General features: G+C 34.1%; 2 protein-coding genes and 1 long non-coding RNA gene across 3 annotated transcripts; 2 read left to right on the top strand and 1 right to left on the bottom strand.

The window, feature by feature from the left end:
• The first annotated feature begins 39,543 nt into the window (after window positions 1–39,543).
• On the top strand, window positions 39,544–40,344 carry LOC131649359 (transcription factor GTE9-like). The gene has a single exon (XM_058919122.1). The coding sequence runs from the start codon at window positions 39,544–39,546 to the stop codon at window positions 40,342–40,344; it is 801 nt and encodes a 266-aa protein (XP_058775105.1).
• Window positions 40,345–43,193: 2,849 nt separating this feature from the next.
• Window positions 43,194–44,803, bottom strand: LOC131646290 (uncharacterized). The gene is made up of 4 exons (XR_009297396.1): window positions 44,665–44,803; window positions 44,209–44,423; window positions 44,048–44,124; window positions 43,194–43,957 (listed from the first exon to the last, which is right to left on the bottom strand). It is a non-coding gene; the product is annotated as an uncharacterized LOC131646290 (long non-coding RNA).
• A 12,030-nt stretch (window positions 44,804–56,833) lies between these two features.
• LOC131649358 (transcription factor GTE12-like) lies at window positions 56,834–57,289 on the top strand. The gene has a single exon (XM_058919121.1). The coding sequence runs from the start codon at window positions 56,834–56,836 to the stop codon at window positions 57,287–57,289; it is 456 nt and encodes a 151-aa protein (XP_058775104.1).
• The last annotated feature ends 14,800 nt before the right edge of the window (window positions 57,290–72,089 follow it).

Genomic DNA, 72,089 nt, shown 5'->3' with positions numbered 1-72,089 from the left:
GTTGAGAATAGATGGAGATACGTGGGGTTATTTTGAATTTGTTGGTGTTCTTAAGGAATTAGGTTATAGAGAGTTTGAGAGAATTTGGTACAGAGATCCTACTGAAGGCATGCTTGAATTAGTTGATGATAAAGGAGCCTTAGATATAGCTGATCTTTATAGGGTGCACTTAAAGGTTGACATATATATTCAACACACAGTAGCTCAGCCAGAATTTTCTGATATTCCTATTGAAGCAGAAGAGTTAATGTCAAAAATTAATGAGGAATTTGCTGGTCTGGATGAAGATAATGTTGTGAGGGCAGAAGATAATGTTGTGATGGCAGAAGATAATGTTGTGAGGGAAGAAGATAATGTTTTGATGGATGATGACAATGTTGTGAGGGATGAAGAGACTATTGTGAGTGAAGACTGCACTGCTGTGAGGGATGGAGAGAATATTGTGAGGGAAGATTGCACTACTGTGAGGGAAGATTGCACTACTATGAGGGATGAAGAGACTATTGTGAGGGAAGAGGTACATACTGTGAGGGATGAGGACAATGTGGGTGAGGTGAATGATGGGTCTACTACTGATAGTGGAGATGATAGTGCTGATGAAAATTATGAGAGTGCTATGGAAGTGGGATTTGATGATTCATCTGATGGCTTTGATGAATTAGAGGAAGAAGATTTGGATGATCTTCTTGAAGATCTAGAGGGGGAACAAAGCAAACAACAGTTGGATAAAGATGGTTTGGAAGAGGAAATAGAAAATGATAGTGAGGAACTTGAAAGTGGCTGTGATAGTGAAGAAGGTGATGTTAAACATAAGAGTTACCCAATGTTTAATGTGAAGAAGGACATGGCAGATTATAAGTGGGAAGTAGGAGTGTACTTTAGGTCAAAGGATGACTTCAAGGAAGCTATAACATCATATGCTGTGCAAAGTGGAAGAAATATGAGGTTTACAAAGAATGACAAAGTGAGGGTGAGGGTTAAATGCAAGGATGGGTGTCAATGGGAAGCATATTGTGCTAAATTGCCAAATGAAGAAACATGGCAACTAAGGAAATTGGTTGACAAGCATGAGTGCAGTAGAAAGTATAATGTGAAAATGTTGACCACTAAATGGCTGAGCAAGAGAATTCAAAACTCTCTGAAAACCAATCCAAGGATGAAGATTAAGGACATCATCTTGTTGTTAATTTCCTTTCGGTACGCGACATGTGTGTGAAACACTGTTGGTACTCAGTGTGTTCTAACTGTTTGTCTGCAGAAGTGGGATCGAAACTAGTGGGGGAGAAGCTATGCTTCTCGGATATGTCTCAGATGCAAGATGATAGAGTGATGCGCAGAGCAGCAGTACAAGAGTGTAGAGTTATTGTTTCCTGAAGTAAAGGTGACATGGGCTGAAGAATGTGGTTGTTATTTCAGTTGGATGTGTCTCGGAATAGATGATGGTTATTTCTGGAAAATGGAATTTCGAAGTTGTGATGCTTCAAGTGCTACTGATGGACTGTGATGTTGTTGTGTGAGTAGCCTTATGTGAAAGGTCGCTGTTGAAGCAGTGATTAAAGGAAGTATTGTCGTAGACCTTGTCGTAGGATTACTAGTAAGTAATTGAGATGATGGTAGAGGTTATCGATGTTGTTGAAAACTCTTTAAAGAGCGAGTAATGTGAAGAGACGAGTACGATCTCAAGGATAAGAAGGTTGATGATGGCGTACATGAATTTGGTTTCAGGATGTTGCAGAAATCGAACTTCAGCGATGAAATGTGTTGTTTAAGTTATAAGAAGTTTGGAAGCGAAGAGATGTGATAAGATGATGTTAATAATGACATTAATTTGAAAAGAATGAGTTTTGGAGTAGAATTTCCGTAAGCAAATCGCAGGAAGATTGCTGAATTGTTATGAAATTTCGAAAATTCATAACTGGAGTTCTGGACATCCGATTTGAGTTCCGTTTGAAGCGTCGGAAAGCTAACGAGATGAACTTTGTTATAAAAATGGTTGCAGCAGCTGTAACATGTTTAATTGTGTCAGGATGATGTTAGAAAGAGGTGAAGTTACGGTTACACTTGTCCTTAGAACTAGATTGTTCGTTGGTGCGACATGGGATGTCAGTGTCAGAGTTGAACAGAATAAAGGAATAATGAGGAGGCTTGTTGAGAAGCAATTTTAGGAAATAAGTGTACCATTTGCGGAGTTTTGGAAATATCATTTAAGGTGTCGCTGCATGGTGTCGGTATTGTATTTTGGATAACAATTAGAAACATTCATATCTTGAGCTCTAAGTATCGGATTAGAGTGTCGTTTGAGACTACGAAGAGGTGAAATTATGTTCTACCTTATGGGAGAGTTATAAATACCATAGACTGGTCCTATGAGGAGATATGATGATGTCGGTTAAATAAGCACGAACAAGTGTTGAATAGGAATGCCTATTACCGCGAAGGTTCGGAACGAAGTCGAGTAGAATATGTCGTTGATGAATAAGATGATAAAGATGATTTAAGTATTAATGGATTTGAGTGATGAGGGAATCAGTAGAAAAAAAAGTGAAATAGACTTTGGAACCATCTGTGGTATATTGTGATGCGTCGTTGATGGGTTTGGATGGTGTATTGATGTAAAACTAGTAAGTAGTAACTTATGCGTCGGGACGATTGAAAGCGCAGGAAAGTAATTATCTGACTCATGATTTAGAATTGGCAGCCATGGTTTTGTTTTGATGTTGCAGTGACATTATTTGTATGGTACAAGGTTGCCTCTAAAAATGTCGATGCTGATGGTGAAAGAGTTGGATTTAATTGAACAATTCAGAGAATTAAGTTTGGTACGTGAAGGTGCTCCTAATAATGTTAGATTGGGTATACTGAAACTGACTAATGGTATTCCTGACGAGATTAGAGGAAATCAGAAAGCTGATGTTGAGTTGATCGATAAGTCTACTTTGGATTACCAAAGTAAAGATGACGGGTTCAGAATCGGAGAGGATGGTATAATGAGGTTGGTGGTCGCTGTTGTGTTCCGCGTGTTACCGAGTTGAGAAAGAATATTCTAGAAGAAGGACACCATAGAGAATTATTAGACTATGGAAATGTTAATGAGTTTGGGTGCAAACTCGGAAAAGACGCTATTATGTAGTAACAACGGTCTATGCTTAAATATGATTGTCGGCTATCTATTGACAAATTGAGGACTTGATCACCCTTAATCTCTTGTTGATAATAGGCGGAATTATAAAGATAGTATAAGATTGCTTGTTACCTTAATGGTATAAGATGTGATGAATGCTGAGATGTGAGAATGACCACTCGCCATATTGTGGGAACTTATGAGGAAGTGATTATGAAGGGGTGCAAAGCATTGGACGGTGACTTAAGACGAGTAGTCGTAGTCGTACAACGAAAGTATGATGTAAAGTGGTGTTATGAGTGCTACTCGTGAGCAGTGAGAATTAATATGTCGGGGTTCTACATGGAGAATATATGTTGATCTATAGGTTGGATTTGGAATCTCGTAGACATAAGGATGTCGTGCCAAAGGATTAGAACCCTTTTGAATAATTGCCGAGATGATGGATATCCTATTATGGTTGAATGTAGTTAATGAGTATGTGTTCGGAGAAGTTAAGACAACGAGTTGATACTATGTAATGCCATAATAATTTTGTACTGTTGTAAGGTGTTATGTAAATTTATAAATATAATGAGGGATTATACTCTACGAAGGACGAAGTTGATTTGATTCTTAGTGGAGAGTGGGACTCAGTTGAGCTATCTTGTAAGCAATGGTATATTGAGGATGATGAGCTATGTAATTATAACTACTGATGTGTGCTTGATCCGATAGTGGGAATGTTTTTAATAGATGAAGTAACTCGGGAATTTGCTCTGAGTAAGTGTAAGTATTACTTTATCGCTCAATTGGAAGAGTGTACCTAAGGTTGGTACGTGGGTAAATGGAATCTACTAATACAGTGTTGATCAGTTGCGATCATACCATGGATCGTGTAATTGTATTATTCAGTTGTTGAGCGTATTGTATGGGACGCACCTCAAAGTTTCATTGTTGTTAACCGTTAGAGTTATAGCGAGTGGTACACCTGGGGATGGTCAAATGCAACGTAAGAACTGAGATTGAATGCATGAGATATGCTTGTGTTGGTTATGTCAGATGAATTTTGAGACTCGACCAAGAAGGTGTTAACGGAGAATGGGAGAGTCAAATGAAGTACTCTTATCTGGGACTTTTACTTGAAGTATGTTTTCGAGGACGAAAACTCTTTTAGTGGGGGAGAGTTGTAACACCCCATAATTTCAGTTTATTAATTTAATTTGGATTTAAATTAAATAATTGGAATTTTAGTATTTTTATTTGGAATTATTTGGAAAATGATGAGTTATTGGCATTGGGCCTAGAGTGGTGATTAGCAGAAGAGGGGGTGTTGACTAAGCAAGCCCATTATAATATTTTATTTTATTTTTCATAAAATAAAGGAATTGGGAAAAGAGGAGAGAAAAGGAGACAGACTCTGAGAAAGGGAGAACACGTGAAGTGAGAAGAGCCAAAGGGGAAGAAGATCTTCGAAGATTCGACTCTGAGGTAAGGGGGGATTCTTCGGGTTAGTATTCCTTATGTGATTGTAGGTAGTATGATTGATTAGGATTGTGGTCTAGTTCAATCGTACGTGTCGGGTTGGGAATTTTGTTAGGTTTTGATAATCTTGTATGAATTGACATGATTCTGTTGATACTTGTGATATATGATGTTAATACATGTCAATAACTTGTTTGAAATGTGTAATTGTGTGAAAATCAATGATAATTGTGTGTATGTTCGTATGTACCTGAAATTGGGGAAATGGGATATGGTAAATGCTGTCAAAATGGTGATTTTTGCTGTGCAGGTACGTAGGAACCGGTTCCCATGTGGGACGAACCGGTTCCCCCTTGTAAAAACAGAGAAATATGGATTCTGGGTAGCTGGGAACCGGTTCCCATGTAGGGACAACCCGGTTCCCCATAGTAAAAACCAGAGACGAGACTTTGAAGCTGCCAGGAACCGGTTCCCACGTAGGGACAACCCGGGTTCCGCAGCATATTTTCTAAAAATGTTTTATCTTTAAAAACCCGTAACTTTTGATCCGTGTATCTGTTTTATGTGCCGTTTTGGGCGTTGCGAAGCTAATGAGATGCTTTATTTGATAAAGTGATGAAATGGGCAGTGGCCAACTTTATTTTAATTCGATTTGATCATTGATGAATTGGAATATAGTATATGTATATGTGCTTATTTATATATGATTATTGATACATGTTTTGTATTGGTGATGGGATCATGATATTCATTGGGTGATGTTGGTTTATAACATGTCGTAAATGAATACATGTTTTGTGATTATGTTGTTGAGTTGTTTTATCAATTTATTACATGGTGTGTAATGATGATAGATGTAACGATGTATGATGATGGTGATTGTCGCGGGTCAAAAAATCATCGCCACGAAATTTTATCGAACAGAGTCGCCACCAACTTTTATTTATTCCAATGGGAAAGGGAAAATATTGATAAAACCCACAAATGAAATGAAATGGACAAAGATGGTCTTCACAACCAAATTTGGGTTCGGGAGTCGATTAAGTAAGGGGAAGGTATTAGCACCCCTTACCTCCATCGTACTCGATGGGACCCATTTAGTTAATCTTGTGATTGATTGTTAGCTTATTATCTACTTGCGTTCTAATTATTATATGGACAAGAAAGAAACGGGATTTGAGTTTTTTTACTATTGTGCTCGCCAAGATATTTGAATCTTGTGCCTACGTATTCCCTCGTGCAATGGGAAATTCAGAGCGTTCGTAGTTCATGGCTACAAACTTATGTTTTTTACTTAGTGTGCTCGCCAAGACATTTGAATCTTGTGCCTACATATCTTCAATGGAAGAATCAGAGCGAATGTAGTTCGAAAGAACTACGGAATTATATTTTTTATTTAGTGTGCTCGCCAAGACAATTGAGTCTTGTGCCTACATATCTTCAATGGAAGAATCAGAGCGAATGTAGTTCGGAAGAACTACGAGATTATATTTGTTATTAGATTTTACGGGTCTAATCGCACTTGGGCGGAAAAGACTAGTTTTTGAATGTGGTTCGCACTTGGGCGAGATTTGCACTTGGGCAAAGAAAAGATGAGTTTGAAATAGGTGTTTTATGAAAAAGTGGAATTCGAGTACGTAAACAATAGCTTAACGGCCATCGCCTAGAATACTTGAAAGAGCATTTGCTAAATTGAGCGTAATGAAGTTTTTAATGGAAGACAAGCATTCAAACAAAAGCTTAACGGCCATCGTCTAAATGCTTTAGAGCAACTTGTACAAGTACGTACAACCCCCTCTTGATTAATCCATTATAAACCGAAATTGATTTGATAAAAACGTTTTGTAGAGAAAGGTGAGACAAATAGAATTTTAAGGATCTTTAATGGAATCAAAGCATTCAAACAAAAGCTTAACGGCCATCGTCTAAATGCTTTAGAGCAACTTGTACAAGTACGTACAACCCCCTCTTTTCAACCATTATTGACAAAATTCAATTCGATTATTAAAACATTTTTTGAAGTTTTTGATTATGGTAAAAGAAATTTGAAAATGATACTTGGTGTTGACCAAAGTTTATTGAGATTGTATGAAGTGAACTCGACGTTGGATCGAGTGTTATTGAATGAAAATTGATTGAGAAAAAGAATTGATTTTTTATTACGTAAGTTTAATTAATCAATTAAAATATATTTAGTTAATTAATTAAATTAATCAAAGATCAACTAACATCATTAATTAATTAACAATATAGTAGAAGTTTAATTAAAATGATTAATTAATAAATAAAACAATTAGTTAATTAATCAAAGAAATAAAGTGATGTAGTTTTTTTTTATGTAAAAAACAAGTTATTGGGCTAGAAGGAGGGTGTGTAACTAAAATGGAGGGTGAGGCCTATGGAAGGAGGCTGCAAAACAAATGAAGAAACACGTATTGGGCCGAATCGGGTCAGTGGACCCTGACCCCTTTACAAAATCGGGTTGAAAGAACCCTAGACACAAAAGTTCCTTTTCCCATGGTACATCCCTCATCTCTTTCGGTTACGATAATGCAGAAAGAAAAAAAAATGCTCTCTCATTCTTGCGATTGCTCTCGTCACTCTCGTGGTTTGTGAACAACAACAACAATACATAAAGCAATAACCCTAATCCCTTTGAAACCCGGTATTCCCCATGTTTTTAATTATTCAACAAGAAATCTACAAAGTACAGAGGCATACATCAAAGAAATAAAAAGCAACGGTAAAGATCTACCAGTAAAAATGCATCAACTGGCCACCATTTTCGGGTAAGCTCTTCGTCTTCTTCCGATTTTGTGTGTGTTGAACCGTGTGAGTGTGGTAAGGTGTTGCTGTGAGTGTGTTACTGTGTTTGTGAGGTTCTGAATTGATGATGAACAGGTGTATCGAATCTGCTCAATGATGAAGGGGTTTGGAATCTGCAACTGCAAGTTACTGAGTTTGGTTTTTTTTTGTTGTGTTAAGGTTCAGTATGGTGAGGTTGCTCCTTCGTCTCCAACGAGCAGAGGTTTTGGGATCGGTTTAGAGGTTGAATGGTGAGAGGCTGAGTTTAGTGTTTGAATAAAGGTTCGAGTTGGGTGAGAGTTTATAAGAGTGATGGTGAATGCAAGGTTGAACTGGAGTTGAATCAAGAGTTTAACAGAGATCTTTCTTTTTCGTTCTTCCTCCTCCTTTTGTGAATGATGAATGGCTCTTTATATAGATGGGAGATTAGGGTTTTTATGAGAACTTGAGATGAAAATGAGGGGAAAAACCGCAGGGTTTTGAACACTTTTGGTAGTCTGATTATTACTTTTTGGTGCAGGTTATGGTTTGTCTACTTTGGTGAATGTTTTGGAGTATTGCTGCAGAGTTTTTTGGACTGTTTTGATGCAGTGGAGCAGCAAGTCGGCCGGAGCAGGGTGTGGACCGTTATAACTTTGTTTCTTTCTCTGCCAGTCACAAACAATGAGCTGGTGACAAAGTGATGGTTGGAAGGTGCATATAGTGGGCCGATGCATACATTGGGCCAAAGAATTGTATCTTTTATTTTTTTTTGTTTTGTTTTGTATTTGGGCTAATATATGTACAATAATAAAATAATAAAAGATGAAGTAAAAAACCAAAATTATTTTAAATGCATGAATTATATGATCCTATAGTTTCTATTTTAATTCTAATTTGAATTGGTAACAATTAAATGATAATTTAATCATTAAATCAATTTTAAATAGAATTTCAAAGAGAAAATGCAAGTTAATTTATTAAAAGGTAAAATGCAATGATAAAATTGAATTCAAGATGCAAATTAAAAAAGATGACAAATTAATTATGAATTTCATAATAATTTGAAATGCAAATGTACGAAATCGAAATTTAATTTGGATGCAGATGAATTGATTGATGCTAATGTGAATGAATCAGATAAAAAACTTAGATCAAAATTTAGGGTGCGACAGATGCCCCTATTTAATTATCTTTAGTCAGATAGCTCGAATGACTTTAGTCTTCGTGATATCAATGACGGAAGAGAATTAAATACCGAAAGACCTAAATTTTGCCCTTTGATGCAATGAGATGTTATGAATGCATGGATGTATGAATTCTTGATTGGGATATGGAAATCTGTGGGGATTGAAGAAAATGATTGTGTCAATGAGTTCTAATGGGAAGACTCGCAGGGAAAAGGCAATGGTGCCAAAAATCTTTCTCAACCAATGAGTTGATTTGATTAAAAGTCGAAAACAACCAACATTGACCAATGAGTCAATGTAGGTAAACAACAATTCGGTATCAACCAATGAGTTGACTTTAAAAGACATAACTAACATCAACAATTGAGCTGATGAAGGTAAACAAACAATTCGTTATCAACCAATGAGTTGAAGAAAGACATAACTGACATCAACAATTGAGCTGATGAAGGTAAACAAACAATTCGTTATCAACCAATGAGTTGAAGAAAGACATAACTAACATCAACAATTGAGCTGATGAAGGTAAACAAACAATTCGTTATCAACCAATGAGTTGAAGAAAGACATAACTGACATCAACATTTAAGCTGATGAAGGTAAACAAACAATTCGTTATCAACCAATGAGTTGAAGAAAGACATAACCGACATCAACAATTGAGCTGATGAAGGTAAACAAACAATTCGTTATCAACCAATGAGTTGAAGAAAGACATAACTGACATCAACATTTAAGCTGATGAAGGTAAACAAACAATTCGTTATCAACCAATGAGTTGAAGAAAGACATAACCGACATCAACAATTGAGCTGATGAAGGTAAACAAACAATTCGTTATCAACCAATAAGTTGAAAAAAAGACATAACTGACATCAACAATTGAGCTGATGAAAGTTGACACGTCGTCCACAACCAATGAGTTGAGTACGATCAGAACAGAAATGAAGCTGCCATCAACCAATGAGCTGATGAGGGTATGAAGAAATTGATTTCAACCAATGAGTTGACTTATGTTAACTGGGAAATGAGACTGAAATTTCAACCAATGAGTTGAGGAAGTAAATGATAAATTTCAACCAATGGGCTGACAACGAGAGAAAGATTATTCTCAACCAATGAGTTGATTAAAATGACAAGAGAATTAACGATTGAATTTCAACCAATGGGTTGGCTCAAATTAACAAGAAGGTAATGATCTCCTATGCATGATTTGTGCTTATGTATGAGATATTTTTGTTTTTCTTTTGTGCAAATTGATGCACATGCATATGATGTATGATGGTTGATCAATGCAAGTAATGAATTTACTGGATGTGTGCCAATGGGCAGTGCATTTTTTTTGGATGTCCATGGTGGACTGGGCTTGATTTTCAATGGAAAAGATCGAGCAAGGTTGAATTTTTGGATTTGTATGTTGTGGGAGATTGCCCCATGAATGATATGCATGATTAATGAATGCATGCTATGAATGAATTTTGTGGTTTGGAATATTTGAAGAGATGCCCCAGTGGAGGGTCATGATTTTTGTGAGGTGGAAAGAGTCCCTTTGTAGAAGGTTTGTGCAAGCATGATTCCCGACACCAACTCTGAGCTTGAGGATTGCTTGATATGACAAAGTATGCTTGGATCGCTTGAAGGAAAGGTCTTGGCCTTGATTTGCCCCAGAATGCTGAGCCTATGGAGAATTTTGCTTCAACGAAGTTTTTGATTCAAACTGATGATCCTGAGATGACATGCCCCAGTCCTTGGGAACTTTGAAATGAGATGCCCCTGAATGATGGACTTTTGAAGTGATGTGACTTTGATGATGCCACTTTAGGCTCTTCGAATGATTTCCATTGTTGGAACTTCCTTGATGGAGAGTGCTTATTTACAAATGAAACTATTCTATTCAAAATGGTAATTTTAATGCGACGTGCATGCAAGTTTTAAAAACAAATCATTTATTGAAATGAAACTGCGGTATATGATGAATAAATCCCAACGAGGATGCAATGGAAGTTTAAAATTCAAGTTGTGAAAGATGATGTGATATCGTGGTATCAAAACAAATGATTAGCAAATATTCAGGAGTCAGGTTAACGCAACCTTGCTTTAGTTATGCTTTCAAAAGAAACCTTGCTTCAATTAGGACTTTTGAAGGTTATAACGTGGTCAGGTTCACGGTTTAAGAAACAAAGGATATAGGCTCAAAAATTTTATTTTTAACCCACCCATTCTTCGTGATGTACTCCAGTCCTAAGTTCAGTTAACTCTTACAAGTATTCGACTTCCAAGAGAATTTGCAGACGATGTTTGAGAACCAATGAGTTCTAAGGTGGCAGTCACCTATTCTTCTTTGACAGTCACACAAGTTTGTTCTTGCTTTTGACAATGATCTTTTGATCTCTTTTTTTTACTTTTGTACCCTTATTATTTTTGCCTAAGTCTCCTTTTTAGGTTTTGACTTAGCGGGCTTTTCTTTGATTTTTTTTTTTGTTTGAACAACTTGTGTGACATTTGTTCAATGATATGAGAATTTGAGATTTGTGACTGCCTTATTACTGTTCCAAGGGAAACAACTGTTGTAAGCTTTAGATGTTCACTACCACTTCGACATTGTGTACGAAGAGAGGATGCGGTTGAACCTTTGGTCGGGAATGGTTCCCATGAAATGATCTTCTTGGAAATCAGATGCATTAGTCACTTTAACTGAACAGCTACCCTGCCCCAGGTTTTGATTAAGGGTTTCAATTTTCGTGCAAAAAGAAAACACCTACTTCTAAGGCTCGAAGGGGTTAACGAAGGATTATCTTCCTTATATCTCCAGTGTTTGGGGATTTGAAAGAATGCCTGTACATCATCAACAAAGTTTTATTTGAAAGCACACTGATGCAAATTGGATATTTCGTTTATCGTCATCCTCCCTCAAATCTTGCTTGGAAAAGCACAATTTTTGTATTTTTTTGAATTTGTGTAAGTGATACAGAAATAAAGAAAGAGAAACACGTTATGATTGATTCAAAACAAATGCAATGCTCATTTCATTAAAATTACGATTAAGGATGAAAAAATTCAAATGCAATATAGCACAATACCAACAAGGATGAACTTTCTCGTCTGATAATTGGCTTTAGGCATGTTCTCAGTGTCTTGGCACTTTTAAAGGCATGGGGTTGTTTAACCACACCGTGTGTCGAGGTTGACCCTTCTTGGTGTTTAATGCTTAAAGCATTTCCATGATGTTGACCACAGATCCTCTGAATTTATTTCTTATCCCTTTGGAGCTCCCTCAATGTCTTCTGAGACATACTTCGAGTCCAATAGAGTGTCGGGTAATTAACATGCTTTGCCAACCGTTTGAGGAAGAAAAGTATGAGTATTGGGTTGAGATGCAAATGAATGCAGATGCATGAAGATTTTTTTGTTTGTTTTTAATGCAAAGATGAATGCCATGTCATATCATGTATGATTCACAAGTAATGGATTTCAAAATCATATGGATACAGAAAGATTCAAATTATTTGGCACACAGTGGCTCACCACAGGATAGTTCTAAGGTTTTTTTTGACAAGGTTCTAGACGCGGTTCTCAGAGTTACAAACTCCTTTTGAAAACTCAGTCATCTAGTAAATAACTTACCATCCAACTGTGTTTTCAAACGAAGCCTATTCTGAGTGTGGTTTTCGCACATACCCACAGTAATAGTTACGTTACGCAAGTTGGGTGCGAAACCACCATTTCCTAAAAGTCATGGTTTTAGGGTTTTCTAAAGGTCCCTAGAGTTAACGATCCAAATTGAAAACATCATCGCTCGAGTAAATAACTTACTCAACCAAAGATATCTTCTCAAAGGACCTACTCTAGGCGGGGTATTAATATCTCCTACTTGACACTACGTCAAGCAAGTTTAATACTAAACCACCATCTTATCTTATGTGTTTCTTGAGCTCGGGCGTAGAGCTTTGTCCATAAAGTGCCAATAATAGAAAGATTCCAACATAATGATGAGAGATCAAACAGTGATATAATAAAAGCAATAAAGAAGCAAGTAAATAAATGAAAACAAAATCACAAGAGAAATTAAATTAGGGTTGACTCTCTCGGAAGTCCCCAGCAGAGTCGCCAGCTGTCGCGGGTCAAAAAATCATCGCCACGAAATTTTATCGAACAGAGTCGCCACCAACTTTTATTTATTCCAATGGGAAAGGGAAAATATTGATAAAACCCACAAATGAAATGAAATGGACAAAGATGGTCTTCACAACCAAATTTGGGTTCGGGAGTCGATTAAGTAAGGGGAAGGTATTAGCACCCCTTACCTCCATCGTACTCGATGGGACCCATTTAGTTAATCTTGTGATTGATTGTTAGCTTATTATCTACTTGCGTTCTAATTATTATATGGACAAGAAAGAAACGGGATTTGAGTTTTTTTATTATTGTGCTCGCCAAGATATTTGAATCTTGTGCCTACGTATTCCCTCGTGCAATGGGAAATTCAGAGCGTTCGTAGTTCATGGCTACAAACTTATGTTTTTTACTTAGTGTGCTCGCCAAGACATTTGAATCTTGTGCCTACATATCTTCAATGGAAGAATCAGAGCGAATGTAGTTCGAAAGAACTACGGAATTATATTTTTTATTTAGTGTGCTCGCCAAGACAATTGAGTCTTGTGCCTACATATCTTCAATGGAAGAATCAGAGCGAATGTAGTTCGGAAGAACTACGAGATTATATTTGTTATTAGATTTTACGGGTCTAATCGCACTTGGGCGGAAAAGACTAGTTTTTGAATGTGGTTCGCACTTGGGCGAGATTTGCACTTGGGCAAAGAAAAGATGAGTTTGAAATAGGTGTTTTATGAAAAAGTGGAATTCGAGTACGTAAACAATAGCTTAACGGCCATCGCCTAGAATACTTGAAAGAGCATTTGCTAAATTGAGCGTAATGAAGTTTTTAATGGAAGACAAGCATTCAAACAAAAGCTTAACGGCCATCGTCTAAATGCTTTAGAGCAACTTGTACAAGTACGTACAACCCCCTCTTGATTAATCCATTATAAACCGAAATTGATTTGATAAAAACGTTTTGTAGAGAAAGGTGAGACAAATAGAATTTTAAGGATCTTTAATGGAATCGAAGCATTCAAACAAAAGCTTAACGGCCATCGTCTAAATGCTTTAGAGCAACTTGTACAAGTACGTACAACCCCCTCTTTTCAACCATTATTGACAAAATTCAATTCGATTATTAAAACATTTTTTGAAGTTTTTGATTATGGTAAAAGAAATTTGAAAATGATACTTGGTGTTGACCAAAGTTTATTGAGATTGTATGAAGTGAACTCGACGTTGGATCGAGTGTTATTGAATGAAAATTGATTGAGAAAAAGAATTGATTTTTTATTACGTAAGTTTAATTAATCAATTAAAATATATTTAGTTAATTAATTAAATTAATCAAAGATCAACTAACATCATTAATTAATTAACAATATAGTAGAAGTTTAATTAAAATGATTAATTAATAAATAAAACAATTAGTTAATTAATCAAAGAAATAAAGTGATGTAGTTTTTTTTTATGTAAAAAACAAGTTATTGGGCTAGAAGGAGGGTGTGTAACTAAAATGGAGGGTGAGGCCTATGGAAGGAGGCTGCAAAACAAATGAAGAAACACGTATTGGGCCGAATCGGGTCAGTGGACCCGGACCCCTTTACAAAATCGGGTTGAAAGAACCCTAGACACAAAAGTTCCTTTTCCCATGGTACATCCCTCATCTCTTTCGGTTAAGATAATGCAGAAAGAAAAAAAAATGCTCTCTCATTCTTGCGATTGCTCTCGTCACTCTCGTGGTTTGTGAACAACAACAACAATACATAAAGCAATAACCCTAATCCCTTTGAAACCCGGTATTCCCCATGTTTTTAATTATTCAACAAGAAATCTACAAAGTACAGAGGCATACATCAAAGAAATAAAAAGCAACGGTAAAGATCTACCAGTAAAAATGCATCAACTGGCCACCATTTTCGGGTAAGCTCTTCGTCTTCTTCCGATTTTGTGTGTGTTGAACCGTGTGAGTGTGGTAAGGTGTTGCTGTGAGTGTGTTACTGTGTTTGTGAGGTTCTGAATTGATGATGAACAGGTGTATCGAATCTGCTCAATGATGAAGGGGTTTGGAATCTGCAACTGCAAGTTACTGAGTTTGGTTTTTTTTTGTTGTGTTAAGGTTCAGTATGGTGAGGTTGCTCCTTCGTCTCCAACGAGCAGAGATTTTGGGATCGGTTTAGAGGTTGAATGGTGAGAGGCTGAGTTTAGTGTTTGAATAAAGGTTCGAGTTGGGTGAGAGTTTATAAGAGTGATGGTGAATGCAAGGTTGAACTGGAGTTGAATCAAGAGTTTAACAGAGATCTTTCTTTTTCGTTCTTCCTCCTCCTTTTGTGAATGATGAATGGCTCTTTATATAGATGGGAGATTAGGGTTTTGATGAGAACTTGAGATGAAAATGGGGGGAAGAACCGCAGGGTTTTGAACACTTTTGGTAGTCTGATTATTACTTTTTGGTGCAGGTTATGGTCTGTCTACTTTGGTGAATGTTTTGGAGTATTGCTGCAGAGTTTTTTGGACTGTTTTGATGCAGTGGAGCAGCAAGTCGGCCGGAGCAGGGTGTGGACCGTTATAACTTTGTTTCTTTCTCTGCCAGTCACAAACAATGAGCTGGTGACAAAGTGATGGTTGGAAGGTGCATATAGTGGGCCGATGCATACATTGGGCCAAAGAATTGTATCTTTTATTTTTTTTGTTTTGTTTTGTATTTGGGCTAATATATGTACAATAATAAAATAATAATAGATGAAGTAAAAAACCAAAATTATTTTAAATGCATGAATTATATGATCCTATAGTTTCTATTTTAATTCTAATTTGAATTGGTAACAATTAAATGATAATTTAATCATTAAATCAATTTTAAATAGAATTTCAAAGAGAAAATGCAAGTTAATTTATTAAAAGGTAAAATGCAATGATAAAATTGAATTCAAGATGCAAATTAAAAAAGATGACAAATTAATTATGAATTTCATAATAATTTGAAATGCAAATGTACGAAATCGAAATTTAATTTGGATGCAGATGAATTGATTGATGCTAATGTGAATGAATCAGATAAAAAACTTAGGTCAAAATTTAGGGTGCGACAGTGATGATTGATGATTGTGAATATTAATATGTTGTTAATATTAATATGTTGGTTATGGTGGAAATTAACATTACTATGATGTGTATGTTATTGTGATGATGTGGTGTATGTATGTGAATGATTGAATGATGCTTAAACATGTACATACTTGTTGTGACCTTATTGGTAATAGGTGTTAAGCGATGTTAAGCATCGGAATGATGATGATGTATGAAGATGTAAGTATGTGTCATGTGTGCATTAATCATAAATCATTTGCATTGGAAGGCTAATTCCCATTGTGCGGAGATTAGCGGGAAGTCATCGTGTGCCCATGTGGGGTGTGAGCGATGAGGCAGTAGTCGTGTGCCCATGTGGGGTGTGAGCGACTAGAGGGCAGTATCAAAGAGAGAAGTCCTGTGAATGTGATTCACGAATTTTGGTACCACATGCATAGTGTCAGTTGCATCATATGCATTGGTTATAACCTGATTGGATGAGATCCAGTGTTATGCCTTGGTGTGTTTACATGATTGATGTATTGAGAAGATGTTGTTAATATAACTTGATCATTGATGAAATTGATAAGTTGTGGGCCGATGGCCAATATTGTTGGATTGATGCTTGCTTGTTGTAATAATTCCGATTATGTGTATGATTGAGTGGATGATAATTACTATGAGATTTTATTGCTTATGATTGCATAATGCTTATTAATTCGAATGAAACTCACCCTTACTTTGATGATTTCAGATTAAGGATGTAGCGGCGTCTTGATTGGGTGAAGATAGCTTGTAGGCTAGCCCGTAGTTCGTGTCGAGTCATGCTCTGATTGTAACACTGGGGAACGCTAGTTTAGAGACGAATTACTCTGTTGGCTTTGTTGTTTTATAATTGTATTAGAGTAACTTGCATGAATGATGATGAATATGCAATGTTATGAATTATAATCCGCTGTGTTGAACATGAATTGTATTTATGTTAAATGGTTCCTCGTGTGGCATGACAAATGACTATGGTTTTTTATGTTAAAGAAGTTGTGACATCCTTGTATTTCATGTTTACTCTGATTATTATTGTATTTTCCGCGCGGGTTTAGAAGGGTGTTACACTGGCAACTCTAAACGGACGTTTCAATGAAATAGACGGAAAGGATAAACCTGACACCATTTTAAAAGATAAGGGAGTTATGTGAACTTTTTAAAAATTGTGGGACCAAAATGGACCCCGAGTGAAAGTTAAGGGACGAAAAAGGGTATTTTGCCTTTTGTTTATTTTTTTTTATGATTATCCCTTGATCCAAAAATTTTGGAATGATATTTTATATGATTCTTAGGGTTTAAGTAATTTTGGATGGGATTAGTTTGAAGTTTTTTTAAGATTAGCTTTAGTAATGCAATATTGAAGCTAATTTCTCAAATTTAGGGTTTTTGGTTAATTCCTTGCATTGGTTGCACTCTAAAACCAATTTCTCTTGCTCTTAAAATTCAAATGAAATTTGTGGGATGTTCTTAAATGAGTTGAGATGATAAGAAATTTTTTGTGAAATCTTTGGTTCTTTTTTTACTATTTTTCAACAATTATTTGATTAAGCTTGTCTAATTGAGACACTTTGGTAGCTAGTCTTGGTGATTGTGAACCATTGGTCCCTTTTCTTCTAAACCCAAGAGCTCCAAGTTTTTCCTGACTTTTATACACATTTAGGATGCTTGATTTAAATTGGTTTGAATTTATAAGTCTTTTACCTATTTTTGATGTATTGTTGAAGTGAACTAGTCCCTTGGTTTTTGATGATTATGTTTGATTTTCATTAGACAAATTATAATCATCTTTAAAGGCCAACTATTGGGCATGTGGTGATCTTTTGTATGCTCTCTAATCATACCAACTTTAATTAAATTTATTTAATCATTGATAGTTGTTTGTGGTTTATTTGTTTGATGCTCATATTTGGTTAAGTTTGGTGTTTCTTGACTTTCTTTGTGATTACAACTTACTTTTGAGGAATTTTGAGGTACAATGATATTGATTGGAGGATGATATGTTCAATGGGATATTCTCCAAAAAATATAAGAACCATTTGACTCCCTTGTTTGTGTTTATGTTTTTTTCTTTTTGCTTGATCTTTCCTTTGTCTATTCACGTGTGTTTAGTTGCTCGTGATTAGGGGAATGCACCTTGGTGAAATACATAAGGGTTCCATACCTTTCCTCTTTTTCCCTCATATTTTATTATATGGTAAATATATTTGAGTCCATGTTCATGGACCATTCAAATACTCAACCATCTCTTTATACTTCTCCTAACTTATAAGCTTGTTTAAGCTCTCCTTTGAGACCATGATTGTGAAGTGTTTTGCACATTTCCTTTTGAGTATCATGAATCCATACTTAGATGTTTGTTTATGACCTATATGGTCCTTGTTCCTTAGTGCACAGATATCTTAAACCTTTGAGTTTTATTCAATTGCAATCCACCTTTGATGAACATTGAGAGCAAAACTTTTCTTCTTTCCTAACTTGTTTTTCTTTCTTCTTTGTTTGGTGATGCCTCAAAGGCACATGATCCACCTTTGTCACTCTATATGTGACTTGTTGCTCAAGTAATATTGTTTTGAGGTCCTTGTTCATGGACAAAGCCAAGTCTATTTGAAGCATACATTTGAATTTACTTTGTTTGTTAATCATTCACTAGTGAGACTTTGTCTTGACTTTTGCCTTGGGCATTTCAACATGATGATCACAAGTTCATTAGTAGTTTATTGTTTCTTGTTTCACTTATGATTTCAAATATTTAAAGTTATCTCATACCTTTCTCCTTTGATACTTGGTTGGTATTTAATTATCAATTCAATATGGTAACTAGTTAGGAGCCATAGTTTGTTTTCTCCGACCTTATTTCATTCTTATTTTATTGGTGAAACCTCTAATGTTAAGGATACACTTTTAAATTTATTAATTGATATGTGCTTTCATATGTATGTGAATCATGCATTCATCCACTCTTATTTCTTTTAATTATGATGCAAGTAAGACTCCTAACTAGAAGATTGTTTGTGTGTGTTTGTTCGATTAGCTAGTCTTGTATCATGAGGACTAATTCCTCTCTTTAGAGATATCCTATGATTGATACATGTGGGAATGAATTTGCTACTGCCTTTTTGACTATCCTATTCCTCTCTTTAGCTAGTCTTTGATTATGCGATGCTCCCTTAGGACTATTATTCTACCTTGTTTAAGGTAAATCATATAGACATTATGATTGGTATCCATGCATGATAACTTTAGGTAGACTTCCCTATCATCCTTATCTTAGGTACACCATTGCATGATAACTTTAGGACTTTTTAGTCTCCCTTAGATGTTTCATTCCCCTTTTTGCATCCTCTTTCTTTTCAACTTTCAAAACATCTAATAAAGGATGATATGGAGCATACTACAATGAGCCTTAAGTAACGAAGAGAGTGAGTGAGTGTAGTCCCTAACTTACTCTTTTCTCGTTCATAGTCTTTGGTGTGGTTCACATCACAGACTTTTCCCTTAAAAAACACACAACAAAACACATAAAACACTTAATAAATATTGATGAGAAACACCCTTTCACGAGCCTTAAGTAATGGAAAGGAACGAGCGGGTGCAGTCCCTAACTTGTTTTTCCTCCATTCATAGTCTTTCATGTGGTTCAAGTATCAAGTCTTATAAAAAAATTAGAAGAGGTGGTGAGTATCCTTACAGTGAAATCTATTCATCACTTATCTACATTAAAAAACACCAACCAATTATTTATCTTTTCCTGGTTAGGTTTGAACATGTTAATTCCTCCCCACGAATATTGTGTAACTCTCCAAAGGTCGAGCAATAGTGGAATGTGAACTTAACACCGTTCAATAAAAAACATAAACAGAAACTTTTGAGTCAAACTACAGCGCTCTAATTCCTTAAAAGGGATATGTAGGAATTTGGTCACAAGGCCTAAGAGAGCACAACTTTGTAAATACTTCTTTCTTTTCCTCGTGTTTCTTTTATCTTTCTTTTGCATGCATTCCTTTTTAGTGTCATACCCCAAAATTTACCCGATATAATTTACATCTGTCAATTTATTAAGGGCGTTAGAAATTAGGAGCCATAGGGTTTAGTATACCTATTACTAAACTCGGTCTCTTATAAAATGCCCTTATAAATTGATTAAAACAAAATGGAGGTGAATAGCAAATACTTAAGGTCTAATTTGATATTGGGCCATTTGTTTCATTTTTATTCTCATCATTTGTTTATTTTATCATTTTTTTCATTTTTATCAAATAACACTATTATTACTAACTAAGGATTAATTACCTAGTATCAATCATTATTAATTTTTTTGATATTATGGTTATTAAGTTAAATAATTAGGATTATTAGTTTTATTAGGGTCATTAGGATTAACTATAAGGTTTATTAATATTAGATGGTTTATTATTATTATTGATAATTATTATTTATTAATTATTATTGTTTTATTGGATTATCATTAGAATTGTTAGTGATATATGGTTTATTATATTTGTCTATTATTAAGTCAACAGGATTATGCAAAGATTGGGCTAAGTAACGTCATTGGGCCAAAAACCCGGATTGGGCCAAATGTGGATTAGGGTGCTGGACCGGGTCAAGTTGACCCGAGTCCTGTTCATCTCCTTCCCGCCGCTGCAATCTCAACCTGAAACCCTAGCTGCAAATCAAATGCCCAGGCCCAGAAACATTCAATCAAATCCATAATCTTAACAAACAATCCAATCTTCAATTAAAATCAAATCTTAACAAAACAGAACTCGTAACAGAAATCAAATGAAATATATTGAACAAAAATCAATTACAATCAAATTTCAGAGTAATATTTACAACAAATCAAATCCTAATTACAAACGAAATCGAATCTGCAGGAATGAATCAAATATAATCTAACCTAAAATAAAATCTAACCTAAGCCTATAAATCTAAAGAAGAAAATCAGAAGAAGGGTTGAAAATTTGGGGAGAAGAAAAGGATCTCGGAGAGCCGTCGCGAACGAACTTTACGAGCGCCGCTTCATCTTTGTCTGCGTACCTGCGAATCAAGAGGGAGAGGGATTAGAAGAAGGAGCTAACACGTTCCAGAAATTCAAGAACACAAGGTAAGATCGATCCACTTAGCTTAGCTTTACATGCGATTTTGGGTTTTTTTTTCCGGATTTGGGTTAAATCGGGGTTAGGGTTCATCACAGAACCCTAGAGTTCTTAGAGCTCATATGAATGTGGGGTTAGGGTTCTATAAAAGGGTTAGGGTTCTTTACTTGGGTTTGAAATCTGGGTTTTTTGGGTTGAATGGAGTGTTGGAGAAGATGAAGATCATCGCGATCTTCATCTGGGTTTGATGTTTACTGGGTTTGGAGGGTGGTTTGGGGAGGTTTGGACGCTGGCTTACGGCGGAGGAGGAAGGGTTTTCTGGGTTTTGTTGGAGGTGTGGAGAATGAAGAGAGAGAAGGAGAGGCTAGAGAGAGAAAGAAAAGAAAGAAATGAGAGAGGAGAGGGAGACTGACGAGGGATAACCCCGTCTCTGTTTCAGTGGATGATGGACGCGTGGCCTCTTCATGGCCATTCGTTGAACCCTGTGAACTTGATTCGCTGTGCGCATCCATGCTGTACACCCTAAGACATCAAAACATGCCCACCATTGATCAGAATGCAAACAGATCCCAGCCATACGCTGACCCTGAATGCACACAGTGGCAGCGCACCCTAACACACAAAACACATGGATCAAAAACCAATCTGGGCCAAGCCTTTTTATTAACTACACCCCCCTAATTACCACTTAGAGTAAAGTACACCCCCTTCAAACAAATAAATAAAATTTAATTACTTAATCTTATGATTTTAATAATTTGTTTAATTGTTTCGTTTATTTAATTTTCTCCTCGATCCGACTATACCTATTAGTCGATGTGACGAGAAATAATTTTTAATTAAACTAATATATTTATTAATAATAATTCAACTAATTCTGGTTTAATTCTCTCCTCGACCCGGCTAAATCTATTAGTCGCAATGATGAGAGATAAAAATGATAAAATCCTTAATTTAATCACAATAATTTAAAATACATTTTATTTGCTGCCCGTGACGATCGAATCTATCGATCAGAGCAACCAGCAATACATTATTTAATCCGTTAACTATAATGATCAAACCTATTGATCATCGCAACTAATGGTGACATATTAAATCAGGGTTGTACGCCAAACATTTAAAACACACTAAACCACGAAACTACAGATTCCCATCTCTGCGATTTTCAAATCTACGATAAGGTAATTCAAAATACCTTCGAACTTCGCGTTTCAAAACTACGACAGGTGATCGGTCACCATTTCTACTTAATTTCGTCATACATTCGGCATAAGATCGCCATACTTGGTAACACTTTGTGGTTGTTTTTAAGTGTTTTTCTTTAATTCATCTAATTTTAGTTATTCTATGAGCAATGTATTTTTATGTCGTTTTCTTTGTCAATTAGGTGCTTTTGATCTCGTTTGGTAATGGTTTCAGGTTAGCTTCAGAGTGATGGAAGATCGCGTGGCCAAAAGATGTGAAGAAAGAAGCAAAAAGCTAGGAAAAAGCATATGGGCAGAGGCGGACACGGTCTGACCGTGTCACCTGACACGGCCGTGTCAGGCCTCAAGAAGAATTTATCTCCCAGACCAGAAGCGGACACGGTCTGCCCGTGTCAAGGGACACGGCCGTGTCAGCGGTGCGGGCAGGATTTCTAAATTTGTGGTTTTTCCAATTTTTAAAGTCCGGGGGCAGTTTGGGCATTGTGGCTGAAATCTGAAAACCTAGAGGGATTAAAAGAAGCTTGAGAGACAAGGGGAAGGGACTTTTGGATCGTACGAAAGAATTCCAGAAGAGAGCAAGATAGCGTATTCAAGGTTGTGGAAGACGAAGAGATTCAACGGTGGAAGCCATTGAAGATCAGAGTTCTCCTAATCTTTTGTAAATGTCTAAACTTTCTGATTTTGGTTTCTTGAATATTATGAGAGGCTAAACCCCCCAATGCCAGGGGGGTGTCCCTGATTTGAATTGTAATGACTTTTGAATTCCGTATTTCTTTAATCAAATATTAGTTTTATGCAATTTGATTGTTTAATGTTTTTATGCCTTCTTTGTCGGAAAAACAAAGATTGATCTACGGTTAACAATTTGTAGGACTACGGTTGTTAAGGTTTTTAAACAATTTGATCTAGTAGTTATCACCTAGGACTAGGGATACCGAAAGGTTATTTGAACATTCTTGATTATTTACATCTTTGGTTTATAAACCTTTGTTTCTAAGGACTTAGGCAATAGGATTGCAAACCAAAAGGTTTTCCACTAAGGACTTAGGGAAACACCCTTAAGAACAAATAGTTGCATTCTATGAACTTGTTGAAGAGATCTTTTTACAGAGTCATTATAAGGAAGATCAAACACCTACCCTGGCATTACCTCAAATTACATCTAAAAAGTCAAACTTTAATTTCAGCTTATTTTTATTATTTCTTTTATTTAAATTTACTTATTGCATTATAACAAAACACCTATTTGCTCTTTTGTTTAATTGACTTAAATAACTTGTGTTTCCTACGCAATCCTCGTGATCGATACTTGGGGTAAAACCCATTATAACTACACCGGTGAAAATAGTACACTTGCTATTTTTCCGATCAAGTTTTTGGCGCCGTTGCCGGGGATTGCCAAAATATAAGTTTTATTTTAGTCAATTAAAATTTTATTGCTCTGCAATTAAAATTCTTTTTGCTGAAATTTTTATTTGCTTATTTTAACTTTAATTTTTTTACTTATCTACTAATCGATTTCTAATCTTGTATGCGAGGTAAGGCCTCAGCTGAACTTCTTTTTAACGCAGAACCAGAAAGACTATTGAGAGCACGACTCCGAGAAGTCAAGCGAAAAAGACTGGCATCGAAAGAAGACTCCCCTGTAGTTTCAGAATCAGAAGACGAAGAAGTAATATCTATTCAGTCCGAGCAGTCAGATTCTGAGCCTGAAACTATGGCAGCTGATCCACCTCCTCCAGAGAGACTTTTGGGTGATTATGGAAGAGCCAATGCACCGCTTGGAAGAATGACCATTGTAAACCAACCGGTCAATGTTGCACACTTCCAACTTCATCCTTCAACTATCCGACAGTTGGAGAGCAAGCCGTTTGCAGGACGAATCAATGAAGATGCAAATAAGCATCTACAAAGATTCCTCACCACAACAACGTCATTAAAGATTGAAGGTCATTCTGAAGAAGCTAAGAGACTTGTAATGTTTCCTTTTACCTTATCTGAAGATGCGGAAGAGTGGTTTTACTCACTTCCAGCGGGAAGCATCACAACATGGCAACAGATGGAAACCGCTTTCTTGAACGAATACTTCCCCGCATCAGTTTTCATCCGAAAAAGATATGATATTGTAAAATTCAAGCAGAAAGAAGGGGAATCGTTGGGGGATGCATACAAAAGGTTCAAGAGATGTTTGGTTGCATGTCCTACTCATAATATGGACCCAACCGAGCAAATGCAGACTTTCGTAAATGGTCTCCGAATTAAGACAAAACAGCTTATTGATACGGCTGCCGGTGGCTCAACTAATTTTTCAACAGCCACGGGTATCAAGAAGATCATAGAAGCTATTGCTGTTAATGAGCACATCGAGTTATATGACCGTGCAATGAGCCAACCTGAAGGTAAAATTGATTTGAAGCTTGCTGATCAGGTAGTTAAAATGGAAGACCAAATTGCAGCTGAAGTAGAAAGAAGACTGAAGAAGATGAATCTTAGTGAACAAAAGGTAGCACAAGTTGAACCAGCGAACTCAGTTGTATGTGAAATATGTAGTGGACCACATTTTGCTATGCATTGTGTGGCAACGCAGGAACAGGTGGAACAGATTCATATGTTGAGGCAAAATAATCCTTACGCCAATACTTATAATCCGGGTTGGAAAAACCATCCTAATTTCGCATGGAAGGACCAACAAGGAAACTTTCAAAAGCAAGGATCAACCCAATTTCAAACTCCAGCGCAATCACAACAACACAGACCTCCACAACAACAACTTCCATATCAACAACAATTCCAACATCATCCTCAACAATTTCAACAACAGGTACCAAAGAAAGAAGATTGGGAGATCGCTCTTGAAAAAGTGGCAACCCAAAACTCTCAGTTTCAAGAAGAGACAAGAGCCAACCTCAGGAACACCACGGCTTCAATCAAAAATCTTGAAGTTCAAATGGGTCAAATAGCACAACATCTCACTTTACAGGCACAAGGAAACTTTCCGAACGAAACTGTGAAAGATCAAAAGAATCTAGAGAAGATCAATGCTGTTACAACAAGGAGTAAAAAGGTGTTAGAATCGGAAAAAGAAAAAGAAGAGATAGATGACCCTATGGTGATAGAGGTAGATTTGGAAATAAGAGAGAACCCAAGAGAGCCAGAAGTGGTGGTACCACCGGTTAAACCAGCTGAAGAAAAAATTAAAAAAGGTGCTGAACTGGAAATTAAACTACCCTTCCCTTCAAGAGTAACAAAGAAGAATTCAAAAGAGAAAGACTTTAAGAAGTTCACTAAATTGTTCAAAAGGTTAGAGGTGAATCTACCTTTTTTTGAAGCACTTGAGCACATGCCTTTGTATAAGAAATTTATGAAGGAGGTGTTGGCGAAAAAGAAATCACTAGGAGGAGAACCAAAAAGTGTAATCGAGAAGTGTGGTATAGTCTCTTCAGCAAGAAAGATCCCAATTAAGAGGAAAGACCCTGGGCCGGTGGCGATACCATGCACTATCAAGAATATAGCATTTAAAAAGGTACTCCTCGATTCTGGTTCTAGTGTGAGTTTAATGCCGTTATCCATTTTCAAAAAGCTTGAATTAGAAAAGATTAATGAAAGTAAGACACAGTTAAGGTTCGCCGATCACACCGTTAAGAAATCCTATGGGGTAGCTGAAGATGTACTAGTGGAAGTTGATAAGTTTGTTTTCCCTGTTGACTTCCACATCATGGACATTCCGGAAGATGAAGAAACTCCTATCCTTCTTGGGAGACCCTTTTTGTCGACAGGCCGCTGTAATTTTGACATTGAAAAAGGGACGCTAACGCTGAAATCATTTGATGAAGAAGTAACCTTGAAGATGTTAGGAGTCAGGAAACATAGGTCAGATGTGAATGAGAAAACTTCAACTGGTATGACGAAAGGTGAACAAGAAGACAAAAATCTTAAAAATCTCCAGGAAAAAGTTTTAAGCATAGCCTCTCTGTTGGAACCAACTTATGTAGCCGCCAAAAGTCCTAAGAAAGCTAAGGAAATCGAGAAAAATGTGGGAAGCAAATTGAAGAGAAAAGTTATCCAGGCTTTTCATCTTCATGAGTTCGCGGTTGCGGAAGTGGCAAGCAACAAGGTTTGGAAAAGGAAATACCCTCCATAAAAGAGGGTAATGGACCGTCGAGCCATGCGACGTTAAACGAAGCGCTTCGTGGGAGGCAACCCACGGTTTTAATAACTATTTTTTTCTGTTTGTTTGTCTTATTTTCAGGAAATAAAAGAGAGCATCTCTAGTGGAAGCTAGGAAGTGATCATTGGAATGCAATACCTCTGTAAGCCACCTCTCTGAGGCTGGTTCTAAAACATTGAGGACAATGTTTAGTTCAAGTGTGGGAGGGGTTCTTTGCATTTGCTTTTAGTTGTTTTCCATTTTTGTTTTTGTTTGTGTGTTATGTTGACATTGTGTTATAGATTGAGTGATGGATGCCAAATGAATGATGATTGGTAGTTAGTGGATGAAAGGTGCAACCTGAACTTAATCTCTCGAGGTACTTTGGAAGTGGACATAGCCGAAAGTGTCGGACGCAACTTGAAGAACTCGACTGAGAAGGAAAGTGGTGAAATCGAGCCGGAAAGGAAAGTCACATGACATAAAGGGTGTGTTGAAGCTGCAAACTTAGCCTACATGGTGAGGAACAGAAAATGCCAAACACATGTAAAGATCATCATGAGAGTGAAATAGGGTATGACTTTATCTCCCTAATTTTGCGTTTGTCCTGCCGACACAGTACAAATATGAAATCACATATTGAGGCACTTGTTTGTTCTCCCCAGAGCCTTTCCGTCCTTCATTTATTTTTGTTTTATCCCTCGTTAAACCCGTTGAGCCATTCCCCCTTGTTTGTTTAAATCCACACATGTCATCCTTAACCATAATTCTATCATTTTTGTTCGGCACTTGTGTAATTATTGTTTCTTTTGAACATGTGTGAAATCGTAAGTTTGGGGTGGTGCTTAAGAAAAAAAGGGGCAAGTGTGATATGAAAAAAAAGAAGAGATAAGAAAAATGTGTAAAGCACAAGAAAAAAAAAAGAAAAAAAAGGGTTTGAAACACTTGCCTAAAAAGATTTGAAAGACTCGAACGATGTTGATTACCCGGTAATTAGGTAAAAAGGAGAGTCTAAGAAGAAACCCCCTCACACAAAATCGAACACAAAGACAAGAAAAATAACATAAGTGCTAGTTCATAAACCATTTGCATATCAATCTCTTGTTTATCCTTCCTTCCACCTCAGCCCCGTTACAACCTAAAAAGTCCTCAAAAGTGTGTGAATTCTCTTTGTGTAGTGAAAGTAGGATACATGCAAAGTCAAGGGTTGATATTGCATATCGTGATGTTGAGCGAAAAACACTCTAACCCTGAGAGACAATGTGAGAAGTGTGAAAAGTTTGCAGGTGAAATACACTCTGTTGTGAAGTGTGATGGACAACAAGGTTCGATAAGTCCGAACGCCTAATCAAGAAAGAGAAGTAAGTTGCGAAAGACATCGACTATGTTGTGGAAAAGAAAAGTTTAAGGTGACCTCTGTTTGATCTCTTGCATCACTTGAGGACAAGCAATGAGATAAGTTTGGGGTTGTGATCGGTCACCATTTCTACTTAATTTCGTCATACATTCGGCATAAGATCGCCATACTTGGTAACACTTTGTGGTTGTTTTTAAGTGTTTTTCTTTAATTCATCTAATTTTAGTTATTCTATGAGCAATGTATTTTTATGTCGTTTTCTTTGTCAATTAGGTGCTTTTGATCTCGTTTGGTAATGGTTTCAGGTTAGCTTCAGAGTGATGGAAGATCGCGTGGCCAAAAGATGTGAAGAAAGAAGCAAAAAGCTAGGAAAAAGCATATGGGCAGAGGCGGACACGGTCTGACCGTGTCACCTGACACGGCCGTGTCAGGCCTCAAGAAGAATTTATCTCCCAGACCAGAAGCGGACACGGTCTGCCCGTGTCAAGGGACACGGCCGTGTCAGCGGTGCGGGCAGGATTTCTAAATTTGTGGTTTTTCCAATTTTTAAAGTCCGGGGGCAGTTTGGGCATTGTGGCTGAAATCTGAAAACCTAGAGGGATTAAAAGAAGCTTGAGAGACAAGGGGAAGGGACTTTTGGATCGTACGAAAGAATTCCAGAAGAGAGCAAGATAGCGTATTCAAGGTTGTGGAAGACGAAGAGATTCAACGGTGGAAGCCATTGAAGATCAGAGTTCTCCTAATCTTTTGTAAATGTCTAAACTTTCTGATTTTGGTTTCTTGAATATTATGAGAGGCTAAACCCCCCAATGCCAGGGGGGTGTCCCTGATTTGAATTGTAATGACTTTTGAATTCCGTATTTCTTTAATCAAATATTAGTTTTATGCAATTTGATTGTTTAATGTTTTTATGCCTTCTTTGTCGGAAAAACAAAGATTGATCTACGGTTAACAATTTGTAGGACTACGGTTGTTAAGGTTTTTAAACAATTTGATCTAGTAGTTATCACCTAGGACTAGGGATACCGAAAGGTTATTTGAACATTCTTGATTATTTACATCTTTGGTTTATAAACCTTTGTTTCTAAGGACTTAGGCAATAGGATTGCAAACCAAAAGGTTTTCCACTAAGGACTTAGGGAAACACCCTTAAGAACAAATAGTTGCATTCTATGAACTTGTTGAAGAGATCTTTTTACAGAGTCATTATAAGGAAGATCAAACACCTACCCTGGCATTACCTCAAATTACATCTAAAAAGTCAAACTTTAATTTCAGCTTATTTTTATTATTTCTTTTATTTAAATTTACTTATTGCATTATAACAAAACACCTATTTGCTCTTTTGTTTAATTGACTTAAATAACTTGTGTTTCCTACGCAATCCTCGTGATCGATACTTGGGGTAAAACCCATTATAACTACACCGGTGAAAATAGTACACTTGCTATTTTTCCGATCAACAGGCCATTCAAAAAGCCTTCAAACAACCTCATACTAATTCAAAGGCGTACAACCTTGTGCCCGAACTACGTAGACTCTGATCCTCCATAAGGAGGTACGTAGGCACTTGGATAACCAAGGCGAGTCCCCTTCCCCAAAACCTCAATTCATTAAAATCGCATTTTTCGCCCTTTTCATTTCCTTAGCTATTAACCTTAATTAATTTTTCCATAAACCTTCATCTTAGATCAAACCTTAGGAAAGGGTTGAGGGTGCCTAACACCTTCCCTCGACCTGATTATAATAATCTTACCCCGATCTCTTAACTGCGTAGGGTTTCCTATTTGCCCTTCAGAATAGGTGGCGACTCTAAACCTTTAATTTTAGGGAAGGTTGCTACATTTAGCATTAAGCTTTAGACTCATAGATTGCACCCTTAGATTAGAACAAACTAGAGTGGATCCCATTGAGTACGACGGACGCGGGGTGTTACACCCCAAATCTACCAAACATTTATATTAAAATCAGAGTGCCAAAATTTTAACTTAAAATTGAGGTATTACATTTTAAATTTGAAATTCAACGGCAGAATAACTCAATTATGACGGATACATATCGCATAATAATTAGAAGAACTTTAAACAATTATTTAGTCTTCAAATAATTCAATAATAACTGCAGCAGATTCACAATGTTAATACTTCAAAAGAAACATAACATCTTTTTAAACAACTTAATCAAACATCAACTTTTCAAAATAACGACTTTAGTTTAACTGGAAACAACATATAATCAAATGAGCGCTCAATCCCCCCGAGTGCTACGTATCAGAGCGACGACACCAATAAGCTACTAGGTCTTTACTCCTCGTTACTGCACGTTACCAATATAAAGGCAACGGAGAACAAATAAAGGGTGAGATATCAAATCATATAAACCAATGCATGATAAGTAATGTATTAGGTCTAAGGGTTATATAAATACTACTTCAGAGCAACACAAATACACAACTTTAATTCACAACATACAACTTACAAAATACGACCTAAATGCAACTCGAACTATGCACATGCATGTGGATCCATAGGAGCATAACTCCCAACTTAAAATCTGCCAGGTTATCGAGGCATCAACAAGGCATAACCCTTCAACTTTTAACTTGTGCCAATCCAGGCCAACATGGTGAGCATACAACTCCAACTTAATAAATGCAAGTATTCGACTTAGTATGAACAACAAAACAACATTAGTATGACCAACTTAGAACAACATAATCAACTTAGAACAACATAACAACTTTCAACTTAGAACATAACAACTCGCAACATTGGCTAACAAACCTTCAACTTATAATTGTCCGTCATTCGGAACAAATCAACTTATTTCAACAGTACCTGCAATTCGACGAAATCAACAAAAATAACCAACAAAAATTATCTACTCGCATACACGAACCACCCCAACAAATTCCACTCGATTCCGGGCAACTAAAATACCGATTAAACTACGAATGCTACTTATTCGGTACAGTTTTTATGTTTAATACTACCTACTGACCTACTGCCAAATAATCCTACTACTATTTAATTAATCAGGATTTATATTCCTGCTAATTTATTATTTTTCTTCTACCAAGATGCATACTTCCTGATACTAGAGTTTCCTTTGCTATTGTACTGCCAAAAAATATTTTTCTGCCTCTAAACATTCATTACCAAGATTGCTACTAAATTATTCACCTAAGATGGTACCAATACTGTTACTATACCAATATATATAGTTTCCTGATACAATTTATTATATATATATATATATATATATATATATATATATGCTACTGACACGGCTACTATCTGTTCTGCTAAAAAGTACATTTGTTCTACTACTTCAATATTATTCATCACCAATCTGTTGACACACTACTATCTACCAAGTGCATTATTCCTGATACAATTGACAATTAATTTCCTACTGATTTTACTCAAGTTCAATTCCTAAATATTTCTTTATATATATGAATGTACTAACTACTCATGCGAATAACCTAATGGACAACAAATTGCAAACAACAACCAAACAAGTGGCCAATTCCCCTCCCGCATAAAGCCTGAGACGGCCGCTCCTAGGGTGTCCTCCAAAGGAGACGCTCGCCCTTCTCCATGGAGACGCTTGCCCCTCCAATTCAAGGGGTCCCACCACTTTTTTTTTTGTGGCCCCCTCCCCAATAATACTTCATCTTCCTCAACCAGCACTTCATATTTATGCTTACCCTACTATTTTCTTAAACAATTTCGATCGATTCAACACAACTGCAAATAAATTCACACTGTAACCACATGATAAAGGCAGTAACAACACATGACAATTCAACACCACAACATCGATACTAGATAATTAAATTAACATATTGGTCCCAACATTTACGCACATAGAAGAATTATATACCCAAAAACCCTACATACTACCCATCATGTATCCGAGTATAGAATTCGAACCCCACCCCTTACCTTATGGTTTTCCGGTCGGTTGAATTCTCCGATTGAAACTAAAATTGGTCTTGACAGCAACTTCTCCAAACTTGGTGCCTCCAAACCTTATCTTCTTCAACTACTTTTACGTGACAATTCTTTTCTGGGGTTTTTGGCTACTAGCTTCTTATCCATCATAACCTAATATCACACCCTAATAAAATAATAATGGGTCTACTAGTAACTTAATGGGCCTGCTAATTGGTACCTCTCACTTTTGCTATTTCACACTTCTAACTTATCCTAACTAATAAAAATAATATTCTTAATAAACTAATATTATTTCCGATAATATTGTCTCCCTACAAAAATCCGACTATTACTTAATAATTCTAACCGGCTTATTAATCCAATTCCTCTTATTAGAATATCACTAATAAATTCAAATTCGACTAAATTCCTATATTAAATTCTTGAATAATTCATTTAAATGATTGAACGAATTTCCAAGTGTTACACGAGGGGTGATGATCCCTTTCCCTTGTGTAACTGGCTCCCCTACCCTTTCTCTTGGTCGTAAGACCTTTGTTTGTTTTTCCTTATAGGTTTTACTCGATATTTTCCATTCCCTTCTCTTGGGATAAATAAACATTCGATGACAACTTCATTGTTTTGATGAGTTTTCCAATTGCTTCACATTACATTTCATACTATTTGCCTATGTTTATGCTCTATTTTCCTTTTGTCCATTTGGACATTTTATCTTTTGTCTTAAAAAATTAATAAAGGAAAAACCCTAAAAGACTTAATTATGGACTAGGTCTATGGTTACTATCCCTTGATTAAGGAATTAGACTTGTGGACTTAGGATAGATCCTTTGACTTGGAATGTTCATCTGATATGTATGATTTCATATGGATTATTGTACTTGAGACTTTGGGATTTCTTTGTGGCCTTTGATTATTTGTCTATTTGTTTTTATCTGATGCAAGTTTACTTTATCTGATATATTTAAGCAAATCATCTGATGTAAGTTCATCTAAAACAAAGTCCTCTGATACATTATGATTCATATGGAGCACTTTGGCTTGGATTGTTATTTAAACTTATCTCATACTTGGCTTTGTTTATCTCTGATTGCTTGGTTATTTGATACTTGTGGGTTTAATCCAAGTGTGGGTTTAATCTAAAGGAAAGGAACTCTTATATTAACTTCATGTCAAGTGTTTGCTTATTTGTTGGTCACATCTTTCTTGTCGTTATCTTTTACTTTGTGCGTTAGGATAATTCCTTCATCTCTCGCCCATCTGCTTAGATTTCAAAATCTCCTCCCTTTTTTTTTAAAATATTCTTGTGTTTAAACTTAAACTCTTTCACAATGAACCTTGACTTTGTCATGTGATCATCAAATCTTTGGTTGAATAAATGCTAAAAAATCTTAAGCATATCAAAACTCTTTCAAAATTAAAGGAGGAAAACTTCAAGTATCCATTGCCTAAGGGAACCACTAGAGATAGTTTTCCTAACAAAACAAAAAAAATCATTCAAATCTTTTTCCATTTAAAATCTTTTCTCAAAGATTAGACATAAGTCATCTATATAGTTGAGATGTAATTATCCTATCCGCATGATATTGATTGTTATGATGTTGAATCTTTTCCACTTGAAAAAACTAGTTTCGTCTTGTTGATCTCTATCCAAGTTGGAGCCATTCTTTCACTGTGATACAAAGATCCATATGTTCTCATGTTTATGGTTGATTAATTTATTTTTCTCCTTTAAGATCCAACAAGCAACCACAATAACATTCTCTTTCTTGATCTTATATTTATTAAGATGAATTCTTAATATAAAAATCTTAAATTAGTATTATCCTTGAATAAGTATCAACACTTAAATTAATACTAAATATATTATTTAAATATCAATTAAATCTATTTAGATATATTTATTTCATTTTGAAATTAAAAAAAAAAATTACTATCCATTGTTATAAAAATATTGATCAATATTTAATGACTATTTTTCTAAAAGATTTTAAAATTTATTTTTTACAAATTTTTTAAAATATTTTAATTTTATGATATAACTTTTAGAGTTTAAAGATAATGCACTGTCAATGTAAAACAGTTTTACATATACAACCAATCAAAATGTTTTAATTTGCCATATAATTTCAATTTTTTAAAATTAAAAATGAGAATTATTCTAATGCATGTCTCTCATTGATTGACAGTGTAAAAATACTTTACACTGTCGGTGTATTTCCTTTTTTCCCTAACTTTTATGAGATGTTTTTTTTTTAAATGAGAATCGAATTTTAACAACCCGTGTGTTTTTCTCACTCCAAACGTTATTAAGAACTCCCTATATTTCGGGGTTTGGTGTCAGAGTTGTCAAACTACTGGAGGCTCGCACCACAATATAAGTATGGATCACAACATATAAACAAAATAAAATTTAAAACTATGATCTTTATTTTGAATCATTTGATTTCTGTTGGACTCATCATTGACCTAGAGTAAAACATTTTAAAATAGAAACTGCGAATTATAATTTTAATGTTAATTGTTTGTTAGGCATATCTCAAGTGATAATAATAAACATTTTAAAATACAAAATATGAAATATAAATTTAGTTAAGTGTTGATCAGGGCTATCTCAGCTGACAATACTAAGTTAAATTTATCTATTTAAATTTTAAATAAATAACTTTTAAAAAATTTAGATTTATTATTACGGTAAAATTCAATTAGATTTTAAATTAGAAAATTTTAAAAATATGAAAAGTGAAATATATAATAAAAGTTATTTGCCTCTCTAATTCGGAGGGGAAAAAACTTAAAATCTTCTATATGTATATATGTATATGAGAATTTTTAGGTGATACTAGTAATTTGGTTTAAAAATAACTACTGGAACAAAAAAAAAAAAACTAAAATTAAGTTTAGTGTGATATATTATGTATGCAGTGTAAAAATATTTTATATTGTCCTTTGATCACAACAGTTGATTTATTTAAAATATTTAACATTTAATTTTATATATATTTTTGAAATAATATATTTGAATAATTATAATGCATGGTGTAAAATTCTTTACAATAACAATGTATAGATATATCAAAATACATAAGTAACTTGTATTTTTTATGATGAATTTTAATTATATAAATTTTAAATTTTTAGGATTTAGGATTAAATAATAATTTTGAAAATTTTATATAGTAAAAAAGAGCTTCTTGCCGATTTTTCAATGTAAGTTTATGAGAACGAACAAAATTATTCAAATTTAAAATAGAAATATTAATTTTTTTAAATTAAAAAAAAATGAGGAGACCAAAATTATGTTTAAAATTAAATAGACATTAATTTTCAATGTAATCGATAAAATGTTGTTAAAAGAAAAGTAAAGCATTATTAGTGTTATAATTTAATGATAGATTGTGTAAATTATTTTTATATCAATTAAATCCATTTAAATATATTTATTAAATATTTTAGTTTTAAATAAATAATTTGAAAACAAAAACAAAAAGATAAATTAAAATTATCATTCATTGTTGTAAAAAGACTGATTAATTTTTAAGACTTTTTTCTAAACGACCTTAGCCTTTGTTTATTTCTGCCTCCCAATGTATCAGACCACTCTATCCTTCACCTAACTGGACAGGAAAACCACACTACATGAAAAGAAAATTTAAATTTCTGAATTGTGTGACCAAGATGGCTGGGTATGATGATATTATTGCTCATAGCTGGAACAGCCTAGTGATTGGCAAGTGGTATGGAAGAAATTGAAGAGGCTACAAAAAGCCTTAGGTAACTTGACCAAACATCTTACACAAGCCAGAATTCATCTAGCTAAAGCCAGGGAAAACCTTGCAGATGCTCAACAGTCACTTGGCAATGATAAGATGAACAAAGATAACATTGAATTGGTGAAAAAGTGTACAGAAGCTGTCATTAATTGGAATGAGATTGACGAAGAGATCTTGAAACAGAGATCAAAAATTGAAAGGCTGAAATTGGGTGATGGTAATAATTCTTATTTCCACGCCTCAATTCGAGCCAAATACAATGCAAATAATATTGATAAGTTGCAGTTGGAAGATGGTTTAGTCATCTCTGAGCAAAAAGATATAGAGGAAGAGGTCCTTAAATTCTATGAGAACTTAATGGGGAAGCAGGCTGATACTCCAGGCTATCGATATTGTGGCAATGAGAGAAGGGCACCAAATTAACTCTGATCAGTCAGATATGCTCATTTCCTCTGTCACCAAACAGGAAATCTTGAAAGCTTTGCGAAGTATTGGAGATTTAAAATCCCCTGGAATCGATGGCTACGGTGCACAATTTTTAAAAGAGAGCTGGCATATTGTTGGACCGGATGTGATTGCAGCAGTAAAATAATTCTTTGAGCAAGAAAGAATGTTCTTGGCCGTGAATTGCACGTTGGTTACTCTTATTCCAAAACATGAAGAGGAAAAGGAAATTAGGGAATATAGACCTATTGCAGGCTATACTACCCTTTACAAAATCATTTCCAAAATCATTTCCAAAATCCTCACAATGAGATTAAGCAAGATCATGAAAGATATAGTAGTCTGCAGCCAAGCAGCAATCCTTCCAGGCCAAGAAATTCATAGTCATATACTTTTGGCATACAAGTTAGTTAAAGGTTATAGTAGGAAAGGAGGGGCGCCTAGATGTATGATCCAGTTGGATTTACAAAAATCCTACGATATGGTGGATTGGAGAGCCTTAGAATCCATTCTGAATGAAATTGGGATGCCAACCAAATTTGTAAGATGGATTATGCTCGGTGTCTCCACGGTCTCCTACAGATTCAATGTCAATGGGGAATATAGTAACATCATGAAGGCTAAAAGAAACGTGCGGCATGGGAATCCCATATCCCCCTACCTGTTTGTGATTATTATGGAATATTTGGACAGGGTATTGTATAAGATGAGAAAAAATCACGACTTCGACCATCATGTAAAGTGTGAAGAGGTGAGTATCACTCACTTGACATTTGCTGATGATATTCTTTTTTTTCAGGAGAGATACAAGGTCAGTTGAAATTATGATGGATGCGTTCAACAACTTTACGAAGGCTACTGGACTTATACTCAATGCTGCTAAAAGCCGAATCTATTTTGGTGGAATGCAAGATGCAACAAAGCTAAAAATCCTGCAAAAGACGCTATTCGTGGAAGGATCTCTTCCATTCAAATATCTAGGTATTCCTCTAACAACGAAAAGACTATCTATCAATCACTATATGATATTGGTTGATAAAATTGTAGATAGGACAAAACATTGGAGTACCAAACTATTGAGTTATGCTGGCCGTGTCCAACTTCTCAAGAGTATTACTTTTACAATTGCAAATTATTGGTTACAGTGTTTGTCACTGCCTAAATTTGTAATTAAGAAAATCAATACTATCTGTCGTACATTTTTATGGACAGGTGGGGTGGAACCAAGTAATAGAAGTCCTATGGCATGGAATATTGTTTGTAAACATGTTAAGAATGGAGGAATGAACGTCATAAATTTGGATATTTGGAATACAATTAGTTCTTATTGTAAACTTAACCATTTAGTTCACCTGGAAGAATGAATATTTTAATCTTATATAGTGATATTTTATTGTAAACTTAATCATTTTATTCTCCCCGCATGTATTTTATAAAAAACTCTTACATTTTACCAACTTACCTTTTTTAAATGACGTATGTTTTACCAGTACCAGTATCGGGTACCATATTCGTACCAGGTACCGTACGCGTACCTATCATAGGTCAAGGGTGACCAATATTGAGTATTGTCCTCTGTCAATTAAATTTACCATAGTGTGATCAATTAAAGCTCAAATTCCGACCAAATAGGTATCTGGACTTAGTGTCTAGTATGTCTCAAATAAGATACTCCGGATGAAGAGAATATATTGAAAACAAAAATTATCAAATGGTTCATTAATTACTAGCAAAATAGAGAGTAATTTAAAATGATATTAACGATATATATATATATATATATATATATATATATATATATATATATATATATATATATATATATATATATATATATATATATATATATATATATATATATATATATATATATATATATATATATATATATATATATATATATATATATATATATATATATATATATATATATATAGGCAATTGATTGATAAAGCTCGCACTAGGGGTGCAACCCTTACAAACAGAGAAAACTAGAGAATGATTGAGTCGGATAAAGGAAGTTTAAACCAATCGTAGTAATTGGATCTAAACTTAGAATATCCGCTAGATAACCATCTCCAAGAAAGGAAAATAATATTAGAACAAACAACATCAAAACAAAAATCTTTCCCGTCGAAGATAATTGCATTCCGCATAATCCAAAGACACCAAATCTTAGTTATCCACACCACATTGATCTTAGCCTTTCTATGTCGGTTAAGCACCTTGTCTTGTAAAGCCCCAAACTCAAGAAACTCCTCTATGGTGATCACCTCCGGTATTCCAAGCCAAGCGAAAATATGATTCCAAATCTCTTTCGCCCTATGACAATGAAAAAAGAGATGAAAAGAAGTTTCTACATGAACACCACAAAACTCACAAACCGGATTTGACACATTGGTAACTCCTCTTATCAATAAAAGATCTTTTGACGGAAGGCGAATAATGAAAAATCTCCAAGAAAACAACTTAATCTTAGGCGGTAATGGAATGCTCCACATGACTTTCAACGAATGAATCACATGAAGATCCCAAGCAAAGGATTTAGAGTTGTTGATTATCCACGAAATGCCCGCTACCGTAAATTCCTTTTCCGAATTAGAGAACCAACCATAAGTATGGCTCGCGACCTCACGCGGTATGTGACCCCCCACTAACGATATATGATGTCATGACATCATCATTGATCGACCTATACATGAAGGAAGTAAAATTCAATCACCACAACCTTAACCAACAATAGAATTTAGATCACCTGGTTTCTATTGGATTTATTGTTTTCCCAAACCAAAACGTTTTAAAATATAAATTGTGAAATATAAAGTTAAAGTTAATAGTCGGTTAGGGCTATCTGATAATACTAAACATTTTAAAATATAAACTAAGAAACATAAATTTAGAGTTAAGTGTTGGTTAGGGTTATCAAGTAACAATACTAAGCTATATTTATTATTTTAAATTTAATTAGTTTTAATTAAAGGTCACGTTTTAAAACTTTAATTAATTATTTCAATAAAAATATGCAATAAAATAAAATTTAAAATTTTGAAAAGTGAAATATATAATAAAAGTTAAGTGCCCATATAATTAATAAGAAAAAAACTAAAATCTTCTATGGTCACTTCCTTTACAAATAACAACACCAAAAAAAAAAAAACTAAAATTAAGTTTAGTTTGCTATATAGATAGATTGAAATAGATAATTAATCAATATTAACTTTTTAGTTTTCTTTAGAATTTTATCGATAAAAGATAGACTTCTTACCCATTTTTAGAATAATTGAATCCATAATATTAAAACAAAAACAAAAAGATATATTAAAATTATTATTTGTTGTCGTAAAAAAAATGATTAATATTTAAAGACCTATTTTCTAAACAACCTTAGCCCTTGTTTGTTACAATTTTTAAAACAAAGAATTTAAAGATTGCATTTTTTTGTTATAAAATTTTGAGATTTTTAGAGAGAAAATCAAATGAAAAGTTTGTTAAAACAATTTCTCATTAAAAAAAAAAAAATTTCCTTACTTTTCGGTGGCTGATTTACAATAAATCCATAAAATATTAAAATATAATAAAAATAAAAATAAGATTGAGTTTTAAAAGTTGTTTTAAATATTAACGATCTAACCCTAGATTTGAGTACAAATCAAATCAAATCTTTATTAATTCTAATAAAATCTTCTTACTAATGGCATTATTATATATATTAATGTCATCATCGCTGCAATCATGATTTCCATAAAACCTTCTTACTAGTTACATAACACTTTTGTCTCACCATCATGTCTTCCTCAACCATATCCAACACAAACCCTTCGAACACAGAACCCCGTAAAAAACTCATTATTAAACTTAGTTATCCTCCTGGTACTATGAAACGTCATTCAGATTCTTCTGACACAGATGAAAACAAGAGAAGAAAAATTCAACATTCTGAACGACCAACTGTAACCTGCTATTGGGTTGATTCATGTTATAAGACCAAAACAACAACACCTTTATCTTTGTCTCAACCAAAGGGTGTGAAAGAAAGTTCAAGACTTTGCTCAAAAAGCATGTTGATGAAGGATTCATCAAAAACATCATCTGTCACAAAGGAGATGGTCAAGAATCAAGTTTCAAAAATAGCAAAATCTGAACAACATTCAAGAACCACCTCATTGATGGTGAAGGATTCATCAAAAACAACAGATGAAGAATGTGTGTTGAAGAAACCAATGGAGTGTGTTAAGAGGAGGCAATGTTGGTTGATTTTGAAGAGGATGTTGGCGGGTAGAGATGGTTGGGATTTGAAAGATCCTCCAGCAATGGAGTCTTCGAAGAGTTTGGAAAAAAAGTCAAAGGCAATAGGTTTGAAGGAAATAGAGAGAAAATTGAGGTTGTATGCAACACCATATGAGTTTGCTAGCGACATGAGGCTTGTGTTCTCTAATGCAATGATGATGTATCCTCCAAGGAATCACATTTACCAAATTGCAAAAAAGTTCAGTTACAATTTTGAACTCAAATGGAAGTCATTGAAGGATGAGTGGGGACTTGAGGATAGGAAAAGAAGAAAGGCTCACAAGACTAGAAGATACTAAAGATCACTGCAACATATTATGATTCTTTATTCTTCATTTGTAATAAAATATTCTGTTATCAATTGATTTTATTATATAAACTGGTTTTATTAGTTTTCAATATAATTATTCTGTCACAGTTGTTGTCAATGAGTTAAAAGCCTTAACATGTTTTGAATGAAGGGTTTTAAATAGCGGTTGAGACTCAATCTTTGATAATAAGGAGACTCGCATTTAAATATTGTGGTCGAGTTGCGGTTTCGGCTAGATATTTTTCCTTTAATTAGCATCTGGCAGCTTCTGGTGATTCAATGTTTTAGGGAGGAAACATGGTGTTTGATTTCCTTAATATTACCTTGTAGTAGCAATTCCAATGCTCCTAGTTGCTTAACCATATGATTTTTGAAAACTCATGCACTTAACTAGCTTAACCATGGATTTGGGAAAGAACTGTAACTTTTGTATGACTGATCAATTTCAAGTAACTTAGATTATCAGGAACAATATTCATCAGAAAATTCTCAAAATCCATCCAGCACTTTCAAAAGCCTGAACTTAGAAATTAATCCACTTATGGAGTGTCATAATAATCCTATATTCGCAAATATTACATGGATCATGGATCAGACTTTTTATATAAATCATCACTTTTTCAAACCATTTGAAATGGATCAACAATGAAACAAATATTCAATCTATACAATGAAACAAATACTCTAGCATGACCATCTTTCACAGGATAGCACTTATGAAAAGTTAAAAAAGAATATCAAATTAACTCTGCAAATATCACTTTATTAGTTATGTTTAGTAATATTACTCAACCTCAATAAGTCAAACATAAGTTCTTTTTTAAAGTAATTTAATTTTTAACTAGTTTTAAAAATTGTTTGCAGTCGAACATCTCAGTTTTTTTTAATACCTCAACTTTATGAGTAGGTCCGATCCGTTTGATCCGCTTAAGATAAACTCAAACATTAGGTAGTTCACTCAAATTGGCTTATAATTGTTAACTAGCGGTGAGATGATTGTTTTATTTCGATTTACGTTAATCTATAGTTAAACAGAATTTAGACCACCTAGTTTTTACTAGACTTATTGTTTTCCCAAACCGTTTTAAAATATGGTTAAATACGTTTTTAGTCCCTATAAATATGCGACCCTGCATTTTTAGTCCCCATAAAATTTTCCTTCAATGAATGGTCCTTATAAAATTATTATGCACCTAGTTTCAGTCCCTACGGTCAAATCAATGTCTATTTTAGAAGGATTATTTTGCAGAAATGTTCATAATGTTTTAAAAAGTTCTTGGAAAAAAAAGAAACTCAAAAGTTAATTTCTAAGTTGAGATCTTCATTATTTTTATCATTATTTTTTGAAATTTGAAAAATTCTTATTTAATTCTTCTCGTTTTAAAAAATTCTAAAACTTGGTAAATAAATATTTTAGAGTATTCTAAACATATATAAAAAAAATTATTTAAAAATTTAAAAATTAAAGGGTAATTAAACAGTTTTTAAAATTTTAGAAAATAGTAGGGACTAAAATTGCATGCATACAAATTTTAGAAAGACCATTCATTAAAGAAAAATTTTATAGGGATTAAAAATGCAGGGTCGCATATTTATAGGGACTAAAAACATATTTAATCCTTTAAAATATAAATTGTGAAATATAAAGTTAAAGAGCTATATGGTAATACTAAACATAAATTTAAACTTAAGTCTTGGTGACACTACAAGAAAATCTTCTATAAGCTACGGCAAATACTCTAGCTAAATTGTAGCTAATCTCTATCAAACAGAATTAGATGGAGATTTATTGGGGATTAACTATAAAATATGTCCTAGCATGAATTGAGTGGCTAATTATCTTGGCAAAATTTTCCTAGCAAAACTCCAACTAATAATAAAACATTCCTAGCTAAACCTTAACAAAACTGTAGCAAAATATCGCGGTAGAATTTATATTTTCCAACTATAAAGCTATAATATGGCTACGAAAATATCATATCAAATCTCAAGCTAATATTTGGAACAAATTTTATAAATATTTTTTATTTTGATTTTTTTATAAATCTTAATTAGACTATTTAAAATCAAAACTAATTAGACTATTTTTTAATAAATATCAACTATCATTTAAAAAACTATTTAAACTAATTAGACTTTTATTTACATAAATTAAATTGACTTTTTTAAATAATATAATTTTTATTTTATTACTAAAATGAAAATACAATTAAAAAACATGTTCATGTTCATATATCTTCATCTTGTAGGACTAATCCACTAGTCATTACAATAATCAAAATATCAAAGAAATATATTTTGCAGCAAACATTTTTTTTTATGTTTGCAACTATCATATTTAAGCATGTCTAATACTATATGAATATTTTTTGCGTTGTTTGAATCAATTCCTCACTTGAGTGATTGTTGTTAATTTTTTGTCTCCATGAGCTGCCTCTCTTCTTCACCATCATTATAGGCATAATATTAATCAGTCCCAACAAAATATTGCATATAAGGAAAATTAAATCAAATAACTCATAAGGAAAAAATAGTTTCATTTACGAGCATCAAGCACTGTATATAATCTTTGATTGGATATTTTGACATAGTATCACCTACATAAAAGCAGTTGATCATAATAAGTTTTCTAAGACAATTTATCAAAACAATTAATATTAAATTTACTTTTTTCCACCCTCAAATTTTCTTAGCAGTGAGACTGAGACCTAAGGTTGATAATACAAATAACTTTACATACATAGACTATGATTTTGTTAAGCAACTTTATGAAAATATAAAATTAGAGACAATGGACCATTTTATTGGTAAGATAAAGTAAACAATAACAAAATTTCATGGGACAAAACTCAGTAAGCCAGCATAAAATGACTAGAAATCAATCAGCCCCCACTTTTATGTCTCCATTTAAGACAATGTGTTTGCTAGTAAATACAACTTTCACTAATAAAGCTTTCTTATCTTTGCATTCATCAACGTCTTCCAAAACAAATAGATAACATTCAACTTATGAATTCTGATTTTTTTTACCCTCACAAATTTTTACACCATCACCTTTAAACCCGACATGACACTGACATTTAATTCCCCCATCATCCTGTTTCCACAATAATTTGTGTAGTAACTCAGTTCCAAATTTGGGATTTACAAGGCAATAGAACTTTAACCATTTAAAGAAAAAACTATTAAAGATAAATAAGTTGAATGCAGTTGGGTCAAGAAACTTAAAGGTTACTAACCACACAAACAGAAAATGCATGGTCGTTCCGGGAATCATGCCAACAGCCTCCATTGTTAATCTTGCAACGCCCAGGTCCACTACCTGCAAACACAAAATAAGCTAGTTACACACGACTCCGAGTGCACACCAGGAAAAAATCACAGATGTCTTATAACAAAGTATCATCATTACAATTTACAACCTGTTATGCACAACATAGAAGTGAAGGCAATAAAAATTAGATATCAATATTAAGCATTTTTAGAAATAAATTTAATGTAAAGATGAAAGTCATTTCACCTTCACAAGTTTTATAACCATCTAATTTGAATTGCACACCATTAACCAAAGGGCATTTACATGCTCGCCCATGGAATGTATCCTGGGCAGATACTTAACATTGTTAGAACATAGGAAATTATAAATATGTAGTACCCTGTTATTTGATAGTTTGTTTCATGAAGACAAATACCTTGCATGTGGTGATACTATCTGTTTTATCCTGCCAACAACCACCGTTGTTTGTCAAACACTCATTTGTTTCCATATCTGCCCAAAAACACATCAGTATAAGGTCTAAAAACTAGTCTACACGTCACTTGTCCCATGTAACAAAGGCAAGTAAACAATTACCATTGCTCAAACAAACAGCTGGGTTAGTAGTTTCCTCAAACCCATAACAGATAGCCTTTAGAACGACCAATTTACCAGGAAAGGTCCTTTTTAGAACTCGATAACTGATTACTAATACAATCTATCACATGAGCATGTAAGATATACCAATATTGTCTGTTATTGACAACAAGAGTATGCAATATGCTAACATCACCACGTGATCCCTTCATAATCTACAAAACCGGTTTCATTATACATCAACAAGTAAATATAATTTTACAAAGAATTAAATATTAACGTAAACTAAAAGCAACTATAAAGGACAATACTTGGACATCTTGCTCTTCTTTCAAAATACAACTTATGAAAATGATTTGACTTTTCATTTATCATCTTTTATAGTAGAAATAACTTATACGATAAATAATATAAGCGTTTATTTAAGTTGTTTATCTAATCTAGGTGGAAGCGTACCTGCTCGACACATGATAAACGTGGATCTTCATCAAAAACTTCATTGACCTTCTCATCTAACAAATCACTCTTCTTATAAGCTACAAAACCTAAGTGGTCCACAATATTTATAAGAGCTTTGATGGCATAATCCTTCAATGTTTCATTTATAATTAAAAGGGATAATAGACATTTACCCCTGCTATATAGGCGAGATTCGGGTTACCCCCTATTAATATTTTTTTTTGGATTACCCCATTGAAATATGAAAAGTTTTATGATTTATCCCCCTAGGACCCCCCTCTAAACTTGTTTTTTTTATATTTATCCTCCTGGTTTTTCACTGTTTTTTACACGCTTAGGGGGTACCCTAAAAATACAGGGGGTTAATCCAAAAAAAAGTTTATTACGGGGTAATCCGAATCTCGCCTATATGGAAGGGGGGTAAATGTCTATTATCCCTAATTAAAAATATGTTATGAAAGGGGTAAGTAAAAATCTGACACGTTATTTCAACGACTTTCAATTTGGAGTTGGAGTATTGGGTGGTGCACAGTGCCACAGGGTGTTAAGCAAGCGACATAGAGGTGATTCCTTTGTTATGTTCACTATAGATTTCTCAAATGCTTTCAACGTGGTAGTTCGATCAGCCTAATTGCACGAGGTGAGTGAGATGACCATATATTTCTTGTAGGTTGAGTTTCTTTATGGCTAAGCAGCAGGGTTGTACTTTGGGGATGGACATATTGTGCAACCACTAAAGTGCAACAATGTGACCTGTTAAGGCCGCTATTTTTTGCTCTTGTGTTACACTCACTAATTCATCAAGTTAAAGACAACTGTAAGCTTTTTCTTCATGCCTGGTATCTTGATGATGGAACTATTCTAGGAGAATCACAAGAGGGAGCTAAAGTCTTTGACATCATCCCGAAGATTGGTCCAGGATTAGGTCTCGAATTGATTATTTGTAAGGAATATATCTTTTGGCCTTCACGTGATGGTAGTAAAATTCATGATGATTTGTTCCGGTCGAACATTGGAAGGTCGATGTTGGGGATGAAGATGCTTGGAGGAACTGTTAGTCGAGATGACAGCTTTATTAAGAGGTTTTCCATGAACAGAGCTTCCAAGGCTATTGAACTAATGAAGCTTCTACTACAACTAAGAGACCCTCAGAGTGAGCTTCTTCTGCTTCGATCCTGCATGGGTATTGCCAAATTGTTTTTCGCCTATGAACATGTCAACCTAATCATATGGAGGAAGTAACTATTTTGTTTGATAGAGAGTTGCGAAAGGCGGTTAAACACTTTGTAGTATGTGGATGTCCTTTCTTTGGGACCTTCATTATAGGGTGTCTTCTTTATCCATTAGAGATTGGAGTTATGATTTGTACTCGACGGTAGAGGTTACGTCATAGGTTTTCTTGGCTTTTAAGACTCAATCTTGAATGTTACGTGATCATATATTGAGAGACAGTGGGATGTATGGTATGGACTCATATTTCGACAAAGTTTGTCCTAGCGTTGTGATTCAAAATTTTGACCTTAACAGTTTTACTAGTAAGGACATCTTCCCTTCTAACGGCAACATGTTATAGCGAGTTCCATTTATAACAAAATTATTAAGGACATAGATGTAAAGTTTGACATAACCACAAGATAAAAGACATTTTTAGTTGTTTGCAAGTCGCACATGCTCAAGACTTTTTCCTTGTTATAAAAAAAATTATGATTGATAAATTATAAAAGATAAATATGTAATTTATTTTTTAAAAAAAATTAGAATCTTTATTTTAGAAAGGTGATGGACGAACTTGTGATTAAGTGTATTTAGTATCTACTACCAACAATATAAATGGTCCCTTTATTTTTTATGTTTTTAAACATTTAATTTTTTTATTTCAAAACTTTTGTCCTCCTAGAATTTTGCAGACATAACAGTTATGAACCTTTAGTTCTTTTATTTTAAAATTTGGATTCTCTTCCAATTTTGCAGACTATGACTAAAAAAATTTTATTTTTAATGATATGTTGGATAATTTATTAATTAATATTTCTTTAAAGAATAAATAATTAATTTAATTAATTAATTTTTTTAGTAATTTATTAATTAACTTAGAATTCACCAACTTTTAGGTGGTGATTTTTTTTTTAAGTTTCAAATGAGAATCTTCAAATGTTTTTCTCACTGTTATCCAGAACTCCCTATGCTGTCGTGGGTTTGGTATCGGAGTTGTCAAACTACTGGAGGCTCCCACTATAATATAAGTATGAATAATGTTCGAGTCTCATTGCGTTGTATAACTCTACATATATGATGCCATAAGACCATCATTCATCATTGAAATATAAATTCAATTAAATTTTGAACTAGAAAATTTTAAAATATATAATAAAAATTAAGTACCCGTAATTCGAAGGAGAAAAACTAAAATCTTTTATGGTACTAGTCACTTCCTTTACAAGAAAAAAAAACTAAGGTTAAGTTTAGTTTGCTATATAAATAGATTTAAATACATAATTAACTTGTATTTATTATGATGATGAATTTTTATCGTATAAATCATAAATTTATATAATTCTAAATTAAATATTAGAGTCTGTTTGATATACTTCTGAAAAATTGTTTTTTAAATTATAAAAGTAAAGAATTTTAAAAAATAATTTTCAACAATAGTTTTGTTTTTCAGTTTTAAAAACTATAAAATATTTTATATGGGAAATACATCACAATCTTTAAAAGGTAGTGCATTGTCAGTGTAAAATAATTTACATAGTGAATGCATCATAACCTTTAAATAGAAATACTTTATATAGGATTTAAAGTTTTAACGGTTATAATTTCACCGACAGTGTAAATCTGCACTACACTGTCGGTGTATTTCCATTAAATCCAAATAGAAAGAGTTTAAAGGTAGAGCACTGTCAGTGTAAAATATTTTATACGGTGAATACATCACAATCTTTAAAAATAAATACTTTATATCAGATTTAAAGACAAAGTCAAACATCTAACAAAAATTAACGGTTATGATTTCACTGACAATGATTTATTTTCCATTTCAGTATTTTGTTTGATTAGAATAAAAAAACATGCGAAAAACACCATGTTTTCATTAATGGCACTATGGTAATTATTTTGATTTCTTATTTTAACTCCACAATAATTTATGATCAAGTTGTAATGTTTTTTTCTAAAGTATCGTAATAATTTCCACATGTAATATTTTGCATTAAATTATAATATTAAATTATTTTATCCAAATAATTTCCACATGAAATATTTTGCATTAAATTATTTTATCCACTCAAATTCTCATTTTCTTCCTAATAAATTACTTAAAATAAATATATATAAAAATCAATTTTATAAAATAATATTGTGGTATACTTTAATTTGATTAAAAACTTTTACAAATTAAATACATACAAACTATATATGTATAAAGCTTTGAGATATTAATTTTATTGCAAATAAAAATAACTTTTAAAACTAAATTAGTTGCTAAAAACATAATTAAAAAATATCATTAAAAAATTCATTGATAAAAATATTTTATCAGAATAAATATCTATATATTGAGAAAATTTTATAAGAATGTGATACCATCGATATCAAAAATGTTGATTCAAGAAAGAGTGTGGAGGCTACTTCGCGTGTAGACTGTTCTCTTACTAAGTGTGTGATTATTATGTATGAAATGTAATTGGTATATAAGCAAGTGTATTAATTTGTCAAAATAGCAATACAAGTAGTTATTGGAGTCTCGATCTCAAGGACAACGTTATATTTTAGAGTTTAGTTTAATTTTAATTGGAAAAGAAAAGTATCTGGGGGTTTTAAAATTTGTTTGTTTGGAAAAGATAAAACTAAGACAAATTTAATAGCGTAGAAAATAATTTAAAAAATGTATTCTAGAAATGAGAGTTTGAATTTGAACTCATTTGATATCCTAAATTAACCTTGTAATAACTGATTTATTCTACAAAATTTTGTTTCTTAAGTTTAGTTATTCCAAGTCATTAGTGAATAAAAATTTGGTATTCAAATCAAGCCCTATATCCATAGTAAATTGTAAATAAACCCAAACATTTGATTATCAATAACAACACAATTTTCAATTGATACCTCTAGAATTAGGTAATAACTTATCTAGAATATTTCAATTAAGTGGTACTGTTAAAAATTCTTCATAATAGGTAATCAATTTTGTTAGCGCAACAATCATGGAGGCTCGAGCGAGAAACACTTCTTATTTCTGTGACATTCCGCTTGAGCAACACACCTTTGTGGGAGACACATCACTTCTCCACCTAAAATTTTAAGGTGATAGGTGAGTAGGTTCTCCTATTGATATATGCTCAAGTCACCATATGCATATCCAATGTAGGACATGCATATCCAATGTGGGGCTATTATCCACACACATTATTCTCAACACTCTCCCTCAAGTGTGAGTCTACAATGCTCTCCCTCCATGTGGAAACTCCTCTTCCCCATACACTTCTATCTGTTGACTCTTCAACTAAATGTATCAGTTAATTCTCTTCAATTACATGTATTTGTTGACTATATTCAACTACAATCAAGTCGGTCTCTTTCTCGAATCAAAGGCTCATGATATAATATGTTAGCGCAACTATCGGGGAAGGGTCAAGCGAGGAGGATTGTTAATTTCGGGACATTCCGCTTGAGCAACACAACTTTGTGGGAAACACACCATTTCTCCATCTAAAACCTTAACACACCACTTCTCCACCTAAAACCTTAAGGTGATAGGTACGTGTCTCACATTATCATACACGTATGGGTACTTATGGCGGTTTAGTTTGATATGTATGCTTGATATTGATATATGTTATAGTACTTTGATGACAAAAGATTTTGTTTGAACAAGTTATTAATTCAACTCTAAAAAATAATTAAATTATATATTTAATTATAACAAATTTGTATTTCGAATTTAGTAATAAAATTGTATATTTACACATTTAAATATAAATCATAAAAAATATGACAATATTTCAATCCATTCCATAATACTTTTAGGTATCTTCCGCAATTATTTATGTCTCATGTTTTCAGAGATACACATCAAGAAGCACCATTTTTTTAAAATTTTGGATTTTTTATAGAGGTGCATCTACAAAATATTTTAAATAGGAAAACATTGAGAAAAACTCAAAAATAATTCAGTTCAAAAAAAGTTCAGTAGATGTATCTACGGAACAAATCAAAGTTAAATAAATAAAAAGGTGCCTCTAGATATACATCTTTGAAAACAGAAGGACATTTTTGATAACGCATATGGTGCATAAGAATCTTATAGGATGGATTAAGAGTTTTTCAAAAATATAATTATTAAGTAATAAAAATATTTATTATTTTATATTAGTTAAAAAAATTAATTTAAACTATCAAATAGTTTTTTTATCGGGAAAATTGTTTTTAAATTATTTTAGCAAATACATATTTTTATTTTCTTATTTTTAAAACAATTTTGGAATATCACGTTACCAAACAATTTTTTTTTTTAATAGTTCTCTTCTTTAAACACTTTTCAAAATGAATTTTATAAAATATATTTTAAAAAGTAAAAAGTAAAATAGATTCAAACGAATCTAATTTTTGTATTTTTTATTTAAAATTTTAAAGATAAAAGTTTGTATTTAAAATTTTATAGATAAAAGTTGGACTTTTGACAAGTTATTAGTACATATAAACAAAAATTGTTTGAATTTATTTAAAATAGTCAGATTAATTTTATAAATTGGATGAAATAAGAGGATAAAAAATATATTTTTAAAAAAGGTTAATACTATTTTACCCCTGTCATATAGGTCTCTTTTGGGTTTTTCTCCTGTAATTTTTTTTTTTTGAAAAACAACCTTTTCATTTCAAAATACTAACTTTTTAGCCCCTAACATCAAAATCCGCAGGAAAATCTGCAGGTTTCCTGCAGATTTTCTTTCGGATTTTACTGTGGGTTTAGACTTTAGAGACTAAAATGTTAGTATTTTGAAATTACAAGGTTGTTTTTCAAAAAGAAAACTTTACTGAGGGCAAAATCATAAAAGACCTATATGGCGGGGGATAAAATGGTATTAATCCTTAAAAACATAAAGATTAAAATTAGACATTGTTGTCCTTTGCTATGAGTGTAAAAAATATATCATTATAGAGTCTGTTTGGTAAAAATAACGATTGACTGATAAGGTAGCTGATAGCTTATAACTTATGGCTAATGGCTGATGACTTATAACTTATAGCGGATGGTTGAGACTCAGGGGCAGACCCACATGCCTACACCCCGTGAATTTTTGAAAATTACACTGATTCTTATAATTTGTCCCCTTGATATTTATGCTTGCACCCCCTGGATTTTCGTGTTTGCACCCAAAGAAAACCAATGTTCAGCACTTTCATTTAAGATAGATGTCCCTGTCTTTTCATTATACTATTTTATTAATTTATTACTCCTCCGTTTTTTATTATAAGTTGCTTTGGGAAAAAATTATATTTAAATATAAGTCGCTTTATAATTTCAATAAATAATTAATGCTATTTTTTCAATTATATCTTTAAATATTTATTAATCTCTCTCCTTTCAATTATATAAATTTATCTTCCACATGATATTAATGAAGAATAATTTTGTAAAAACCTTCATAATTTCTCATTTTTATACAATAATTATTATTTTTCTTATTCTGTGTGAAAAGTTTAAAACGACTTATAATAAAAAACGGAGGGAGTATTTACTTAATTTATTATTGCTAAACACTAAGTATTATATGATTCACTTAAAAATGCAGAATCATTCTTAATTCCATATACAAAATTTAAGGTTTAACATTAAAGTTCATTTTAATTCTTTAATTAAAAAAATATTTATATTAATTCTTTAATTTTTTAAAATGTATTATATTAATCATTTTTATCTAATTAACAATAAATTTAACGATGAATTTTTAAAATTTTCTATCTCTAATTTCGACTAACAGAATAATATAGAATATTTTAAATTATAGAAGAAAATTAAATCCCGAAGTTAATATACGAGATAAAAAAAGTTAATACAATTTTTAAAATAAAGAAGTAAAAAATTACACTTGTTTGTTTTTTTTTGTAAGCAAGTTTCATTAAAGGAGAACAAAAGTTCTCAAACTCAATTACAAAAGAACCGAGAACAACACTCGGGAAAAGGAAAATTACACACCAAATGAAAATTAAGAGATATAAAACAAAGGGTTTTTGCAAAACTCATAAAAATTACATTTGGTATGTGTAATATTCCCAATAAAAGACCACCTCCAAAGCACCGCTTTAATGTTCCAAACGATGTCCAAAACGCTCCAATCTTCCTCCCTAAAAATAATACCATTCCTAGTGCTCCACAAACACCAAATCGTAGCTAGCCAAACACAACCTTCTTTTCCTTTTTTAACCCTCTTTTGACTACAAAATCTACACCATCTCATGAAGCTATCCATGAGGTCAACCATTCCCACATCTAAGAAATCAAAGAAATCTCTCCACCCGGCCACCTCTTTCCAAACGCGAGTGGCGGCTCGACAACCAATGAACAAATGATGACAAGATTCGGGATTGTCTCCACAAAAAACACATAAAGAATCAATGGAATTAGTAAGAATACCTCTATGAAGAAGAGCAACTTTTGTGGGAATCTTGTCGATAAAGCATCTCCAACCAAATGCTTTAATTTTGAGAGGGACTTTCATCTTCCAAATAATACTAAACGCATTGTCATTCACATTAGCCGGACCAAAAGGAATAGAAGAAGATGAAATAAGATTATAACAACCCTTTACCGAAAAGGAATTTTCCGCTTTATCGATCCACTCCACCTTGTCTTTTCCTTCCTTCTTCGGTGCAATAATATTCAAGCAATCTTGAATCAACAACCATTCATGAATTAAATCGGGGTTGTTCGGAGAAGCAACCCCGAGATCTCCCCATTTCCACTCCTCTCCCTCCCAACCCCCCATACCACCCACCAAAACATCTTTCAAGAGAGAAGCCGCGAACAAAGATGGAAACATGTCTCGCAAACAACCACTAGACAACCAAGAAGAATGCCAAAAAGAAGTAGAAAATCCATTACCTAAAGAGAAAGATACCTTATTAACAAACAAATCTTCACTCTTTCCTATGCACAAAGAAATAATATCTCTCCACCAAAGAGATTTTGATTTTGAATCCCCCCTCCTACTTCCTCTCTCACCAATCGCTACTACCAAATTAATGTCACCGTATCGAGCCTTCAACACTTGGTACCACAAAGCCTTCTTCTCCTCAAGAATCCTCCATCTCCATTTATTAAGGAGAGCTACGTTGAAAATATCCATCCTTTTAAGACCAATACCCCCTTTCTCCATCGGTAAACATAAAGTCTTCCAACTCACCCAATGAATCTTTTTAACTCCCTCCGAACCACCCCAAAGAAAATTACTTTGAATACTAGTAATTTCTTTAATAATCCCTACCGGAGCTTTATAAAAGGAAAAAGTGAAAATAGCGAGGCTATTTAATACGGATTTGAGAAAATTTAAACGGCCTCCAAAAGTAAGATAACACACCTTCCAAGAAGAAAGTCTAGACTTTAACTTGTTAACAAGAGGTCTCCAAGTTTCTAAACTCTTTGGATTAGCGCCAATAGAGATGCCAAGAAAGGTGAAATTTTTTTCCTCCAACCTACACGATAGAAAATGAGAAGCAAGATCCAAAAAATTAGAATTAATATTAATTCCAATCAACTTGCTCTTGTGATAATTAATACCAAGACCCGAAACAATCTCAAAAGCCCTCAACACCGTTTTCACCGCACAAATATGATTCCAACTACCATCTCCTACTAACAAAGTGTCGTCCGCAAATTGAAGAATATCAATGCTACACACCCTATTAATGTCAAAGCATCTAAAATCCCCGTTCGCGACCGCCTTGTTCACCAAGCCCTTAAGACCTTCCGCTACAATGACATAAAGGAAAGGAGAAAGAGGATCTCCTTGCCTCAATCCCCTTTCAACCACAAACTCTTTTGTCGGGCTACCATTCACCAAAACCGACATATGACTAGAGAAGACAAGAGCCTCCATCCATTTCAACCAAGTCTCACCAAACCCCATCCTTCTAAGCATGTATCTAAGGAAACCCCAATTCACTTTATCATAAGCTTTTTCAAAATCGACTTTAAATAGAAGACAACTTTTACCTTCCTTTTGAGCAAAATCCACCACTTCGTTTGCCACTAAAACCCCATCTAACATTTGTCTTCCCGGGACGAAAGCACTTTGACACGGAGAAATAATAGAGCTTAGAACCTTCTTCAATCTACAAGCCAAAATCTTAGAAATAGTTTTGTAAATCACACCTACAAGACAAATAGGTCTATAATCTTCCAATCCCAAAGGATTAGAAGATTTAGGAATCAATGTCAAGAAAGATGAAGTAATGGCCTTAGATAAGCAAGCCCCAGAGTGAAAGTCGTTCATACACTTCAAGAAATCTTCTTTGATAAACCTCCAACAATTCTTAATAAAAAGGAAAGAAAAACCATCCGGGCCCGGACTCTTCGAACCGTCACAACTCCACACCGCCTCTTTTATCTCTTCCTCCGTAAAAGGAACCTCAAGAGAAGATCTCTCTATCACCCCTAACTTATCAAAACAAATACCATCAAACACCGGTCTAGAAACCTCCGCTTCGAAAAATTTCAAGCCAAAAAAAACCCTAACCTCCTCCTTCACCTCCTCCACGGAAACCAAAACGCCTCTTTCCGAATTAAGCGGACCTATGTGATTCCTCCTCCTTCTCTCCTTCATAATACTATGGAAGTATCTACTATTGGAGTCTCCATCGTTAATCCATTTAATCCTCGATTTTTGAATAAGCATGTTCTCTTTAATTTTAAGATTTAACCAAAAATTACCTTGGGCCTTCTCATAAGAAGCCAAATCCTCTTGCCCTCCATCACCATCATCTACCTCAAGATTCATCACTCTAACATCTTCTTCTATTTCGAGATCAAGCTTACCAAATACCGAGCTATTCCACCATCTAAGCCTATCTTTGATAATTCGAAGTTTCTCCTTTAGAATGAAATCCCCGCGACCATCCACATCAATTGCATTCCATTCCTTTTCAACAAAAGAAATGAACTCCTTATTGGAAAACCACTCATTGTTGAATTTGAAAAGTTTCGGTCCCCAATTGTCACGATCCACCACCAACCAAATGGGACAATGGTCCGAAATATCTCTATTACCGATAAATTGGCCCACCACTCCCCATTCTTGAATAACTTTATCCGCCACCAAAAATCTGTCAATCCTACTCTTTGCCTTTCCATGTCCACCAAACCAAGAGAATTTCTTCCCTTTCAACGGAACGTCATGGAGCAAGCTATCCTCAATAAACTTAGAAAACTCTCGGCTATCCTCAATAAACTTGTTTGTTAACGATTTAATTAGCCCTTGTTTGTTACAATTTTTAAAACCAATTTTTAAAAAGTGAAATATATTAAGTGCAATTTAGAGGGAAAAAAAATCGGAAATCTTCTATTTGTGTATGAGAGTTTTTAGGTGATAGCAGTTAGTAGTTACTTCGTTTACAAATAACAACAGCAAAAAAAAAAAACTAAAATTAACTCTAGTGTGCAATATTATGGATACACAAAATGCATAATTATCTTGTATATTTTATGATGAAATTTTATTATATAAATCCTAAATGAATATAATTTTGATTAAATATTAATTTTTTTAAATTTTGTAAAATTTTATTAATAGCTAAAAAAAACTTCTTGCCAATTTTCAGTGCAAATAAATGAGAGCAAACAAAAGAAATTAAATTAAAAGTCAAAATATTAATTTTATAAAATAAGAAAACTAAAATTATATTAAAAAAATTAAAATATAAATAGACATTAATTATCAATGTGCTTATAGTGAGTTTATCACATTAAAATAAGTCAAGCATTATTTAAGATATAAGTGTTACAATTTACAATAAATAATGTAAAATCTTTATATTAATTAAATATATTTAACATATGAGTTTTTAAATAAATATTTTTAAAATAAAAACAGAAAAGAAAAATTAAAATTATTATTCTATTGTTGTAATAAGATTGATTAATATTTAAAAACTTATTTTCTAAATAACCTTTGGGCTATTTAAAAACTTATTTTCTAAAACAACTTCTCCTAAAATAATACTAATTAAAATAAAATTTAAATGAATATTAAATGTCATATGAGTGTAAAAGCCTAACACTATATAAAATGTCAGTTGAAATAAAAGTCAAACATTATTCAAAACATGAGTGTTATTATTTACCGATAGATAGTGTAAAACATCTTATATCAATTAAATTCATTTTAATTTTTAAATAAATAATTTGATAACAAAAACAAACAGATGAATAAAAATTATTATTAATTGTTTTAAAAAATTGATTAATACTTAAAGATTTATTTTGTAACCGACCTTAGCCCTTGGTTGTTACAACTTTTAAAACAATGAATTTAAAAATTGCATTTTTTTTGTTATAAAATTTTAACAGATATCTTTGGAAAAAAGATTTAAATGAAAAGTTAGTTAAAACAACTTCTCATAAAAAAAATTATTAAAATAAAAATAAGATTGAACTAGTGAGCGCATTAAATGGGAATAAATCAAATAAAATCTAATTAGCATTAAGTGTTACAGTTTACATAAATACTAGATAGCAATAAATCAAATCTTTCCCTAAATACTAGTTAACAATAAATCAAATCTTATATCGATCCATTATATATACATCCTATCACTTATCACTGTTTTCCAAACAAACAAGTTTCATTCTTAACATTACACCATCATCATGTCTTCTTCTACCTTAACACCATCCGTGTCACATTCCTTAACAACATCAAACACCAACCCCTGTTCTTCTTCTAATCGTAGAAGACTTATAGTCAAACTGACTTATCCTCCTGGTTCTAGGAAACGTCATTCTGATTCTTCTTGTGGCACTGATGATAACAAGAGAAGCAAGTTTTAAGATTCTGTAAAACCAACTGTAACCTGCTATTGGGTTGATTCAAATTATCATACCAAAACAACACCTTTCTCTTTGTCTCAACCAAACAACACCATGATCAAGAACCATGTTTCCGACATTGTCATGTCTCAACCAAAGGGTGTCAAAGAAAGTTCAAAACTGGTGAAGGATTCATCCAAAGAATGTGTGTTGAAGAAACCAATGGAGTGTGTTAAGAGGAGGCAATGTTGGTTGATCTTGAAGAGGATGTTGGCGGGTAGAGATGGTTTGGATTTGAAAGATCCTCCACCAATGGTCGATAACGTCTCTGAGTCCAAGAGTTTGGAAAAAAAGTCAAAGGCAATAGGTTTGAAGGAAATAGAGAGAAAATTGAGGTTGTATGCAACACCAGATGAGTTTGCTAGCGACATGAGGCTTGTCTTCTCTAATGCAATGCAAATATATCCTCCAAGGAATCATATTTACCAAATTGCAAAAAAGTTCAGTGAGAATTTTGAACTCAAATGGAAGTCATTGAAGGATGAGTGGGAACTTGAGGATAGGAAAAGAAGAAAGGCGCACAAGAGTAGAAGATACTAAAGATCAGTGCAACATATTCTCATTCTTTGTTCTTCATTTGTAATAAAATATTCTGTTATCAATTGATTTTATTATATAACTGGTTTTATTGGTTTTCAAGTCTGTCGATGAATTTTCCTTGCATATTGCATAAAAATTTGTCTTCACTTGTATCTCGGTTTTCCAATCTATGAAATAGGATAAAAACAAGTTCTAGTTTTACTTTAGGGCATTTATGTGAATGTGAAACACTACTGTTTGTTTGAGATGGATGGAAAGTTTTGTTGTTTCCATGTGTTCAAAAATGTAGGGGAAAAGGGTTTCTATAAAAGAGTCAATTTTGATTTGGATGTCATGGTTTTTTAGGTCTCTGTGACCATAGTTAGGAATGACCCATATGATTTTTTTACGCCTCCAGGACACTAAGGTTAGAGTTTTATATAGCGGTCGCGTCTCAATCTTTGATATTAAGGAGAATTGCGTTCAAATGCGGTCGAGTTGTGGTTCAGCAAGAATAACTATTATTTTTGAGGTTGCAGACCTTTATTTAAAATCTGCCTAAGATTACCATGATTAGGATTGTATTAGTAGTATTTACAGGCGATACTAAGAAGCAATTTAGTATCAATGAACATGAACTGTAATTTAAAACCTTGGTTACGATTCATAAGAAAAAGTTAGATATCTTTCCCTTTTCTAGTATCTGGCAGCTTCTGGTGATAATTCAATGTTTTTAGCAGGAAAGGTGATGTTTGGTACTTAATTCACAAATTTACCTTGATATGGCCTTGCAGTAGTAATTCAAAACAGCAGCATTCTGTGCTTGTTGTTTTTGAACAATGTATAATTTACACAATGCATTTCCATAACTGTCTCAACTTTTTCAAAACTCATGCACTTAAGTTTGCTTTAGGTCCAAGGTTTCTAAGTAGACTAGCTTACACATGGGTTTGGGAAAGAACGGTAACTTTTCTGTGACACAGGTTAAAGTACCTTAGATTATCATGAATAAAATTCAACAAAGAATTCTCAAAATTCAGCACTTTCAAAAGCCAGAACATTAATCCGTCACGATCGCATAAAACAGGGTTTTCGCGATTTCGGTCGATACAAGTCTCATAATACTGTTTGCGGTTGTCGCGGTGTGACTCTACAATGCAACAAAAATGGAACAAAAATTAAAGTAAAATGTTCGCAAAGAAGCCGAAAGAGGTTAAGAAATTGGAAGAACTTGATGAATGGGAGCATTTGGAGCATAAATCTAACATTCAGTCCTTTTCAACACCTTAGTTTGATGTACCTTAGATAGATTAAAATACTAAATGGAATTATATTTATTCTGATGAATTCCTAATATTATAAATCTTAATTTCATATAATCCTAGATTAAGCATAGATATTTAAATTAATACTAAATTATGTTATTTAAATTTCAATTAAATTTATTTAATATTTGAAATTTTAAAAAGATAAAATAAAATAAAAATTATTATCCATTCTTGTAAAAAGATTGAACAATATTCAAAGACTTTTTTTCTAAAAGATCTTAAACTTTTTTTGTTACAAATTTTTAAAATATTATAATTTTTTGTTATAACTTTTTAGGAGATAATCTTTTTTATTATAATTTTTTGTTATAACTTTTAGGAGATAATCTTTTTTAAAAAGTTTTAAATGAGAATGTTAGGATGCAAACTGCAAACTCTAACAAGGCTTACAAAACTAAGAGAAACAAGTAAACAAACTAAGAAAATAGAACTAAAAGATAACTTTGATTTTCATTGATTGATTTTTAATGTGTCAATGACACTACATATATAATGTTACTAATGTGCCAATAACTAAAATGCCCAAATACTAGTTGAAATCCAATTCAATAACAATTGAACTAAACTACCAACTAATATAAAACCTTAAATTAATAATTCTAATTAAACTAAAAATATTAAAATATAACTAAATACTCTCTATCATTGCCGCTGGGTTCACTTGAACCTTGTCCTCAATTCTAAAATAACTCCCGGATCCCATTGCCTAAACATATGATGTCTCTCAAATCTAATATACTCAGTTTCCACACCTTCAGTGCCCACACACACACACTGCTTCACCACTTTCAGAACAAATGTAACAGTCATTAACTTATCCTGACCAAACCTAGCATTAACAAATGCATTGACAAAAGTAGCAGCAAGGTAAGCATCACATACTACTCCAACAAGTTCTATCCTATGTGGTTTCCTCTTGTTTCCACCAATTTGTTCAGGTTCTTCATTATCAATTCTTTCCCAATAGCTCTCTGTTGTTGTTCCATCATCATTCTCCCAAAACAAAAGTTCCAGAAATCTATCTCTCAAGGATAAAAAATGACTAGCAAATCCTGCTGAATTTTGATGCAACAAGATTTCTTGAACAAGTATATTTCTAAATAATGTAAATACCAGCTGTACCAATTTCCAATCATCCTCCGTGAATTTATTAAGTTCCAAATTCTCAAGTGGTTTTTCCAAAATGGACACTATCACTGTAGCAACATATATGTTAGTCACTGCAGACTTCAAATCCCATATATACTCCAACTGCTGAGATACATCTGTGGAACCAGGCTCAATTGGCATTGTAAGGAACACCAAAAACTTCCCTGTATTCAGAAGCATGCTACAATCTTCGTGGTAATTATCGGTAATCGGTACCAAATCCTTAGAAACTATATTCCATTTGCACACTTGCTTGAACACATCACATGTTTGCGGATCGTCGTGTCTCAAAAACCTTAGCAAGTCTTTCAAGTTATCGAAACAGTATTTGCCTTTGGAGTAACCGAGTCGATTTCCGTCGCCGTCTTCCTTGACAGTTAAGTGAGGAAACAAAACATCATCTTGTCTCACAAATTCAATCCTGCTTATTAGGAACTTGGAATATGGTTGATCATTGTAAGTAATAGATCCACCCATTGTTGATTGATGTAATCTAGCTTCAATTAGATTTAACAAAGAAGTTTTTCCACTGCCTGAGGGACCCATCAATTCTAAAACTTCACTTGGATTTACACAGCCAGTGATCCCTTTCAATATATCTTTGTCAACACCTTTTGTCATGCTGTTGAGCACTACCTTGTATGTGACATTAGTGAACTTTAGATATATTGGTAGAGTAGGTTCAATTTGAAACTATGGCTTATGAATTCCAGCTTCAATCTCTTCAGTTGTTTGAGGTGACACTGAAGGTGGTTTGGGTGCAGAACATTGATGCAGGTCCAATTGAAAAAAAAATAGTATCATATTTCTGTTGTCTTGATTCAATGTGCTATGAGGAACAATTTGTTCTGACTTGTGTGGGCTATTCCTAAACTCAATTTCCTTAGTCGCAAGTGGTCCTGGATCGTAGGTCATGGAGATGATGCGCAACACCTCTGCGACGAAGAATCTGGCAGCAACTCGTTTTAGCATTTCATCAAACAGATGGTTTCCAGAAGTATCGATGCCCAGAGAGAAATCAACAAAATTAGAAGCAACAGCTACTGCAGTACCACTAGAGGAGTCACCCCGTACACAATCAAGAACAACAGGATTTGTAGGTGTTCCAAAATGCGTATTTTCGCCACTGACTTCATAAGCTAATTTGTCAACAATGGTAGGTCCAATACAATTATCACTGGATTCAACATGAATAGAAACAACAAGAGACCTAGAAGAAGCAGATTCATGCGTCCTTTGTAAACCATTGAAGTACGCAGGCACAGTAGCCACAGCCTTAGTTATTTTATCATTCAAAAATTACGAAGCACCATCGACAAGCTTTCTCAAGACCTGCTCAGAAATTTCTTCAGCTGCAAAAGATTTACCGATAGCGGGACAATCGAGTTTAACATTACCGTTATCATCTCTGGTGGCTCTATAAGAGACCTTCTTTGACTTGTCGTCAACCTCAGACATCTTCCTTACGATAATCCTCTTGGCGGAGAAAAACTTGTTCTCAGGATTCACAACCGCTTGCCTCGTTGCAATTTGACCGACCAACCTATCACCGTTCTTGGTATACGCCACCAAAGACGGCGTGGTTCTCGACCCTTGGCGTTGGTGATAATAGTCGGTTTTCCACCTTCCATGGCGGCAACAGCAGAATTGATGGTTCCCAAATCAGTAACAATGACTTTCTCAGTGACGACTCTGAGAGTGAAATCCTTCTTAAAGGTTTTGCTGCTCAATTTAGGGAATGTGGCGCGGGTGAAGGGAGAGAAATTGTAATTGAGTTGATTATCGAAGAATAGGGTTTTGGAAATATTAGAAAGGGATAAATTGAGGGAGGAGAGATGGTTAATGGATCTGACGGTGTTTTTGAATCTTTTCTTAAAACAAGACACTTGCAAATGTTTCTTAAAAGAGGGATGAGTTACTTGGAGATACTTATCAAAATCTCTTCTATTTTTTGAATAGGTTTGATATTGATGACAAAGTGTGAAAGAGGTGTTTGTTGGTTGGAAATGTTGATGATAACTATTGTACTCATATGAATAAGAAGATGATGAATAAGATGAATATGGGTTAGGGTTACGTGGATGTGGTGAATATCCATGATTTGGATACAAACTTGGTGATGATGATTCAACATGAGTGTAACAAGGTGTGAAAAGTTCCCATGGGAAAGATGGAAATGAGGGTGTGATAGGAGATGTAAATGAAGGGTTTGTGGGATAGGTAGGAGGAATACCCCATGGATGATATGAAGGTGGAAGATAATGATAATCCATATGAGGATTTGAGTAAATGGATGAAAGCACCAATTGTTAGGATGCAAAATGCTAACCCTAACAAGGCTTACAAAACTAAGAGAAACAAGTAAACAAACCAAAAAAATAGAACTAAAAGATAACTTTGATTTTCATTGATTGATTTTTAATGTGTCAATGACACTACATATATAATGTTACTAATGGGCCAATAACTAAAATGCCCAAATACTAGTGGAAACCTAATTCAATAACAATTGAACTAAAATACCAACTAATATAAAACCTTAAATTAATAATTCTAATTAAACTAAAAATATTAAAATATAACTAAATACCCTCTATCAGAGAATCTTCAAATGTTTTTCTCATTGTTACCAAGAACTCCCTATACTCTCAAGATTTGGATTGCATGCAGTCAAAATTTCAGCAGTTACATAAAGTCAAGTGTATTTTATGAATGCTAGTCTTGTTTTTGAAAGGAGAGATGTGAGATATTGGATCGAACTCTAGTATGGTCGAAGGGTAACTTATTGGTTCAACAGTTCGACAGAGTTAAGCATGAAGTCGAAGGTTGTTCACATGCTGGTGTCGAAGTGTGCATGCTGTAGTCGAAGATGGGTCTAGCATGCAGATGTCGAAGATGCTAGGGTTGTTAGCATGTTAAATTAGTTTTTAGTGTTTAAACCCTAATTTATTTAGTTAGCTTGTGTATTAAGTTGGATTGTGTAATGGGCCTTGCTGAAAAAGCTCATTAGTTAGTATGTTAGGTTTTATTATAAATAGCATACTAGTCTCTCATCATTGCTAAGCTGCAAATCTTAATTTAGGGTGAGAGAGGTTATTTGTTATTCTTGTAAACTTGTAATCTTGTTTTAAGAGAAAGTAAAAGAATAGCAGTTATAACCAATTCTTGTGTTCTTCTTATCCTCCCTAATTCCTATTATATTTTGTTCTTGGCATCGTTTTCATAACAAATTGGTGCAGTGAGCGTGGAGAAGATGTCGTCAACAAAGTATGAGATTGAAAAGTTCACCGAAGTGAATGATTTGATCTGTGGCGCTTGAAGATGAAAGCCCTACTGGTTCAGCAGGGTTGTTTGGAAGCGTTGAAGGGAGAGGCAGCCATGAATGCTGCATTAACGACAGCGGAGAAGACGACTATGATCGAGAAGGCACCCAGCGCAATTTTGTTGAGCCTTGGTGATAAGGTTCTCAGACAGGTATCAAAGGAGACGACGACATCAGGGTTATGGGCGAAACTTGAAAGTTTGTATATGACCAAATCGGTGGTAAATCGACTCTACATGAAGTAGGCTTTGTATTCATTCAAGATGATTGAAGACAACGTGTTGGGTGAGCAGTTGGATATGTTCAACAAGCTGATTCTTGATCTTGAAAATATTGATGTAAAGATCGATGATGAAGATCAAGCACTGTTACTATTATGCGCTTTGCATCGATCCCATGGTCAATTCAAAGAAACTCTCATGTATGGAAGGGAGTCCCTGACCTTTGAAGAAGTTCAATCAGCCCTATGTTCAAAGGACCTGAACGAACGAAAGGAGCATAAACCATCGACTGTTGGCGAAGGTTTGGCCATTAAAGGAAAACTCTTACGAAAGGATGGTAAGTTTGATAAGAAGAGAGGAAAAATCCTATCGAAGTCTTACAGTGGCGAAGCATCTGGTATTCGATGCTATCATTGTAAGAAGGAGGGTCACACAAGAAAGGTGTGCCCTAAACGCCTGAAAGATCATGGAGGTAAGGATAATGGCAATGCAGCCATTGTTCAAGATGATTTCGAATCATCTGATGTTCTTGTGGTTTCAATAAGTGACTCAAGAAGAGAGTGGATTATGGATTCAGGTTGCACTTGGCACATGACTCCAAACAAAGACTTTTTCAAGGAATTATGTGATCAAGATGGTGGATCATTATTGCTGGGAAACCACAAGGCTTACAAAATTGCAGGTGTTGGATCTGTGAGATTCAAGCTCCATGATGAGTCAATAAGGTTGTTGACTAAAGTCGGGTATGTTCCTGATTTGAAGAGAAACCTGCTTTCTCTTGGTGAATTCGATAAGAAAGGATATGTTTTCCAAGGAGAGAAAAGTATCCTAAGAGTCATGAAGGGGTCGAAGGAAGTCTTGAGAGGCGTGAAGAAATAAGGCTTGTATACCCTTGAGGCTGAAGTTGTAAGTGGTTCGACAAATGTTGTATCCACGAAACCTTTGTCGAAGACAGAAATCTGACACATGAGATTAGGCCATGTTAGTGAAAGGGGTCTGGTCGAATTAGGAAAACAAAATCTGCTTGGTGGAGGCAAAGTCAAAAAGCTAAAGTTTTGTGAACCCTGTGTACTTGGAAAATCTTGTAGAGTGAAGTTCAATAAAGGCAAACAAAGAACACATGGATTCCTTGATTACATCCTGTCATACCCCAAAATTTTCCTCCCACACTTCACTCACAATGAGTCAATGCTCAAGGGATGCATTAAGGGTTTCTCTCACAAAAGGCCCCTTTGAAACTAGGGTTTGGGTACTCTCCTAAGGTAATGGGATAAGTGAAGCCCCAATGAAGTCTCCCTATGGTTTATTATGCTCTAAGGTGCTTACATAACAAAGTTCAGGATTCAATTCCAAAGTTTTGCTCACTCAATGGCCCAGATGACCCATAGTCAACTGATTGACCTAAAAGTCAACCACAGTCAAAGCACAATCTAAAGCTCTCAATTTTGGGTCAACATCAAGTGAATTAAAGTATATCCATCATTTGATCAAAGATTTACCATGATTCCATTAATAGAAACTCCGAAATGAACAAGTGCAAAAAGGTTCAAATTAGGGTTTCTCTAGAAAAAAGTCAACTCAACTTTGACTGACCATAACTTTCACATGGAACATCAAAAAATTCCCCACTCAAAGCCTATTTTGAAGGAAATTGGATTCCCTACAACTTTGTTTCTCACAAGCCAAGGCTAGAAATGCTTCATTTGAGAGGTATAATGCAAAAGATTACAGGTCCTTTTCAAGCATCCTTCAAAAGCAGCTTTTTGTCAAAGAGGATATGGTGAAGATAAAAGCTCCAAATGAAATTTATGTTCCAAAGTGGCTTATAGAGGACCTCTTGAGGTTTCCAAAAAGTCTTAGAACTCCCTCATAGCTAAAAAATTGAGTGAGATATGCTTGATCAAAGTTGAGAAATTTTTGGAGGCAAAATGTGAAATAAGAAGGTTCAAATTGGAAAATTTTGCAAATGGGCCTATGGTATTATGATTGAATCTTGATCCACAAGTCATTAGTGTTATCCAAACCATGTGCCACGAATTTTAGATGTTTTCTTGATTTTATATGATTTTTTATTTCATTTAAAATGATTTAAAAATAACTTAATTGCAAGAAAATCAAATATTATATTAGAGGATTCATATTGGCCTATTCCAATATGTATTTATTGCATATTTTCAACAAAAATTCGTGCTAGCAAGATTAGAAAAGAGGGAATCAAATTTTGGCCAAAATAGAAAGAATATATTCAAAAATAAAATCATTTTTCACAAACTTGGTAAGATTGGATTCAAGGACCTTGGGCTTTGTTTCTTTGACCTAATCTTGTTCCTCTATAAGTATGAAACACAGAGCAATGGATTAGGGGTTCGAAAATCTAGAGAGAGGAGCATATTCAAGAGCAAAAAGTCTTCAAAAAATTCAAGATTGGTTTTGAATATTGAAGGCGTTTCAAAGGATTATGAGGATTGATACACGTCTATTGGTGTTTGCTGAAGCTGTTTGGATACTCACACGACATCAACAACCCCAGAATAATCTCCTATAAGCCGAGGTAGGTCTTTCTGAACTTTGGCTCAATTTGCATATTTGAAGCATCCACATGTTAAATTGTTGGTGTATTGCGATTTATATGATGTTTGTGATTGTTTCTGGATGATTAAATTGAAGTTTGCGTGGTCTAGTTGCGTGTTGCCATTAATGACCGAACAAGGTTTTCTAGGGTTGAAATTAGGGGTTTACGTTCTAGGTGAAATTAGGGCAAATAAAGGGCATAATCTGAACCAGGGATCTTGGACGAAGAGGGGGGAAGGGTCGCGAAACATTTATATTTCATATGCATGATTCTTGTGTTGCAGGGTCAAAAGGCCACCAGCGTGTTGGTAGCCAAATCGTAGCTAAAAATTCAGAGATTTGGCATGATCTGTTGGAGAAGACGATGGCGTGGCGTTACGCTAGTGGCTGGTTTGAATTTCACGCGCAAATCAATCCAGGTATCTTTTCTTTGTATATCATGTTATGTGAGCATCCATCTAACACGAATGTCCATTAGTTGGGGTGGTGAGCGCGCGTTGTGGTTACCCAAGGGTCCAGGGTTCGATCCCTGACCCTTGCTTTTATTTTTCTGAAAGTTTTAACTTCTGATCCTATGCCCACGTCATCATGGGGCGCACCATATACCTTTAAGATCTGACCTGTTTTTTTCCACCCAACCAGATCTAACGCCCCAGATTTAATACCCATACTATATACCCTAATAGCAGTTACACGGGATCATAATCTCTAATAACTTTAAATAATTTTAATTATTTATTTTGTTTTATCAAAAGTACCTTTTTAATATAATTAATTATATAATAATTATTTTTTATAAATAAAATAAGTATGTAATATTTATATTAAAAATTCTAATTTGTTGTTCGTTCCGATTAAATCAATTAATCGCTATGGCCAATAATGATTTTAATTAAAATACTATTTAATTAAAATATAATTAATTATTAATTTCCCCACTTCAAATTCCTTATTCTTTTTAATCGAATTAATCGATTACGAGGGGTAATGATATAAACTAAACTATACAATTATTAAAAAAATACTATAATTCATTATTAGTGATAATCGAATCAATCGATTAAAATTGGTAATGATACAATTTCAAATCTTTTAACTATGGTGATCGAATCTATTGATCATTGCGGTTAATAGTACAAAATTAAATCAGGGTTGTACGCCCAAACCTTAAAATACTTCACAAACCTCAATATCAAACCACAGATTATCATAACTGCGATAGGCCATTCAAAAAGCCTCTAAAAACCATCTCAAATCAAAATTCAACTCTAAGGGCGTACAACCCTCCCCGAACTACGTAGACTTTGATCCTCCCTAAGGAGGTACGTAGGCACTTGGCAACAAGGCGAGTCCCCTCCCTCTAATTTCTAATCATGTTAATATAATTAACCCTGTCTGTTACCTTTCTTTATAAACCTTGCCATAAACCCTTATCTTTGCAATGTTAGCCTTTAGGAAAGGGTTGAGGGTGCCTAATACCTTCCCTCAACCTGATTATAATAACTTACCCCGAATCTTTAAAACTGCGTAGGGTTTCCTATTCGCCCTTCAGAATAGGTGGCGACTCTAAAACCTTAATTTTTAGGGCAGGTTGCTACAACTGGCGAATCTGCTGGGGATACACATTAGGTTAATTATTATGCTCCTAAGGCTTGAGAGGGTTTAGGTGCGTGGCTAATGGTTTAGGTTTATGGCGATCTTTAGGGTTTGGCAAGTTTGCCATTTTTAGGGTTTGGGGGAAGGTTTATCTTTATAATAAATATTTAATTATTTGTTTATTTATTTATTGTTTTTGGTTTTCATTAAATGTTTTATCTTGCATGTTTGCCTTAAAATGTTTAATTGTATATTATATGCACTGCTGGTTATTTTTATGTTTGTGTTAAAACCTAAGTGTGGGAGTTATCCTTGAGACCAGGGGGGACTTGAATCGCCTACGAGTCTCATTGATAACTCTACTTGGAGAGGATTGAATATTCGGAAATGTCCAAAACGAGGCTTGACTTTGTTGAGGGCAGGACTGGATAGTCAGCTGATCTCTCCGAGAACCTACCCCAAAAATTCGAACCTCATTGGATAAAATGAGTTGTTCTAAAATCCGAAGAGACAAAAAGTCTCGGAGGCTACGAACGACCCCATGAGACCTTCTAGAACCCCCCATAAAAAGGTTGGCTCTACGTCGAACCTATGAACTTAGGATTCTTGAAATATCATAATCTGATTTGTTTTTTTGTGTGTGTTATTTATGCTTGGGTTTGTTTTTTCTTTGTTTGCTTGTTATTATATTTTTGTGTTTGCATGCATCATCCCTCATTTGCATCTTCATCATGTCTTATCCACACAAAAAAAATATACATATAAAAAAAATATATACATTTTGTAAAAAATATATTTTATTGGTGAATATGTAGGAAGGATGAGTACTAAGAAGACAATTGTCCACCTTACAGTTTCTACTCCAGATATCAAGAAATTGAAAATAATCAAAGAGAAATTACCATCAGGTGCTTTGGATAGGTTTGTGATCCGCTATGGGAATATCTTGGATTTGCTCAAGGTAAAAGTGCAAGAGGAAGCTATCACCGCCTTGGTTCAATTTTATGATCCGCCGCTTAGATGTTTCACTTTTCAGGACTTTCAGTTGGCTCCAACTTTGGAAGAGATGGATGCTATGTTAGGATTCTCAAAAATTAAAAAGGAATTTTACACAGGTGTGGGTAAAGAAGTTGACTTTCCGGATTTGGCAAAGGCTTTGGGAGTGTCCCCTATGGAATTGAAATCTAACTATAAAACTGATGGAGATGTGCATGGGATCAAAAGATCTTACTTAGAAAATCAAGCTTTAATATATGCTCAAAAGAAACAATGGGACATTTGTGGACATTTATTAGCTCTCTTGGTTTTTGGTGTTGTTTTATTACCGAAGAATGTTGATTATATTGATCCTACCGCAATCCATGCTTTCACATCTTTTAGGATTTTTGACAAAGATCCCACTCCAACTATCCTCGCTAATATTTATTATGCTATCCATACGAAGTATGAAAAGAAGAAAGGAATGCTATTTTGTTGTGTCCATTTGCTATATTCTTGGTTGACTTCTCATCTCTACAAAGCTAGTAGTTTTATTAAAGATTTAACTAGATATGATTGGTCTAAAAAATTGAGGGCTCTTAAAGCGGATTCTATTCTATGGTATGCGAAGAAATTAAATTCTGACAAGGTTATTTACAAGTGTGGGGAGTTCAACCATGTGCTATTAATGAGAACTCTTAGTTGTATTAATTATAATCCCGTTCTAGAATTGCGTCAATTGGGTCATTCTATGGATGGCGAGCCTTCCGAACAACAAGTAGAAAAATTAATTTTGCATGACAATGGGAAAGGTGAGCCAAGAACCTTGAAGAAAGTAATTCAAGCATGGAAGCATGTTCAAAGAAAAGACTTTGGACCAAAGAATGTTATTGCTAAAGAACCGTACATTAAATGGGTTCAAGAAAGAGTTGGAAAGATTTTGCTCCCTTTTGTTATAGATCCCGCATACAAGCCTGATTCTCCTAATCCTGTTCCTCTATCCATCAAAGAGATAGAAGGGATCAGGGCTTCCTTAGAGGCGTCCCGAAAGGAAAAAGAAAAGTTAGAGCTTGATTTGCATCAACTTACCAACGAAAGGAGCCAACTACGCTTTGACCTTAAAGAAAAGAACCAAGAACTTCAAGCAATGAGGGAAGAGAATGATAGACAAAGGAGTAAACGGAAACGTGCAACCGAAGGAGTTCTAAGTGCTAATTTCAATCTAGAAGCACACAATGAGAGGTTGGAACAAGCGGATGTAGAATTTGCAAGGTGGAGAAGGCGTTATGAAAAGGCTTCCCATGACAAAGCGGAATCCGAGAAAAATCTAGAAGCTGTGGTCTTTGAATTAACGGATAGGACTAAAGATGAAGAGATAGAAATAAGAAATCTCAAATTTGATCTTCAAGAAGCCCGCAATTCTGGACAAGAAGAACGCACAAGGAGATTGGCTGCGGAAGAAGCACTTTTACAGCGCACCGGTGAGCGCCATAGAGCACTTCAAGCTATGGTCTTGCTTAGGCAGGTACTTATGAGGCAAAGGGAGATATCTGAGGCTGCAAGGGATGAAGGAGATTACTGGAAGAGACAATACACAATTGTTTCTACGACATATGAGCATGTGAGAATGGTTACCAAGATGCTTGAAGAATACGAAAAATGCCGTGATAATTATGACAAGCTGGTTTATTTGTGCAATGATTTAATCCTAGGTATTCCAAAGAGTTTGGAAAAGGCGGAATCATCTCCTATTATCCTTCCTAAAGAAGTCAAGGAGTTCATGGAGCTTTGTAGAGACATGGTGGACAAGTTCAAAGAAGACATCCAAAGGCGTTCTTAGTTTTAGTCTATTTTCTTTGTTGCTTTTTTATTTAAGTATTTTAATTTCCAATTTCAATTTCTATTTGTGAACCAACAATGGAGTAGTACTTTTTTTTAATAAAGTGTGTTTCTTTTCCATTACTCATTGTTCCTATAATATTCACCAAAGGATTATTTCTCTAAAAAAAAATAAATATATATATATATATATATATATATATATATATATATATATATATAAATATATGTGTATAAAAAAAAGAGGCTATTACAAATGTAAAAAAAAAATTACATATGTATAAAAAAAAAAGAGAAAAATGTACATATATAAAAAAAAAGAAGAGAAAAGGAGAATAAAAATAATATATAAATATATATATGTATATTATAATAATGTGGATAAGACGTGAACATAGCATAATCATAACATTCATAGCATGCATATCATACTTATTTTTCAAACATAAAGAAAAAACTATCTTCATCTCCAGTCACGCCATTGCAACTCGACCGCTAATCCAGACAAGATCCCAAAAGAAGAAGGCAATGGAACAATTGGAACAGAATCAAGCCGCCCTTCGCGAGGAAATGACCCAATTGAAAGACACTGTTGAGGACCTCAAAGGAGGAATGACCCAAATGCTGAGCTTTATGAAAGATCTCAAGGATAAGCAAGATAAGGCTAAGGAGGTTCAGGATCAGTATGAGGAGATACCTAACGATGGCAACCCACTGTTAGGATATGTTATTGGATGTGACCCTCATAAGACAAACGCTCGGTCAGTTAAGAAGGTTACCACTACTCAGGAAGAGGGAGAAGCCTCTCAAGAAGGATTTGTTCCTGTTGCTCCGAAGGAAGGGGCGTCCCGCACAGTTTGCATTCCTGTCAACAATCCTCTTAGGGATGAAGACTACTTGGATTTGCAATATGGGGACAATGATGATACAAATCAAGTCCCTCAACCCAAGCTGACTCCCCCTAACTCTGGGGATGATTCTAAAGATAGCGGACAAATCAAGGCGCTGGAAGAAAGGTTAAAGGCTGTAGAGGGATATGATGCCTTCGATGTGGATACCTTCGAGATGAGTTTAGTCCCAGACCTGACTATTCCACACAAGTTCAAAGTTCCTAACTTTGAGAAATACAAGGGACTCACATGCCCAAGGAATCACTTGCGCATGTATGTGCGAAAAATGGCCGCTTATGCTCATGATCAGAAGTTAATGATACACTTCTTCCAGGACAGCTTAAGCGGAGCATCTGTTGACTGGTACATGCAATTGGAGAAGTCCTACATCCGAAGCTGGAATGACCTTGCTAATACGTTCCTGAAGCAATACAAGTAGAATTTGGATATGGCGCCTAACCGAATGCAACTCCAAAATTTGTCACAAAAGAAAGATGAATCATTCAAGGAGTATGCCCAGAGGTGGAGGGAGATGGCTTCCCGAGTCCAACCTCCCTTGTTGAAGAAGGATCTGGTAGACATGTTTATGGCTACGTTGCAAGGACCATACTACGATAAAATGGTCGGAAGCGTATCTTCAGGGTTTTCAGACTTAGTAGTTATTGGTGAAAGGATCGAGAACGAAATTAAAAATGGGAAGATACAAGGGGCATCGTCTGGATCTTATCAGTCAAAGAGGCCTACTCCCGCCTTCCCAAAGAAAAAGGAGGGAGAAACTAATGCAGTGGTGCATCAGGAAGCTATACCTCCTATGTCATTCCCACCGCAACAAAATCGGTTTCAAGGGCCTTAAAGGAGATTCGATCCTCTACCTACTTCCAAAAAGGATATACTGAGATACTTGATAAGCGAGTCCTTAGTATAAGT

Source organism: Vicia villosa, linkage group LG2 (genome assembly GCF_029867415.1).
Source record: "Vicia villosa cultivar HV-30 ecotype Madison, WI linkage group LG2, Vvil1.0, whole genome shotgun sequence".
In the NCBI taxonomy this organism is placed as follows: Eukaryota; Viridiplantae; Streptophyta; class Magnoliopsida; order Fabales; family Fabaceae; genus Vicia; species Vicia villosa.
This window is presented reverse-complemented; position numbering and strand designations above follow the sequence as displayed.

Coding starts and splice junctions, on each gene's coding strand:
- LOC131649359 (XM_058919122.1), top strand. CDS start 39,544: ATGTCTTCCTCAACCATATCCAACACAAACCCTTCGAACACAGAACCC.
- LOC131649358 (XM_058919121.1), top strand. CDS start 56,834: ATGTCTCAACCAAAGGGTGTCAAAGAAAGTTCAAAACTGGTGAAGGAT.